General features: G+C 41.2%; 1 long non-coding RNA gene across 1 annotated transcript; it reads right to left on the bottom strand.

The window, feature by feature from the left end:
• Positions 1–24,130: 24,130 nt before the first annotated feature.
• On the bottom strand, positions 24,131–60,239 carry LOC119544731. Its single transcript, XR_005218912.1, has 3 exons — positions 60,112–60,239; positions 25,700–25,804; positions 24,131–25,244 (listed from the first exon to the last, which is right to left on the bottom strand). It is a non-coding gene; the product is annotated as an uncharacterized LOC119544731 (long non-coding RNA).
• Positions 60,240–70,122: the final 9,883 nt, after the last annotated feature.

A 70,122-nucleotide genomic window follows, 5' to 3' on the forward strand; every position in this document is an offset into this window, starting at 1 on the left:
AGAGCCTCATCACCCACATCCCTTCTTCTCACAGGCAACCGGTGGCCACATTCAGAAGACCACCTTGAACATCTGCAGAAGGACCCCACAGCCTGCATTAGAGAAAACTACCAAAGAGCAGACATCAGGCCCTACTTTAAAATCCTTCCACCGCCATTGTAGCTCACTCACTGGGTTGTCACTCACTCTTTTACCTGTGTTATTCTAATACTGTAAATACAATATGAATAATGTAATTCTCGTCTGCTTGCAAATAATTAGATAACTAAACTTTTGTTAAACAGATGGATAAATGGATGAGTAGATCATTGTAACAGGCCTTCCTGCCTCCAATTTCTTTCCTTTCCAATCCATCCTTCATCATATTAGAGAACCTTCTTAAATATACATATCACATTTCACCCATGAACACACTCTACCTCACAAACTAAAAGGAAACTTTCAATGGCTCCCCTTATTACCAGAATAGTAAATGAAACTACTTAGTAGGGAATTAAAATTTAACCCCAACACCACCTCCTACTATGTCCCCCACTCACCTTAAGCTCCCGCTGTGCTGGCCACTAGCTGTGTTACCTTAGGAAGTTACTCAACTTTGTGAGCTTCTGTTTTCTAATGTTTCATTTAGGACTAAAAGTACCGAAAACACATTTCCTCCTGAGCCACCTTCCCCTGCCCTTGACCACTACTCCACTTTCTTGACTTTTGCCATTAGAAATAATCATTTCTTTCAGGTGGCTCCCGTGTAGTGCTTTGTATGTGTTTTTATCTACAATTTATCCTATCTTACTTTATCATCATCAGTTTACCATTCTCATCGCTTCTACTTGTCTGTACGCTCTTTGAGGGCAGGGAGTTTTTAAACCATAGCTGTATCTCCCACAGCACCTAGCTTTGTGCTTGAACATAGCAGGTTTTCTCTGACGACTCCTTAAATGAATCAACTATGAGAGACATACATAAAGCCTTAACATGATATGATTGCAGCGCAAGTGAGAAGGCAGTGTACTCTCTCCCTTTCTCCCAACTCCATATTCTTTCACATTGAATTGCTGATTTAAAAACCAAAATCCACTGTCACAGTGTCAGTCCTTTAGTTCCAAACTTAGAAGTAAAGTGTACATCCTTCTTTGATTCTTCACATTATTCATACCCATCTTTCCAAGTCATAGTTCTGAGTAAGGGCAAGAGATTTTCATAGAAGAGAAAATTAGAGCCTGAAAGTACTGAGACTTGAAGCAGATTGAAACACACAAAGATGGGAGGCCAGGACACCAAGATAAACTCCAACCATTTCCTAATCTTGCCCAGACCAATCCCCACTGGTGGTCCTCGAAGCCTTCTAGGTGGTCCATAAACAGCTTTCTTGAGGAATTCATGTTTATAATATGAGTGTGTCTTTGTTTTTGTTTCTGGAATGAATTAATCATTTAGTTGGGATAGTAAATGGGGATCAGACATTACATTTATGTCCCGTGAATACTTGAGAAAATGTTTGGATGTGAGTAGGTGAAATGCATTGACTGCAGGGACTTTTCCCCTGATAAAATGACCCAAAAGAAAGAAGTGTGAGATCACTGCCATTATTCTTCCTAATTTTACACAGAATTCCTTCCCAGACCATGAGATTAAAGCCATGTCTAAACTAAAAGTTTTCAGTTCCCTTGAGGATGCCCACTGTTTCAAGCTTCCCCCTCATCTGGCGGGATACTCATTCTACCCCAAAGACCCATTCCCCCTCATCTGCCCAGAAATTCTGATTCATTCTTCGAAAGTGAAGCCAAGCACCATTTCTCTACGGAAGCCTTCTCTGACTTCTTCAGATAAAGTCAGGTACGAACCTTTCGTTGTCTCACTTAAAAAACTGTACAGTTATTTGTCTTTCTGTGTCTTATTTGTTAGTGCATAACATTCTACCCCAAAAATTACTAGCTTAAAATAGTGTTTCTATGGGCTAACTAGGTTCAGCCAGGCAGTTTTTCTGTTCCACAAGTACATGAGTAACTGTGACCACTCAGCTACATTCTGCTGGGAGCCCACCTGGAGCAGGAGCATCCGAGACAGCCTCCCGTTCTCCAAGATCTCTCTCCACATGGTGGTTAATCATACTGTGGTCTAGCTTGGACTTCCTCACAGCATGGCAGCTGCACTTCAAGGGATACAAAAAGAAAGTTGCCAAGCTTCTTAAGGGCTAAACCTAGACCTTGTAGAGCATCACTTCTGCCACTTTTTATGGATCAAAGCAAGCCTAGAGGCGATTCAAAGGGAGGAGAAAAGACTCCACCTTTTGATGGGAGAAGCAGCAAAGAATGACTATCTTTGATCCACCAAAATTCTCCACCAGACGGTGAGCTCTTTCCAGGCTACAATACTATAAAAAGTTAAAGATGTGCTTTGGGGAAAGTAGTCTTTGAGAAATTAGGAAGAATGTATAAAGAGGTGCCAAAAGGAATTTAAGATAAAAGTCAAGAGAAGAGGTCCCATAACCCACATTCTGAAGTTTCGAAGAATCCTGGCTTCAACATGACTCAAGAAGCACCAAAGGGGGAGGGGGACTAGTCACCAGTTACGTCCACTTTCACTCCTGACGCTTAAGAAGACAAAGCTCCTTGCAGCCAGAACTATTATGAAAACATGTACTCCTTAAAGCTCCATAGAGCTCCAAAAATCCTTCCTATTTCTCTACAACTCAAAAGTGTAGCCAACATAAGGGTCACATGACATCAACTCAGGCCAAGTGCTCCATTTAAATATTCTTTTAAAAATAGTTTTATCTAATACACCATTACACATGAACTAATAGGGCCTAACCACCAGAATTTCAGGTATTTGGTCTGAATATGAAATATTTTATTTCATTTACTAGAGGTGGGATACATGCAATGAAAGGAAAATTGAAGGTTTAGCTACTGGTTCAATTGCATCATTTATCATCAGGAGAGCTTCTATAGTCAGGTTCATGGCATAATAAAGAACTGATCACAGACTGTAGATTATGGGGTAAAACCTTTCTGGAGGGACATTTGACAATACAAAGCCAAAGCATTAAAATGTTTGAGTCTATGTTAACCCATAAATTCTTCCAGGAATGTGTCTCAGAGGAAATAATTATAAATGGGCACAAAGATATAGTTATGAGATTGTTGAAGCATTATTTATAATGATGAAACTACTGGAGACAATCTATATTCACGCAATATGAGATTAATTATATAAATTATAGTTCACCTATAGGATAGGATTATAGATAGCCATTAAAAATTATACTATAGATATATTTAATAACATGAAAAGATATGTGTGATATAATATATAAAATAGCAAAACATATAGGTAGCTAAATACATGTATAAAAAAGCTGGAATGTATGACACTGGATAATTAGCAATGATTAACAGAGATAATCTCCGTGTAGTAGGATTATGACTGATTTCATTATTTTTGATTACTGGCATTTTACAATAGGAACATATATCTGTAGCAAAAAAACAACAATAAAATTATTTTCTTAAAGATTTCTTTTTTCTTCTGTATCATCTATTTATGGACTGTTTGGAAGCAGTTGATGTAGAGTCAAGTAGTTTAATTAAGTCAGGTAACTAAATCATGGAAATTATTGAAGGCGTTTTCTGAGCTACCTCCTCAAATCAAGAAATTGTGTGTTTTGTTGTTTTTATAAAAAGCTACTGAAAAAGCAGCAAGTGACACGACTTTAGAACACAATGAATCTGAAATGTCTATGACTTTCAAGACTAAGAAATGGAATTAGAGTTCTAGACTCTAAGTTCCACAAAAGCGGGGATTTCATGTTTCATTAAATAAATATATTTTGGATGAATGAATGAATGAATGAATGAAATCACATAAATCATTAATCCTGTAAGGTAGGCCTTCAAGACAGCTTCCTAAAAGCTCTGGAGTTATAGTTAAGTCTTCTGATGCTGATGCCACCACAAACAGCCTAGATATCTGAAGACAACTTTTAGCAGGCAGTTACACATATATACATATATGTTTGGCCGACATTCCCACTGACACACACACACCCACACACACGCTTTTTCTTTTGCAGTTATATTAATTTTGTGCCCACACTAAGGAGGCAATTATTCCACAGTACCTTATGCTTCTCTGATTTATCCGTACTACCACTTAGAATTCAATTTGGGGAACTTTGTTTTAACATAAATGTTTATTGGCCAATGGAAGTAAAAGCTCCCGGGTTAGAGCTGAATGGGCACGACAGGATTTAGCCCAGGTCACCCCATCAGGTTTCCCTTTCCGGGTCTTCAGCCTGGCTGCTCTTCCCCTCTGTCAGGCTCAATGCAAAGGCAGGAGGCAAAGCAGCTGCAGCCCTCACAGCTCAACCTCTCAGGTTTTCAGCCCAGTAGAAAAGCTCAGAATGGACCACACTCATCCTGATGGGCATGACTTCGGCTCTGTGCCCGACTGAACCAGTCTCTCCAGTCAGAGCAAGGGAAGGTGCTGGTTGGATTGGGAGGTTTGGGCACATGTGTCACGACTGAAGTCAGAGGTGGAATCCTCTTCCCTGGAAATACATGGACAGAGGAAGATTGGAGTTCTCTAGAGGAATATCAAGGTAGGTGTCTGTTTTAGTTCACTAAAACTGCCGAAACATGATACACCAGATGTGGACTGCCTTTTAACAAAGGGGATTTATTAGCCTACAAGCTTACAGTTCTGAGGCCATGAAAATGTCCCAATCAAGGCATCCACAGATGATATCTGGACTCCTCTGTCAAGTGGCAAGGCATATGGGCAGTGTCTGCTGGTCTCTCCCTTCTCTTCCAAGTTTCGTTGCCTCCAGCTTCTGGCTTCAGTGGTTTCCTCTGTGTTTTCTGTGGCTTTCTCTCTCAGCTTCTGTTCTTTCTCTTAATTTCATCCTCTTAAAGAGGACTCCAGAAAGAGGATTAAGACTCAACTGGGGCATGCCTCAACTGAAATAATCTATTCAAAAGTTCCCACCCACAATAGGTCTACATGCAACAGAACAGATTAGCTTTAAGAACATGATCTTCTGGGGGCCATAAAGTTTAGAACCAGCACAGTGATGGAAGGAGGATGAACACCATTTCAGCAGATAGACAAGGTCCTGCCCTCATGGAGCTCACATTCTCCGCAGAAACATGGAGGGACAGAAACAACAAACAAAATATTTAAGATAATGTCAGACAGTGTTAAGTACTCTAGAGAAGAAAGGATAGAGTAAGAAAAACTTCCTGGTGTAATAAATCAAAGAGGATGGTCAGGAAAAGCCTATCCTGGGAAGCCATTTCTCCATCTAGGATTATATTCAGCCAAGAGTGGCCTTGACTGATGTAATTCTTTAGTAAATATGAAGGATTTCTTTTCAGGTTATGTAGGCCTAATGTTTCCTAGGCATTGTTCAGTTTATTGGAGGCATTTCATACAGATTTTCAACAGATGCTGGCAAGGCTAAATATTTATTCAGTTCCTAAGGTTGTTTGCTCCAGGCAGTATTTTGTATTTTTAGATAATTGCGTTCGTTTGCATGTGACCTTCATTTGCTGCAACCAATTGTCTGATGATCTCAGATTTGTCTGTGATCAGTACAGTGAGAACCCTTTTGTTGTCTTTTCAATTTTTAATTCTTTCCTCCATCTGATAATTACCATTACATAAAGATTTACAAAAGGGTCTAGACTAAGAGAAGACATACACAGGGATCTTTTTCAAAACCTAATTTGGGCTACTAATTTAATTTACCCTTTAAAGAAGTGCTACCCTCTGGGCTGAAGGCAACAGCTTTCCAAATCACATCTGGGAGGAGCCAGGCATTTCAGCATCAGGAAGCAGCAGAGTGTCCTGTTAGCTTGTTTTCATAGGTCATTCAAGGACCATATGGAAAATAGCTCCCAAGTGTCTATGCCTTGATTCCAGAGGAATCTTACTGCTGTGGAGACTGAGGCATAAACCAGCAAGAATCTGCTTTAGGAACAATTGTCAAACAGGATTGAGAATTCTGCTGATCTCTAGTCTGGGGTGAAACTGGCTCCCTGATACCAATTTTTCTAGCTCATACCTATATTCCAGGTCCCTAACAGAGTTCCTGGCACAAAATAGATACTGGCATAAATTTTTTATTGTCACCATAATAAACTAGCATGAATTTAGCACCTTAAAATAACATCCATAATCTCAGTGTTCTGTAGCTCTGAGGTTCAGGCAAAATGTGGCTCAGCTAGAACCCTCTCACCAGTGTGTTACCCAGCAGGACTGGGTTTCTTTCCGGAGGCCCTGGGGATGAATCCACTTACAAGCTCCCTCAAGTTGTTGATTGAATTCGGTTCCTTACAGTTGTAGGACTGCGGTCCCTGTTTCCCTACCGTTTGTACACCCAGGGCCATTCCCAGCTTCTGAAGGCCACCTGCCTTTAAAGTCGGTGATGGCAAGTTGGGTCCCTCTCCCACTTTGACTCCCTCCAGCCTCTTCTGCTGCTGCCTCTCTCACTGACTCTTCAGCTTTCCTCTTCCACTTTTAGGGCCCATGTGATTAGTGTGGGTTTACCAGTATAATCCAGGATCATCTCCTCATTGTTAGGCTAGTGAACTAGCAACTTTAATTCCACCTGCAAAGCCCCCTTTTTCCATGTTAGCACTACATATTCACAGGTTCCAGGGGCTCAGGAATGAACATCTTTAGGGAGCCATTATTCTGCATACCACACAATTAAGATTTGGTGAGTAAATGAAGGAGCCACATACCAAGTAGACACTACCAATATTGTCTCTGTCTTTTGGTGGTATACCAGAAGACCGACTCTGATGGATAAGCACCTGTGTAGGCATAGGAGGGAAGAAGAAAGTGTTACTGCTCTCCTGTTCTGTTCCAGGACTAGGGCGAGTCACCTTCGTATGAAAGTCTTCTTTGAACACAAGGCTATGAGAAATAAGCGCCTAATGTCTATTTCATAAATAAGGAACTTGAGCCCTAATTAGATAACTGGCTTGTCCACTAGCAGAGTCTTCTAACTCCAAATCCATGTGGGTTTCCTATTATGTACCATTTCATCTTGCTTTGATCTGTATAAGCCATATTTGTGGGTCCTTGGGCTTAAATACACAGACACTAGAGCCAGAATGCTTGGGCTTAAATCCATGTCTGTGATTTACCAAGTGTGCAACCCTGGGCTAAATGATTAGCATCTCTGTGCCTCAGTTTCTTTCCCTATTACAAATGGGGATAAGTGTAGAAAGTTCATAGGGTTATTGTGAAGATTAAATGAATTAATAGAAGAAAAGAGCTCAGAACAGGGCCTGGCATTACTCTAAGAGGGTTTTATTATACATCTGAGCATGTGGATTTCAACTACACATTTGTTACCTCTCACTTAGTTTTTTTATTTTTTTTTTTTTAATATCTCACCTCCGATTAGGTTTTATAATCTCTGGATACATTTGCTTTTATACTGCCAACTTCATTATTATCCTTTTCCCATAAGCCCTACAGAATGCTAGAGGCAAATGATAGCTGTAACATAACACTTGAAATGATGATTGTGCCTAAATAATAGATTTGGAAGAAAATGTGGGGAAAGAAAGAGCAAAGCTTCTACCAGACACCAGAAACTTTCTCTGGGCTTAGCAGAGGGAGACACAGAACAGAGGGCAGTCAGTGGAGTCCAGACAAGGTGGTAGGACATGGAGTGACCACAGAGGAAGGTGGTGTCCATCTGAAGATACCAACAAGCCTCCATGCCACAAGCATGCCTTTCACACAAGCACAGTCTGGCCAGGCTCCGTCTGAGTGAGCAAAGTGTGTGGCCTGCACTCAGAAGCGGGGTGATTGTATCCAGTGGTGGCCTCCTTTCAGCAGCAGCAGACACTGCCTGGGGGCCCTCAAGCAACAACATGCTTGTCCATTACAGTCTTGTACCTGCTGTAACAGTCAGGATTCTCCAGGGGAACAAAAGGGACATGTGTGTGCATGCAAGTGTGTGTGAAAAAGATTGATTTTAAGGAATTGGCCTGGGTGATCATGTGGGGCTGAGCAAGTCTGAGATCTGTAGGGGCAGCCAGCAGACTGGAAATTCCACTAAGAGCTAATGTTGAAGTCTTGAATCCGAAACCCTTAGGGGAGGCCAGGAGGCTGGAAACTCAAAGAGGAGTGAAGGGGATAGTCTTGAGGCAGAATTTCTTCTTCTTCTGGAAACTAAAGTCTGTGTTTGTAAGGCCTTCAATTGATTGGTTGAGGTCCACCCACATTACCAAGGATAATAGCCTTTAATTAAAGTTACCAGACTAAAGATGCCAATCACACTACAAAATATCTTCACAGCAACATCTAGGTCAAACAATTGGATACCATCAGCTAGTCAAGTTGACACATAAAATTAACCATCATACCCACACACATTGCCCTTTTCCTTTACTCCCTCTTTTTCTATCCCTCTGCCCCCTTTTCTGGTACTTAGATTATGAGCGTGTCACCTTTCATAGCAAGGAGGATCACTGTCAAGGTTACAGGTGAGTCTCCTTGCACCACCTGAAGTGACCACTGTTCTCAATCATTTCACAAGTGGCACCAAGCATGTCTTCTTTCTTGTCTTTGGAAATCAAAGAGCAGGGCAGAAATCATCACTAATCTGAACTGAATGTCAAGTAATCACCGTAAACATGAAGCAGAAATATGAGTCCCCGTGGCCACCTACATGTCTGATCGCTGTAACCTAACGAACACCAGAATTGAATCCACATGGCCATGTCTGTACTGTCCCTCACAATGAGTGCTACATTGCTATATTGAAGTGGCACTTTGAACAGCATTTAAAGAAAGAGATAGGCAAGGAAAGTGAAATATTTCCATGCTGTCAGTGGTGTGTGAACATTCATTTGATCATTCCATTCTGTGATTTGTTCCTAGCAACTGTTGGATCATATAGCTGTCCAGCAAACAAGTCTCTTCCATGAATTCCATTTCCCTCTCGGGCCATTTGCCAAGAATAACAGACTGAACTTTAACTCCAAATCTGAAAAACTTCCCTTTACTGACTAGAGTTCAAGCCTAGTCTATTATCCTAAACTAGCTGATAAAACAATCCTTTGATGCTATCCTTTGAACAAGTTGTGCAAGCTAAAACCTAGTGAAGAAGAAAAAGCAGCATATAAAGGAAGCTTTTGAGTTAGCAGCTATCCTAATTCTTAATTTCAGACACAGTGCAAACATTTCACACTTTAGGGTTGCAATAACAAGGCCTCCAAAACTTCAAAAGTACAGGAGGTTATTTCTGAATTCATTCCTTCCTCTCGCACAAAAACCTAAACTGCCATATGTTACCTTACTTCATGTGAGCGGGATGATTTATATGCATTCCATTTTGCCCTGAATCTGGAAATAATTTCTACTGAATATGAATTTGAAGGCAAAAAAAAATGGGGGAAGGATGGGGAGTGCTGTGTTGCTGCAGAACCGTGTTTATATTAACAGGACTCTGGATACACTTCTATTATAGGATGTGATTCTTTATATTGCGATTATTTATTTAAATATGTTTGCCTGTCTGTTGCTTCCATTAACCATGAGCAGTGCTTGAATACCAACCAGAAAAATGCACCTGAGTCCTTTGCAAAACAGAAGCAAGAAAAAAAAAGAAGAAATATAAATGACTTGATAATTGCTATTTATTTTAACAAAATCCTTGAAGTAATTACGACAAGAAAAAAATCAGAATTTTGTTGGACTTCCTGACACTTATTTTACAATCTAGCTTGTTTGGGTTTGAACTGTATAATGGGTAAGGAGGGTCACTGTACTCTTTTTGGTGTTTAGAGCCTCTTGAGGAATTTATCTGGCACTGTCCATGAATTCTTAGAAGAGAGGGAACTTCCGGAATTCATCTTGGGCACAAATGTTCAAGGTTGAGTCCTAAGCCAGGGCAGTGCCTGGCACGCAGAGGTGCTCAGCTGGATTAGTTTAATGAGGGAATGGATGGAAAATGGTAACTAGCACATGCTTATCTCCTTAGTGAGTGTTTAATCAATGTTTTTTGACCTATGACAATGTAGCAGAGCTTAAGCTTTTCTCCAAGAAAGTGGAATGAATGATAAAATATGGAAGTATTTGCAGATAAGTGTTTGAGGTTATGCACACACACAGACACACATAGTGTTATGCCTTATAATCAAACCACTCTGGAGTCTTTGGACCAGTGCCTGCCTCTTGCCCTCGGAGCCCTAGGATGTTTTATTTTCTCCTTGATGTGTTTTGTTTGATTACATTTGTTGTATCTATCTCATGACTTGGCTAGATTAAGAATGATGGCTGTGGGCTTGGATAGCTGATCTAGCCTGTTCCCTGGGGGGGTGCCCATGAATTGGGGTGAGGGTTGTGGTGGACTTAAGTAGAAGGGAGTGTCCTGATCAGAACATCAGATAGAAATACCAGCAAAACAGTTATGACTCGGGAGGTCCAGGAAGGAAAATGGACTTTCCAGAAGAGCTTGGAAACAGGGATCCAGTGGGAGACAATATTAAGATGCTCAGGAAAACGGCTAAAGTGTCTGATAGTAAACAGTGAAGCTTCATCACAGTCCTGGGCTCAAGGGAGCATGAAGAGGGGTGAGTGTAGACAGGAAGTGGAGCCCACAAGAGCCTGGCAGGGCTCCTGCCCCAGACGGTCTGGCAGTGACAGCTAGGTTAGGCATTTAGGCACAGAAATATTCATTGTCATTTACCGAAACTAGAGTCAAAGATAGGGACTCTATCAACAGGCAGAAACCCAAATCAGAAACAAACTGATGCTGATGCACACCTTAATTCTAATCTCCCCCCCCACTTCCAAACCACTGCCTGGAATGAGGCATTCCCTTGCTCATTCATTCAGAAAATCTGTTTTGGCTATCAGTTCTGTGCAGGGAACTGTGACAGGTACCAAGAACTCATGGACATTAAGATGGCATTTCCCTGCAGGGAAGGAGAAGAAACATATTTACAAACTCTAAGTATGCTACAAAGAGGTTCCAGGGAGAAAGGAGACAGCAGAAAGGAGGAGTGAGAGATGCAGAAAGAAGTAAAACAATGTTTTCTGAGATACACTGTGTTTCCTCCATAATTTTAGGTTTCTCTTAGCCCATGATATTCAGTAATTGGATCTTTAATAATAGTGAACTTATGTCTTGCAGTAAGTTGTCCTTTCACTAATTTACTGTGTTTATTCATATCATACTTCAGAGAACATCACTAGAAGTAAATTAACATAGTCCAAAGACTTGTATTTTTTCCTCCAAACTTGTTTCTCTCCATCCGTGCTCCACTTTCCCACCTCTCTGTAAGGGTACCTAGTATCCACTATTTGGAGAAACCAAAACCTAGGAGCTGTCCTTGATTTCTCTCTTTGCCTTATCACTTCTGAACCCAGCATCATCCAACCCATCAGCTATCTATCTGAAGTCTACTTCCAAAATATATCCCGAAGCCATTCATTTCTCCCCTTCTCTGCTGCCATTACTTAGCACAGGACACTAATATCCCTTACCTGCACTATTGCAATAGACTCCTGTTTTTATTTCCCAGCTGCTAAAACAAATACCTTACCATGGGTTGACTTGAACAATGGGAACCCATTGACTCATGGTTTTGAGGTTAGGAGAAGTCCAAAATCAAGGCATCAGCTAGGTCATGCTTTCTCCTTGAGGAATGTGGTGCTCTGGGGCTGGCTGCTGGTGATCCTTGGTCCTTGAATTTTTTGTCACATGACAAAGCACTTGGCGATGTCATTTCTCTCCTCAGGATTCCCTTGACTGCTCCATTGAACAATGTTCCAGACAGAAGCAACGGCTGTGCAGAGGTCCCGATACAGAGCAGCACCTCCCGTTTGTGGCTAGAGCAAAGCAAGGGAGGGGTAAAGGAGAAAGAGGAGAGTTTCATGCTGTAACCAGGAGCTGGATTACAGAGGGCCCTGTAGGCCATTTTAGGGGCCATTAGGAGATTCTGATGGGAGGAGTGACACCCTCTGATTTGTATTTCAATAGGACTGCTCCGGCTGCTGTGGGGGGGAGAGACTGCTGTGGCCCAGGAGCAGACTCAGGATGACCAGGTAAAAGGTTAGACACTAATCCAGGTGAGAGAGGAGGGTGGCTGGGAGCAGAGTACTTGCAGAGCCAGTGGGATTTCCTAATGGGCTGGAAGTAGTAAATGATGGAATTAGAGGAGTCAGGGAGAAGTCCAAAGTCCTGGTCTGAAATTTGCTTACTGTCTGCATTCCTTCCTAGTAAAATGTCAGTCCTGTGAGAGAAAGTGGTAACCATGACCTGCTTATTCATAATTATAAACACAACACCTAGAACAGAGCCTACCGCATTCACATTGCTCCAAAAGTATGTCAATCTAGATATATATAACTAAATATATATATAACTAAAATCTAGTAATATAAAGCTAAGTCCAATGGCTTAGAAGATATAGGATTGTCCACAACTTCAAGCCTCTTTATAGAGAAATAGCCAATGACGTAAGACTCATCTCCTCTATGTATGTATGATTTCTACATCTCAAAATGTGATAAAAAGAACTCAATTTGTTACTGAATTTGAAAATTGCCCCCTATTGTTCTAAGTGTCATTTTGACAAGGGTACCCACTTCCTCCAGTTAAAAATAAAAATCTAGAGCAGTGCCCTCACTGGAATCTTTCATCTTAGCAAACTGTTACGTTCAGTGGCCAAAATGAAAGCATTTTAACTGTCAATGTCTTCAGTAAATTAATCTTGCAAATCTCCATCTTCTACACGTACAGTGGAGAGCAAGGTCTCCGTGAGTTCTGGTAACTTCTAAGAGATCCGCCTGGTAGATGGAACCATTTAATTTTTTAAAATCCAGATATCTAAAGCAGCACATTAGAGTGAAATAGAGTTCCTGGTGTTTGGGTTTGCATGTTTAGCTATGACTTGCAATTTCCTGATTAGCAGCAATAGAAAATTTAATATTTCAATGCTTAGAGAAAATCACAGGCCTGGATATGCTATTCCTACAGTCAGGACCCCAGTGAAATCAGAGAATACAGGTTAAATTCTATGGTACTTTTGAAGGTACAGTTACTGTCTCCTTAAAGAGAATGAACTTCTGGCTAATACATCTAATCCTGGTTGTCCAAGACAGTCTTTATTGGGCCAGAAATCACACTAGGTGCTTTATATCCATAATCTCTAACTCTGACAACCACTGGAAAGGTTATGGATGCAGAAACAGAGACTCAGCAACCAAGCAGGGGATAATAGAGGAAGAGCCTGATTTTCAAACTCTGCTTTGTCTGGCTCCACACTGTGTTATTTCTACTGCCAATGCCAGCCTCCAATTTCTTTGACTGATTAGGCTAGAACTTATACTTACCTAACGTCTTCGGACAATAAGATGAGTCTTATCATAGGAAGGAAGTGAAACAGAGAAGAGAATAAAAAGCAAAAGGGCAGAGACTGTAATAAAGGAGAAAACTGGCACAAACCCTTATTATTCTTTGAGGTGGAGAGAGCTTATTGGATTTCTAGGAAAATCCACTTTATCTTTTCAATTCAATCAGATTGATAAACCCTCTGAAGATTTATACCATGCTGTCATTGTTTTTTTGACCCATCTGGTGACTGTGATCATGTTCAAACATTAAATGAGAGGAAAATAAATGTGCATTCTTTCTGGAATGGCACACACATACGTTCTCAGCCCGAAGAGTCAGGTTCAGCTGAAGAAGACACACACACACACACACACACACACACACACACACACACAAAATGGATTTACTTAAACGGGAATGGGCTCAAATCAGTTCCCAAGCAGCTGCTTTATTTTGAGCAAAGCTGCATGTAATACTAGATGGGATTAAATTATCTCTTTTTCAGATGATGGGCCAGCCAAATGTTTCCTAGTTTCTAAGTTTGTCCCCTTGTTAGATCCCAAAGAGGAACTAAGAGGGCCTTCCAAGATATCTTCTGTTGAATATGTCATTCAAAATCTTTCCTTGCCAGGCCTTTAGTAATTGGAGAAAAATGTCTTTAGGTGAATTGTCTGAAAATAAATCACTTCAATCTGCAGAGAATGTTATTCTTTATTTAAGTACCCTGGAGTTTCTGGGAAATCCTCTTTACTTTTTTTTCTTGGCCAGGCACTGTGTTTATTGAGATTTTTAAGGTATGCCAAAGAATATTCTCTCTCAGTCTCTTTGACTGAAGGTACTAATTAACTGGAGGTAAAATCTCTTTTCTGCACAAGAGGATCACAAAGATGCTTTGTTTCAAAAAAGCATAGATTTCCCAGGCACACAAAGCATTTTGCAGAAGCTGACCTAATAATTTCATGTAAAATTCCTGGGAGTCACTTTAAGGAACAAACAGCCTTTTGTCTCCCATTTCACAGATAAGAAACTGGACTAGAGAGGCATAAAATGACTTTATTAGATGGGAAATTCTAGGTTCCCCAGACTAAGCCAGACTGCCAGCAGGCAAGTTCTTAAAAACCACATTTCCTTCCTTAGGTACCTTTTACAACTGTTTTGGTTTTTGTTTAAGATTATGCTGCTTTGTTTAAATCCCCTTTTTAGCACATCCTACTAGAAATGATGTAGTTTTTAATTTTGTTTTTGTATTTATCTTTGATTTCACGATATAAAATTCGTTTTCCACTCGTGAGCTCGAATTTTGATTTGCAATATTTTCTGCAACTTCCAGAGGATAATCAATGTGGCTCTGTGTCTGAGCTTATCAAGGGTGAAGGAGCAGGTAGACAATGCAATTCTACATGGGGGGCAGTGTCTTTATTTGTCACCTTCCTCTCTACTTATTCTTGCATTCTCACAGCTTTGTGCTCCCTTCAGAACAGGGGGGCCTTGCTCCAAACCAGCCTGCTAGAGTCTGACAACAGTCACATGAAAAGTTTTGGAAATTTACCATTAATCAAGTTAGAGAAGAAATAGGAAAGATAAACTTTATCATTCCATCAGACCCAGACTTATGGGCACATGCATTTGTTGAACAAGGCATGGCCATCCCTTGCAATAAACTCTTTCATCCCCTGGCAACGTTTTCCAAGTGTGGGCTTTAAACCCCCTGCATTAAAATCAGGATGTGAGGTGTGGGAGAGGTTAAAAAATGCAGATTGCCTGGTCCCACCCCACACATAGTGAATCAGAATTTCTGGAACAAACCCTGGGAGTCTGCATTTTAACAGCATTCCAAGGTGACTCTTATGCATTGTGACATTAAAAAACGAAAACAAAAACAACTGTTTTAAGAGGTAAATTATCCTATATAAAGAAGTTCCATCTTGGATTGCAAATCAAAGCCTGGTAGGAGATGTAGAGCATATTCTAAGACATTTGTTAGGCACTGTGACAATTTTCTTTAAGGCACTAAAATATTAGAAAATATCTTTGGGCAGAGATTGATCTGATGGCCTAGAAATAGACATTTGCACAGCATTTCTGTTTTATTACTGCTGTTGGAACACACAAACTTGTCTTTTGGAAATGTGGCTTCCTAATATGTTATAAATTTTTGCTATGTTTTATATGGGTCATTTTAACCAAGGCTTGCTTCTTCAAGAACTTAGATTGATAGAAAGTTTGGTTGGTTGGCTGATTGTTTAACACACATCTTTTCCACGATTCAGTTGCTTCAGATATTAGAAATGATTCATTATTGAATAGTATCATGGTTTTATTTCTTATGCTGGTAGGATTTCGTTTGCTTATCAACTGGAATTTATCAGCAGTTATTTAAATTTATTTAGCTGTTATTTAAAAAGAAAATAAGATTTTTCTTAAATCATAGCCCCAATGTTTGATTGAGAAGAAGAGAAATGAAGCAAAGGAGAAAGGCAGGAAAAGCATGTTGTCAGCAAGAGGAATTGGATTAGCAGCATGTGAAGGGAAACAGATTTCAAATACAAGACTCATTTTTTGTCTAGATCCAATCCCCCTTTAGTGATGGGGGAAGAAGGATTAGCCCAGCTGATGAGGTTCCCAGCAGGAGAAAATCTTTTCCCTGAGGTTATTAGGTATATCAAGGGGTCAAAGCCAAGAGTTGTGCAAAGCCTGAGTTCCAGTAAGCCAAGAAGTAAGTGATGGGGGATGCTAACCCAGGAAGTGGACCACTACAAAGCGATAGTGCAGACTGATGACACAGGAAGTGCTTGGAACACTTCACGGGAAATGACTTTATGATCATCAGCTGGTTTTTATGTGCCAGTTGCTGCCTGGGGAGATAGGAGTGCCAGCTCCTATTAAAAAGCTAGGCTATGGATGGCCTAGATGGCAAGTTGTAGATGAACATTTTACAAAGTGCAGGTCCCTGCCAATTAGTGGATCATAAAATAAATAAATGGATAGCAAAAGCTTTTGTTATTGTCATAAAATAAGAGAATATGCTAGGATAGGATAGGATAGGATGGGATGGGATAGGATAGGATAGGATAGGATAGAGAATACCAGAGTATGTCTGTGTGTGAGTATATATACCATGCTATTTGTGAGATGTATTTCTTAGTATCTGTCAAGGTCAAAAAAAGTTTAAGAAACACATACAGGATTCCAGATAGACCCTACCTGCCCTATCCCTGATCATGGCAGGCATGCAACAGGCAACTTCAGATGTAGTGAGGGCCACAACGCGAGTTAGTCTTGTCTCAGCATTCGGTCAGCCTGGTACTCTCCCTTGCATGGCCTTGTTGTCATAAACCTAATCAAAGTCAACTTCTTGGGAATCCACATGCCCACCAGCAACAGCCTTTCCTGTAACCCCTTCACATGCACCAAGCTCTGGAACTGGACTTCTGTCCTAACCAGCACTCAAGCTCCCCGCTAGTCCTGGAACCCTGCTCTTAAAACCCAGAGAACTTGGTAACAACCCCCAGCAACCTCCTTAATGATCCCTTGACATGTCTTCTCCAGGATACAGACTGAGCCATTTTATCCCTCATTTGCTCTGGAGTCCTGTGTGCACCCATAGGCATCCCTCCTGGAGCTGTGTCTCTGCTGTAATTAGGAACATCACCACTGCTAAAGGCTCTGGCTACTAAGGTCCCAGGCCGGCCTCAGCCTGCCTCTCAGCTGGAACTGCAGCTCACAACATCTACTCATCCAGGGTTTGAGCATCTTCAGGGGAGTGGTTCTCAAAGTGTGGTATCCACGGGAGCCACATCAGCACCACCTGGACTTGTTAGAAATGCAAATAATTGGGTCCCCCCACAGACCTACTGAATTAGAAACTTTAAAGGTAGGGCATTCTGTGTTGCAACCCTCAGAATGATTCTGCTGCACTTTAACATTCCAGGGCAAAGGCCAGCCTACTAGAGAATCTATTGGCAACTGATAACAAAGTCAGAATATTTTTGTTTCCTCTGCTCTCATACAGATTGCAAATGATGGTGCCAAGTGCAAATGAAATATGTTCATCTATTAACTTTTAGCAGTTTATAATAGGACTTCTCACTACAATCTTTGTTCTTCCAGTTTTACTTAATTGATACATGAGGAAATTTAGGTAGACTCAATTAAATAAGAACAGAGCAGATAACAGCAGAAATGTTTTGAGGTTTGCAATGGTTAAATTTCACTTGCTACAGTTCCTTGTTCCAGCTGGGACTCTCAGCAAAAGAGATGTGAATCTCACAAGGCATCTTTTTTCTCATGAACACATGAACAAGTCCCACCCGCACCCCTTTACACTCGAGAGGTCCAGTTAACATCCAGAGAACAGGTTCCTTATCTCAAGTGTGCCATGTGTAGTTTGCCCACCAGCCATTGCATTAAAGCCTAGGTTACTCTGTATACTATAGTAATTCAAATGTACCCTCCTTGAAAAGACAGCATGCCTTAGTAAAGAACAAAATATCTCAATATAGTATGGTCTATGATCCATCTGTGAGCTCCCAGGTAAAGAGACTGTTCCTTCCACTCAGCAGCCTATTATTTTGACAGTCCTTAGCCTTCCAATCCCAATGGCAGATGTGAACACTGATTTTCACACGCACATACACACATACCCACCATCTCTGATGTTTTTATTTCACAGACTGAAAATACACATTGAGCACACAATAGAAGCTAAAAATTAGCCTATACAAATAAATATAGAATCAGGACCCCTGAGTTCTTCTAACCCTGTCAATGACTAGCTGTACTGGACAGAGATTTTTTTTTTTTTTTTTTTTTTTTGTCTGTCCAGTATCTCTTCCTGTGGGGAGTGACCTCTCCACCATCTATAGTATCCTTCTTGGACCATGTGTGGCAGGTGGGTTGATTCTAGCCTCCTGCTGAAGGAATGAATGGCCTGTGACCCAGATTGGGCCATTATGAGAACCTAGCCCAAATCCCTAAGCACCATGATTAGATCAGGCATGGGCCCTTGTCCCAAGATGGGTCAATTATTATGACAATCAGCTGCTCTTTCTCTATAGCTGTGAACATTAAAGGACACCAAGCATCTGGAACTTCTGGGGAGCCACTGTGCCACCTCCTGGGAAGAGCCTGAGAGGGAAGCCAGGCACACACAGGTGTATTCAAGAGGCCTGGAGCAAGTAATGCACAAGGTCAAACACACCCTCTAACTCCCCAGTTACTTGTGTCAATTAATTCCATTTTTTAGCAAAATCTAGTTTGAGTTGGGTTTTGGCCATTTGCAATCAAGAGAATTTCATATAATTTGCTACATTCTCCATTAAGTTGGTTTTCTAATTTATTCAATAAATGGCCAAATTGAATCTCAATGGCCTTTTTCCAGATCTATGATTCTAAAAAATAATTCTCTTCCCTAACCTGGCAGATTATTTTCTGAGATAGCAAGCCACTTTATCTATTCCTGTTTCAGTGTTCTTTTATTTCGATGAAATCAAATTTGCTCTCCCTAGGTTTTATGTGAAAATTAAGTCAAAATTTATGGATGCTGTGAAGAGGAAGTCCTGCTTCTGGCATTCTACGAAGAAATTCACTAGATGGTGAGTCAGCATTAGAGGCTGCGAATACAGCTGTGTAAGACTCGCTGCCTTCTTGCCGTTGACCTTGTTTTGCAACTGGTGCATCAGCCCCTTATTTGGCTCTGGTGAGAATCCAAACAAAGAGCAAAAGCAAAATGCCTTGATAATACTTGCTGACGTATTGTGAGTGGTTATATCATAAGAACTGGAACACTGGCGTCCCTGATAAACCCTAATAAACACAAGAAAAGGTTACGTTGCTCTATAAACAGTTTTTATATATAAATGTCACATGAAAGGCAGTGGGATTAAAGATTTATGCCATGGGGTTGCCTGGAAAACATCACCCAAGCACTATTGTTCCTTTGGCAATAGACATAGTGGTGCTTACCAGTTGTTTAATCTGAGCTTCTCTTTCTTAGAAATCTATACTGTCAAACTAGTCCTTTGTTCTCAGTGTACATGTGCAGAATTTTATTTAAAAGAACTGGGGCCATTTTATTTCATTTGCAAAAAACGAAAGGCTAGAAGCAAATATGAGAAAATGCTAACAAACTATAACTCCAGGTATTGGTAACACAGATGTTTTTTGTATATAAACAAGTACTTGGCTTCTACCAATTACATTAAGTTATTACCGACAATAATGTGACTCTGAAAGGATAAATGAATTTATTTTCTGTCTTAATAGTGCTCTTAATGATGGGAAAAAAATTTCTCATCAAGTATCAAGACCTCAGAAATGAAACATAAAGTACTTTTAGATGAGAATACTTGAAACCAGCTCAGTTACAGAACTCAGAATCTACCCTCAAACTTGTTTGAGTAGTACAGAGCAAAAGATCAATTTGCCATTTGGTCAATCTATTCACCTTTAAGATGGGATTTCTGGAAAAAAACAAACAACTTAAACTACCTCAGAGGAAATGCTGCAAAGCCAAACAAGGAACTATACCTGCAGACGAAGGTGCCATGTATATAAACTATACAATTATTTTGCAGATAATTTGGATTTTTAGTGCTGTAGTAGTATTTGCCATTTTCATTATTATTTTGCCACTGCTTAATGCTGAGAATTTTTTTTTTTGTAGCATAAAACAATAGCTTTGTTCACACATGCACATTTCTTTAATCGCCTCTAATGCTATTGACACAGTTCTTACTCTAGGAATGTGTTATACACCAAAGGAATTTTTCAGACTTTCCTTTTATGCCATGTAATATGTCAATTATTGGAAAATATCATTCATTCATGGAATCTGGCATTATAATGACTCAAAATATATTGTTCTAAGTGCAGAAGCCAGCTTCAGTTGGCACTCAAATATTCCCTGATCTCTTTTAGAGATTATCAGACATCCTCAAAGAAAAGACCCTGACCTTTCAGTAGAAGATGGGCAAATAAACATGCATGTAAATCTTTTAAGTTAAAATAAAATGTTTACGACATGTAAGTACCATCTTTTATGATTCCCCAAATTAAACTGGCTTTGAATCTAATGCACCAGTTAACAGTCACAATACTTAGTTCAGTTGGGACTTATTTCTCACTTTTCCATTTTTATAATCAACCTATAGATGAAGTATGAGCTACTTAACTACATTTACAGAACACAGTGCAGATGCTAAGAACCTGAATAATGTAAAAGGAAAGATAAAACTGACAGAACACAGAAGTCAAAAGAGAAAAGGTTGATTGATATATAGGGGGGCTAAATTCCTCAATTTATGTGGTGAGTAGTCAACGAGATACCACTTAAAATTGAGCAATCAAAAATAGAGGTTAAAGCATAGTGCATAGAGCATAGAGCTACAAAGGTTGTCATGAACTAAAAATAATATAACTTACAAAGGAGAGGTTTTTAAAAAGTGTGTAAGACAAATCCTTCACCTCTAGAAGCAGAGATCAATGGATACTGATATAGTTGATATAAAAAAGAGAAATATATTATTTTGACTTACAAGGAAACCATCAGGAAAATAAAAACAGAAGCGGTGCATTCTAGGCCTTCTTCTTGCTTGACCCGTCGGCACCATTTGGTCAGCTGATTACACTCTCTTCCTTGAGATTTGGCCTCCCTTAGCTTCCAAGACACCCCACTCTCAGGGGGTTTCTCCTCCTTCACTTGTACTTTCTCAGTCCTCCTGCTGGGTCCTCATCCACAAGCCTTTGATTTCAGGGTGCCCCAGGACCAAGTTCTTGGTGTCCTCTTCTTCTCTTCCTGTTTTCATTCTGCTGGCACTGAATCCCTTAGCATAAGATCATCTGCATATTTTTCTGCCTACGATCTTGAAAAATGCAAATTAATTGTGATAGTTTTAGCTGAAAAATTTTTTAGCCAGGCACTGTATTAGGTTCTTGGGCAGCATTGTCCAATTGAACTTTCTTTGATGATAGAAACATTCTTTATCTTGCACTGTTCAATATGGTAGCCACTAGCCATGTGGGCCTTTTGGGGAAGTGAATTTTTACTTAATTTTAATTTTAGTATCCACATGTAGCCAGTGGTTACTATATTGGACATTGTTTTTCTAGGGAGTCACATATAAAAATGACACTCATTGTGGTCCCTGCCTTCTTGGGCCTTCCCTTTCAATAAAGAAAGGATTCTACTTAAGAAAAGAAAGTTTTAGAAAGAAGAAGATAAAAGATGTCTTTTTCTCTCCTAAAAGTGGGCCAGGTTCATTGCACTATGTCACGTAAAGATTTTGGAAAGCTGGTCCTAACTTTTACTGATAAACGGTAAAGAAGGCTAAATCAACTTCTTTCATTCTCAAAGTTATTGTTTTTTAAATAGTACTAGCACATTAATCCCATTTTTACATCATAAATTTCACGGTTTGGGAATAAAAGGTTATGAACTGGACTAAAGAGAAACCTAAGCCTGATAGAGCCATTTTAGTCAATTTAAATTCTTAGTCTTCCTTGTTTTTCAGCATTGTATCTTTGATTCCAAAGATTTCACTAAGACTGCTGTTATTTCATCTGTCTCTAATTCTGGACTTCCTGCTCTGAGTTTGTTTCTTGATACTTATCATAAGTCTTGTGAAAATCTCCCTACATCACTGATACTTGCCTTCTATTATTGCAAGCTTTTGTATGTATAGTCTACTAATGACAATAATAATAACTCACTCCTGGCATGGAAGGGAAATATCTGACACTTCATTCTATTTTATATGACATTATATTAGAATTTCTATTTCTTTATTTGTGAAATATCTTGGGGCATATTTTCACATGAGGAATATCAGGTGTGGTTATTTAGACATTTTAAGTATAAAAAAATTTCCTTATTTAAATTTTTTAAATCTATTTTTTTAAATGAATAAACTTCTTCTATACTTTTATTAATGATACTCTTGCTGTCTATTTCTATTCCAAAAGCTGTACCCGCAATTGTTTTTGAGACATGCCGGTATCCCCAGATTTAATAACTGTTATTAGCTGCTATGGGGCCACATCCATTAGCTGTCTAAGATCCCTTTTGTCCAGCTAAAAGAGTTTTCCAGTTACCATTGTATTTCTTTCAAGGGTCTTAAAAGATGTTACAACCCATCCCTTGCTTTGTTCTTTACGCTAAGCCTTGCAGTAAAGGCTTAGACTAGAAGGCCCTGTTTTACTGGCAGTGTCTGAACTTGAGCTACACCTTCCAGCTGTATCTTAATTTAAGAATCTCCTAAAGAATGGAAAGATGGATGAGAATTTTTTTTTTCTAGACCAGCAAGTTTCTCTATATTCCTTCTAAATTCTATCTGCAAGCCAGCCAGTTATTTTCTGAGCTTTTCATAAAAGAAGTCGGTTAATGCTTCAACGTTCTAATAGAAACTATCTTACCCAAATCCACAAGTTCATTGTATACATTTTCTATCTTCCAAGTTATCCCAGAAGAAGAGTTTTACCAAATGGTTGATAGTTACATAACATGGGTCACCATTTTTTCAGGCTTCTCTGATAGCTTTTGCAACACTTTTCCCACCTACACCTATCACCTAGTCCCAAAGCCAGTGCCACATATTTTAGGTTTTTTTGCAGCCAGCACACCACTTATTAACACAAATTTCTGTCTAGATTTGTTATTGCTATAAAAATGGTGCCTAACAAACAGCTACAAAATCTCAGTGGATGCCATAATAAGCATTTATTTAGTTCATACATCTGCAGATTGGTTGGGAGTATGTTGATCTAAGCTATGGCAGTTTAACTGGGTGTCTCTGCTCCATCTCATCCTTCTCCTGAGACCTGTGCACTAATCTGGGTGTTTTCTTTCCATGGCAATAGCAGAAGTCAAAGTCCAACACCTATCATGCCAGACATTGTCTCATCTCTCTTCAGTCACATCTGCTACTATCCCACCAGCCAAAGCAAATCACATTCTAAGCCCAAAGTCAAAGGGTGGGGAAGTACTCTCCATCCACTATGAAGTCAAAGAAAGTTGCATGACCAAGTCCAGTGGCTCATGGAGTCAGGAGTATCCTCCTTCCAAAGAGATGAGGAGGAGGGAGAGAATATTTCTGGCAATAATCAAATTTACCACAAAAATTCTTGCTTCTACTTTTGATTTCTTTCATAATTGCTGCATAAGTTGGGGATCTTTGGATACAAATAACCAAAATCACTCTGGTTATCCTAATCAAAACCAATTCATTGGAAGGGTATGGAATAATTTATAGAATCAAAGAAAAGGGAAAGCCTGAGCATCCAGACTTCAGAAAGAATTAGAACCAGAAAAGCTCCAGAGATCTAGGTAGCAGAAACTAATAGTTTCTTGGGGATTCTGCCACAGAATGGAGGAAATTTTTCCATCCTCAAGTCACTCAGCTGAAGATTCAGATTCCCAAGAGAAAGAATGTAAATGAACAACATTCTCTGCCTTGACCAGTGAGGATCCAGATGCTGTCCCATCAAAATTACATGTAACAGGGGAAAATCAGTCCTGAAAGGAAAATTAGTGTTCTTTTATCAGAAGTAAGGGGACTGGGTACTGAGAAGGTAAAAAGCAAACACACACACACACACACACACACACACACACACACACAAACAGATTGCACACTAGCTACCTTATGAGTCAATTTATTGGAATTTTATTTTAATCCTGTCAAAAACAGTATATGGTGTTGACCCACTTACGTATCTGTCTTACTTTGCGAACACTGCTATAACAAATACCAAGGTCTGGTAGGCTTAAAGAACAAGAATTTATTGTGTCACAGTTTTGGAGGCTGGAAGTCCAAAATCAAGGTGTTGACTGGATATTGGTGGATTGCTGTAAAGCTCATGAATTATTAGATATATGTACAAAAGTGTTTTAAAACTGAAAAGTAACTCCTATTGGACAGCAACACTTACATGTCTGATGACACTGGTACCAGTTTAAAATTTCTTGCAATGACCAAGACTGATCACCACAACCTCCAAATCCTTGCCATTTGCTGTTTTACCTACACATGCTGGCAGGTCAGAAAAAGTTTTCCCTGTTATATTTTTTATTATTATAGGAAAAAGATGCTCTGACTGTGCTATACCTAAAGACTAAAGGAAGGGAGAAGACATGGTTATTTGCATACCAGTCTAGTTGGGATATGGTCTTAAAGAGATCCAAGGATGGAGGTTTGTTGGTGAATAGGCCATTATTCTGTCATCACAGAAGGTACCAGGTTGGGAAAATATTCAGTGTACCCACAAGGTGAAATGATACAGGCAGTCAGACACAGAGAGAGAGAGAGAGAAAGAAAAATCCTTCTTTGCATTGAGAACTCAAGTTCAGGTTTGCCAGTGAATAGCAGTGACTGTGTATATACAATACAGCATGTATTCCACACTTAACACCTCTCACCCTTTTGGATGTTCTCCATTGAAAGAGGATTGCAAAGGGAACAGAGAATAGCAAAATGTCCAAACAACTTCATGTGGTCGCCTGAGACAGCATAGACATACAAAAGTGGTTCAGCTATGCAGCCCCTGAAGATTCGCTCTGGCTCGGATAGAACAGCATCGCTTTCAAATAGCAGCTTACAGTTTGTGAAGAAGTGACGGCCTGCAAAGGCGGAGCAAGTGTTAGCATCTTTGAGGCCCCACACAGAAGCCCTGGGCACCTTTGGATTCATCCCTTGAAGGTCATGGAGTGCTGGGTCCAGCATGCCCACGTTCAGAGAGGGCAGCACGCAGTCTTCACTGATTAAGGATGGTACCTCGTGTGACAGTCCTTCCTGGGTGACCTGCTCGATTCAAGCACTATCACACAGCCAGGCACCTGTTTCTGTCCTGCCTTGGAATTGATCTCTATGTTGTTCTTCCAAACCTGCGGAAAAAATGTTTTGAGATTTTTTTTTATTTGGTTTTTACCTCATAGTAAATTCCCCTCTGCCAACTTCCGCTTCCCTTCCATTCAAGGAAAGCGTAGGCTCCATGTCCCTTGCCTCAGGGAGTTGTGGCAGAATATCCTGGTATTTGTGGTTCCAAGAACTTAAACTCATTAAGAGATCAGGCCAGTGCCTCTGAGGAAGTCATCACTGTGGAGAGTCGCCTCTGAGGAAAAAGTAAATCAAGAGAGGGAGGTATCTCCCCAAGGATAGAAAAGATTAGAAAAGATAAGAAAGAGTGAGAGAATAATGAGGGCAAGGTCTTGAAGGGGTCTCAGAAAGAAGCCCTCCACACACACATGTGTACAGAAACATGGACAAACATACACACACATACACACACACACATAGGGATACACATAGACACACACACACATAGTTACACACTCCTCACCTGTGCTGCTCCCCGGGCGGATCCTCATGGGCTGTGTCCAAGTAGATGGGGCCTTGGGAAGCCTCACTGAAATCCCCATGGTGCAGCCACCAGACTCAAAGGGGCCTTAAGGAAAAGAGTAAGACTATCTCATGTTTAGGGCATCCAAGAACCAGGCAGCCCATCAGAGTCTCAAAAGACACCACCATGAGCAGATAACTAGATGAACTTACCATCCCTTCATCCCCAACACCTTGCTTTGCACCAGGAGCTTAGATAGCCCAGGAGAGAGGGAGAGAAACTCCAAATTGTTTGAGATGAAATTTCCACCATGCAGCAGCATGAAACTTAAAACAGAAATTAAACTGAGTTACAGGAAAAACTCATATTTTATGCACACCAAGGCTTGTGGCCTTAGAGTCATACCAGCCACTTGTGCATACTTTTGTCTCTTAGCAGGCCCCAAACAGATTGCTTTCCTTCAAGGTTCTCTACAGTAGTACCTCTCAGATGTCAATGTGTACTTGAATCAGCTAGAAACTCTTAAAACACAGATTATTATCCAGTAGAGGGAGGATGGGGCCCAAGATTCCACATTTCTAGCAAATTCCCAGATGCGGCTGATTCTGTTGGTCATGAGCAGCAAAGCCACCACTCCCCTGCTTTAGAATGACCTGCACATGTAATAGATGCAGGGCAAGGGTAAGGAAGAACAAACAAAAATGATTTTTTAGTAATACAAAGAACTGTGGAAGTGTGCTGACTATTGATCTTTCATAATTTTAATTCTGGGGTAAATGGAATAGGAAAGGTGGAAGATACAACATAAGTACTATGCTATGCTAAATGAAGTCATGGAGGACATGTTAAAATCATCAATTATTCTTCTGGTTAATATTATTCTTTCATTCAAATTTATCATTATTTTTATTCAAATTTATTGAGTGTACAATTATAAGTGCTAGAGGTGTACACAAAATGCCTACCCTGAGGGTACTTACATTCTAATTAAGTATATTATGCTTTTGACTATAGACTAGATAAAGTGTGGGGCACATGTCATCTCATTTGATCCATAAAACAACCAGTTTTACAAATGAGAATACCAAGGGCTATAGCGGTAAAGTGAATGGACTAAAAAGCCAGGCATCCAGGAAAAGGCAGTATGTGACTTTGCCATGTCCTGATTTTCTTCATGTTCTGTCCTCTTTCTAATACCCAAGGAACAAAATTTACCATTGAGACATTGCAATGCATGACTGTTAGGCCCTTGGTCAAGACCACAAGCCTTCTGACTCTTTGCAAAGGCATTTCTCTCCCAACTCTACAAAGGAAACAGTAGTAAGATCTTCTGGAATAAAACTGATAAGGCTGCCTTTCAGACAAAATTCTTAGAGCTGGAGTCATGCTCCTCAGGGGCTGGAGAGACACTGGGGAGCCGAGGACAGAAATGCAGGCGAGGTAGATCAGCAGAACCACTCGTGGGCCCCCATTAAATTGTGAGTTGCATGATTAAAAGAGACCATGTAATTTTTCTCCTGCTATATCTGGAATCTTTTCTTATTTAGGTAGTTCTCTTCTACATAATATGCTTAATTTAGTCAACTTGGTGTCCCAATTAGATACTAATAGACAGTGGTTAGGAAATGCACATATTAAATGCATGCTACAGAGTGCATGCAAAATTCAATTAGCATTATAATTGCTTCAGCAGAGTAGCAATGTGATTAGTTTGGGGCGGCTGTTGCAAGGCAAGGATAACCTCGGTCCCCATCTTCTCTCACCAGGATGCTTTACCACAGTGGAGCCAACGTAATCCTTACTATCTCCCCTTTTCACTTTCAAAAGTGTCCCCATTTGGAAAATAAATTATAGATTCACTTTATTTCTAACTGACTCTAACTGACTCTTATTTCTGCACGAACCCCACTGCTTGCGAATTTGTTCTGGGAATTCTGCCACGAGGACAGAAAAGAATGATGAATATAGATCTGAATTCTCCTGATTAGGGAAGTTGTGGGGTAAATCAATAGTAACAATAACAGCACCTTTCATCTCTGCCCTGAATACTTGAGGAGTCTTATGGATTTTTTTTTTAAAATTACTAATTAATTTCTCTCATGGGGGCAAATGCTGTCATTATCACCACATGACAGATGATGAAGAGTTAGTTTAAAAGTGTCTGACCACCTACTTAATAATGAGCACAATTATAGGTGACTGGGCATCGGAACACCTAAATATATATATATATATATATATATATATATATATATATATATGTATATACACACACACACATATATATATATTGTTCTAACCTTAAGATGTTTATAGTCTACTATGCAAAGCATGGGCCAATGAAAAGAATTAAGTAGGAATAAGTGACAGATATAGACTGATATAATACCTAGGCATTCTTGAAATTTCTCTCAAGGTAACATAATAAGTGTGTGTCATAGTTAAAAATAGAGGGAGTAGAGGGAAGACAGAAAATAAAGATTTATCAAGCACTTACTACATGCCAGTATAAGCTAGCTGAACATTTATTTCACATTTATTTCACTAAATTTTCATTACAAACTGTGGGAGGTTGAATTATGCACACCAGGAAAATACCTGTTCTTGATCTTAGTCCCATGCCCGTGGGTGTGAGCCCATGTGTAAACAGGATCTTTTGAAGGTATTATTTTTAGTTAACCTGTGGCTGATGAATCAGGATAAATCTTAATCCTATTACAGTAGGCTTTAAAACAAAAAGAGCTGCAGGGAGGAGCCAGAAACTAGAAGTCAAGGGAACCCGAAACAGAAAGGAAAGGACATAGACATGTAACAGGAAAGCCAAGGAATCCCAAGCATTGCCTGACAGCCAGAATGCTATGACCCTCGTGAAAAAACAAGCCTGTCAGCCTCCAAAACCATTGGCCAATAAACTGCCATTGTTTAAGCCAACCTATTGTGTGGTATTTGCCATAGCAGCCAGGAAACTAAGACACAAGTGCTATAAAGGTGATAGCATTTCTCTCTTTCATGTATAAAGAAGCTGAGGCCCTGAGAAGTTAAGAAGGAACTTGCCCGAGGTCTCACAAAGTCCACTCCTGATCTAACAAAGCCAAAGCCTGCGGGACACTGTTATCGAGTTCTGACTTGGCGGGCCTGGGCCAGGGGAACTGATCAGCCCCTAGGAAAGGTAGTGGGGCACGGGTGGTTGCGCCCTCCACGGCCCCCCGGGCCTGAGAAAGCGGAGCCGAATGCAGGCCCCATTTCCTCACCCCAAAGTAAAAACCATTGGGGAGGGCTTGCCGGAGAAAACCGCCCCCTTTACCTTGCCCACCCACTCCCCGTTGCCAGAGCAACTCCCCCACCGCCAGTGCGCATGCACCGTTGCCAGAGCAACTCCTGCCCGTGACAAACAGCTTCTGCGTCCTCTCAGAACCAATCCAAGCCTTTAACCCTTACAGCTACCCCGCCCTCTAAACCGCCCGATATAAACTTGTACTCTCCCCTAATAAAGCTCTCTCTCTCTCTCTCTCTTGGTTTTCATCATCCTAAAAAGAAATCGTGTCCCGCCTGTTCCTTTCTCGCCGCCCTCCATACTTGCACGCCTCCCGCCGGGGACCTGGCCAAGTCCCCCGCCTCGCCCTCGCCTCCGGGAAAGAGCCCCCGCCGCCGGTACCCTCGGAGCAATCCTGGGAGCCTAGGATTTAGCAACCGGCCGCCACCCTCCCCCAGACGAGTCAACTGCGACCGCAAAAGCCCATGTTCTCTCCCTGTACCAAATTGCCTTCATTTTCCACATGCCAGTGCAGAGATTGCCAATATCACACATCCTACAATTACCTAAGCCCAGGAGCCAAATTCAGAATTGTACAAAATGTAATGCTAAATTCTGTGCTATTGTGTATGAATAAGGGGAAAAAGAAGGATTGTATAAACATACATACTTATCCATAAAAGGTATTTGTTGAGCTGGTCATGCTGAATTCTCTATGAAGGCTACACTACAGAATTTACCAATCTCTTGTTACTGTTCTCCTCTACTAATGGTGATTATAACAACATCCCCTATTCGGTGTCACCCTCATTGTATATTAAGGAAGGCAATTACTGAGCCATATATGAAGGCCTAGCATGAATGCTTTTGTTCTGCTTTGGATTCAATTCACCTCCAATTTATGAAATACTTTAGAGTTACAAACCAAGGTGTTGGATGGAGAAAAGGGTCATGGAAGGAGAAGGGTGAAGAGGTAATTAAGACATGATTCCTGACCTCTAGTACATTACAATTGTTTTAGTTTCCTCATTGCTAAAGCAAATACCATGCAATGGGTTGGCTTAAACAGCAGAAATTTATTGGCTCACAGTATTGAGGCTAGGAGAAGCCCAAACTCAAGGCATCATCAAGGCGATGCTTTCTGCCAGAAGACTGTGGCATTCTGGGGCTGGCTGCCAGTGATCCTTGGTCCTTGGCTTTTCTGTCACATGGCAATGCATATGGCGGCTTCTCCTGCCTTCTCCCTTCTCTTATGAGCTCCATTGACTTTCAGCTTCTGCTTCCTCCCTCTATAGCTTTGTCTTTACATGTCTGAATTTCATTTTGCTTAACAAGGACTCCAATAATAGAATTAAGACCCATCCCGATTCAGCTGGGCCACACCTTAACTGAAGTGCCCTCATCAAAGTTCCTATTTACAATGGGTTCACACCCACAGGAATGCATTAAATTTAAGAATGTTTTTTGGGAGTACATAGCTCTGAGCCCTCAACAACAATCCAGTAGGAAAATGGAACAAATATATTTACAAGATTACAAGTCATAATGTGATGATGCCAAAAATAAATAAAAGCAAAGAATTAGGAAGTCACTTGTGTCAAGCAACAATTAACTCGAATCTCCCTTTCTCTGCCACAAATAAGCTTCAACTTCCTTATAATTAAAACTGGGCTTATAATACCTTCCATGACTTCCACACTGATTTATTGTAAGGGTGAAATTTTAAAAGAATGAAATGGGTGTAAAAAAAAAATGCTTTGAAAACTCTGTTTTAGTATACAAAACAAAGATATTATTTTAAAAGGAAAATGGGACCCCAGTTAACTGCTGTAAGGCAAACCCAAATCATTCAGCTTCATCATGGGTCAAGCAGGCTGTGTGCAACAGTTGAGAACTAACTGGGGTGGAACTTTGACTCCCATGTCCCTCCTGTGTTATCACCTACCCTCTTAGTCTCCTCTTCTAGCCCAGCCCAGGCTCTCTCTGCTGCTCTCACAGACACGTCTTCTCTGATGATCTCATGCACACTTAGGACTGCAATTCCTTGTTGACCCAAAGCTATGCCTCCCATCCAACGTCTCTGAACTCAGACTCATATATTTAACAGTCTATACCAAATTCTGCTTGGACATCTGTAAAGTCTGTCTGAAAGGAAACTCACCATCTTCCTTCTCTTCCCAAGAACACATCTTCTTCCCTTGCTCCCTCACTCAGAATGCCAATCGTCCTCCACCAGTTACACAAGCCATACCCTAGGTATCGCCTTAGCACATCCCTCTCCCTCATCCATTCTGCTACCGCTGACATCCAGTACTTTTTCCTTCACTTTGCTTGCTTAGTATATAACATAAGAAGGAGGGAAGCTAGAAGATAATGCTTCTTATACACACTTCCTTTTCATGTTTCCACATGGTTGGACTTTGTTCAGTTCTAATTTGGCTATTCTGCTGATTCCATTTGTCTTTGTAAAGAGAACAGAGAAAGTTGAAATCTAACTGGTCTCCATGAAATGTTATTTCCAGGAGATTTAAATGGGGGGGGGGGTCTTTAAAAATGAAAGCGGGGGGGGTGGGGCAGGGGTGGTTCCAATGTTAGTAAGACTGTGCATTGTGTTTGCCAGACCTTCATCTTCCACCCCTCCACCTCCCACCCCCAATCCCCAGGGCTTGAGTGTCCAGGCAAATGCTACCCTATAATGAGGTTTTCCCTCTGGCTCCAAAGAGTGAGCAAGATGATTCCATCTGGTCATAACACTCTAGCTGTTTGATTTGTGTACAGATGTAATGTTTGAGTTTTTAAGAGTGTGCTTTGGTTTGTTTTGTTGTTGGGATTTGCTTTGCTAGCTTTTTGATGTAGCTGAGAGTTCTACAAGATATTTAAGCCTACGCACCCTCGGTTGGCTATTTGCCCTGGGAGCCCTGACTCTAGCAGTCAGCCCTGACCAAAGGATAAGGCCCCTGGTCCTGTTCCAGGGGCAGCCTGATGTGCAGGACTCACACACCAGCCTGTGGCATTGCTGCTCTACCGCTGGAAACTGCTGCCAGAAAGGCTGTCCCCAGCCCACTTCCAGTGTAGTATATGCAACACTGGCTGCTGCAGCTTCCACCCGCCAACAACATGCACATTTCCCTGCTCAGTGCTCTCAAATCTTCCCCTCAGAACCAGGACTTTTCCTTTCCCCGAAATGGGTTTAGGAGTGCTGGAGGCAACCACAAAGCTTGCTGTGGCTTTACTCCTATCTGGAGAGTCAGTTGTCTCTGAAAAAGGGCCAGTCAATAAAAGGAAAAGCACGGGTCCATCATTCTGCTGTTAGACCTGGAAGTTGGCGCTTAACCAGACTAAAGCAGATGCTAATGCCACCCAGCTGAACCTCTTTGCAAAGCCACAGTGCACAGCTGCACACTGAAGTCTTTGGGACATTCTACAGTGAAAAACCTGCTCACCTTTCTTTAATATCACGTTTCCCAATTTTGAGCATGGAACACTTTTTGACAACCTGCCTTTTTGGTTGATACAGACTGACAAAAACCCTGGAAGATTTGGAATAAGCTCATGAGGCAAAATGTTCTTCTGGAAGAGCCCAAACTGACTTCAGCTTTGAGTTATGTACAAACAGGTGGGCCAGGAAAACCTTCACGTATGTCGCTTTGCAGGAGATGATCCACATGTTAGCTTTGGGTCCTGGGTGAAAGAAGCTGCTGGAGTTGACGCAGAACTTGTAAGAAAGGTTACAAGACGTGAGGAGGCCAGAAGGAAAGGCTTGGAATCTGCCTCACCCCTTCCTCCACACCCTCTACCGCCTCCAGCTTGAGCCTCTGTGGAGAGGCTGGAGGACACCGTGACTGATTGTTCAGGGGCCCAAAGCAAAACAGAGTTAAGGAGATAAATATTCTTACTCCCACACCCCATCTTCTGCTACAAGCCCCAGCATAACTTTAGCAGCTCAGGGCTCAGGGCAGCCATGGCCCAGGAGACAGTTTTATCAGAAAGGAAACTAGCAGCCAAGGAACAGGCAAGTGGTCTGGTCGAAGAGTCCAGACGGCAGCAACCACCCAGATTATCACTGATCACCTTGAGACCCCACAGTTCAGTCCACTCACAATACCCAGAGTTAGGGATTGAGTTGTGTCCTCCCAAAGGACACGCTGAACTAATCCAGTGGCTCTGAAAGTGACCTTATTTGGAAATAGATGTTACAAATGGAATTAGATTAAAATGTGTACAACTGGTGTCCTTGTAAGAAGGGGAGAACTGGACACAGACAGACAGACAAGAGAACTCCCTGATGTGACAACTGAGCCAGAGCCTGAGGCCCAAGTGTTGCCAGCAAACCACCAGACACTAGGAAGAGGCAAAAAAGGACCCTCCCCTGCAGATTTTGGGCTTCTGGCCTCCAGAAGTGTGAGACAATACATCTCTGTTGTTTCAAACCATCCAGTTTGTGGTACTTTGGTACGGCAGCCCTAGGAAACTAGGACTCTTCTGGGATTAAAGTCTTCTAGGAGCACCCAATGATAGGAGTCCAATCCTCCACACCCAGAGGCTGGGGAGGCCCAGGCTTTCTTACAGGGTTCCCTTTGTATGTTAATTAACCTACTGGTGTCCTCCTCCCTCCTGTTCCCCAGGCCACCCCCACCCCTGTCTCTTTGGAGCCTTTGGATTCTAGACAGCCATAGCTGGCAGGCAGGCCCTTTCATATTTTACTAGAGCCACTCAGCAGGTGGTGGTGTCAGGGCCGCCCATGGGGTTACTGAACACGAAACAGGTTCATAAAACAAATAGTCAAGCTTGGGTCGGGGGTTGTTGCTAGTAAAGGGAATTACAGTTGTCTTAAATCACCCAGGATTGTTTGCTGTGAAAGGCAGCCATTTAATCTGAAACACGGACAGAAACAACTGGCTGCGAGCCCCAGCAGGTCTTGGCTGAGTCCAACTTTCCCATTCTAAGCACTATAAGTACCAAGTGGCCAGGATGGCTGGAAGCCAAGCAGTCGTGTTTGTCTTCCTTTTGCTGTTGTCCAGAAAGGCATTCAGGAAAACAATCGAGCACAATAAGGAGCTTCCTGTTCTGGCAGGCGGGCAGACGGGCGGGTGGACCACCCCAAACCTGGAGTGAGTCAATCTGGAGAACGGGGAGCTTTCTTCTCCTTTTTCAATAGGCTCCCTTGCATGGCAGATGTGGGGAGGATGCGAAACCAGGCCTGGGCAGGCTGCATGGTGGCGGACCCCTCCACTAGAGATGCATTTCAGAATCAGTTTCTCCCACCTCACCAGGCACCGTGGGATTTCCCTAACTAAAGGCAGTGTGGACGCAGGGAAACGTCACAAACATATTTTGGTTGGGAGAGGCATTGACCTGGCATTTTCCTCCAGCACGCAGTTTTACAAGGGCAGGCCCACTGGGCTTGCTCTAAAAAGTTTCAAAATGCCTACATTTCACAGGCTTTTCATAACACGGGGTACACAAACCCTGCTGACTAATGTGCGCTTGGCTAATTGAGGCACAGCCCGCCCGTTGTAGCTGCCCATGAAGGCAAATGGTTGATTGAGCTCAAATGAAAGCAGCTGTGGACAAAATGAATTAGAATGAGATGGGAGAGGGACCATACCCTAAAATGTGCTTTGTCCTTTAGTTTTTCAGGCCACACAACTGAAATACTTAAGAGTTAAACTGACATGTCCTAGCTCCATGCAAAGGAACCTGCAGAGATATCAGTGGCTGATGGTTGGGAGCAGTCTGTCTTTCTTCTCTACCTCCAGGGCTGTTATAGGACATTCTACCATGAATGGAATCTAAAGTCTAAAAGATCCTTCAGAGTATGACCCAATAGAGATGGCAAACTTGAAATCGTTCCCTATTCTGCATTCCAGGAGTCAACATTCAAGGTTGCTGAGCCAAAAGTTAAACCGATTAAGTATTAGGCATCCACTCTGCAGACTCAAAAACAGTTGTCACGAGTTGTTCACATTTTGATAAAATAATCTCCTTTATTTAGATAAGAAGCAGTATACTGTACAGTATTTTGGAAATATTGCCAGTTTTGAGTCAAACAACACTGTGTTGGGGCCCCAACTCTACTATTTTCTTGCTGTGCCACCTGGACAAATCGTCTGACTTCTCTGTGCCTCAGTTTCTTCATCTGAAAATAGGGAGAATAATAGTGCCTATCTCAGAGGATTGTTGTAAAGATTAAATGAGATGACCTAAGTGGATATTTTTACATAATATTTTGCCCAGTGTTCAATTAAGATTACTCCTCCACCTAATAATAAAACTAATCTAATCAAATAGCCATTGGATTATTTTGGTTTAATCAAAGGTCTAATAAGTTGGGCTTGACTGAGCTGAAAACATAATGTGATCCCTTAGGAAGGTACAGCCTCTCTTCTGCCAAATTAAAACTAGACTTCTAAAGGAGATATGCCTGTGAAGGATAGAGGTGATTTGTACATTGAAAAGCAGTATCTTTTTTTCAATAATAATAGAAAATATTTCAAAAACATACAGGTTAGAAGGTGGTAAAGTCACTAGGTTTTTCCAACTAATTTGTCAATCACGTCAACTGTAACACAGTTCCTAGAAATTCATATATTTAGCCCACCAGATCTTTACACTAAACAAATCAGGTAAAGTAAATGAGGACATATACATGCATTATACTGAAATATCTGCCAGATTAGTACATTAACATGATCTGGCTCAAAATTAGAAGACATCAAAGAGACACTTTCTCCTAATGTAACATCATGCCGTCTAAAAAAAATTGTCCATATTCAAACATCTCAAAACATATTTGAAAATCCATTCTTACAGCTCAGGCGGCAAACACCTGGACATCTTGATCAATCAATGAGAAAACATATAATAAACAAACTGATCCACTCTGAAGAACAGCAGGGGTATATTAAGCTAGGGCACATCTCATTTTTGAATCCCAATCCACACCGCTAAGAGAGACTCTGCTTTGATCTCAACAGTTTCTTCAAAGAAAACATTTCTACAAAGCCCAGAAAACTCAGACTCCAGCAAGATTTTGGCCACATGAACATAATATTCAGAATAAGTCTGGATTTAATATGTCCAAAGTTTTTATCAATGGTCTCCTTGGTGGGCCTAGTTCATTTTTGGCTCTGTCAGGTCTTCTGGAAAAGGAACCACAGAAATCGCACAGATGCTGAATAAATCAGATAACATCCTGTGGTCTATGTTTCAAAGGTAGCCACAAATTCTTAAGGTATGATTCAAAGTCATCAAATTGTATGAATCTTCTCTGAAATTGTTCTTTCACTTCCACTAAATAGCTCTGTCATTCTTCAAATCTGTGACCCACTGGCATCAAGGAAGTTCAGCAGTAGATTATGAATGCAGTAGGAAATGAGTGCGGTTAGCACCCACTCAGCGCACTGGGCCATTTAGAGCCTGAATACCTGCATTTACGTGGACAGGGGTAAGAGCGAGGCCAACGAGCATGCCTTCCTAAACCCTTCAGGGGTCCATGGAGGAACACCTTGAACAGATATTCAAAGCCTGGTGGCTTATGTTGTCCAGGCTTCTGTGCTAAAATTTCCAGATCCCATGAAGCTCCATTCTATTTGTTTATGCCGGTTTTGAGAGTTTAGGAGCTCTGCTATATCAGAATGCTGGAGAAGAGAAATCTATTGATTTTGCCAACAGAAATACACTATCAATTCTTTCCTCCAAAACAGTGAGCCTGTATAAGGAATGCCACTCCATTATCCAAATGATAACTGTTATCAGCTAGTTTTTGCTGCATAACACACCACCCCAACCTTAGTGGCTTACAACTATGGCCGTTTATTTAGCTCCCAGTTCTGCAGGTTGACAGCTGGAGAGTGATGAGCTGGGTGGCTCTTTTGGTCTCGGCTGGATTTATTAATGCATCTGTGGTCACTGCTTGGCCTTCTGAGGTAGGATGGTTTAGAGTGGTCTGGCTGCCATGGCTTATCTCTTGTTCCATGTAATCTCTCATTCTCCAACCGGTTAGCCTGGGCTTGTTACGAATTATCTGGACAGGATGCCAAGAATGTGCAGGGCCTCTTGGAACCTGGATTCAAAACTGGCACTCCGTCACTTCCACTGCATTCTGATGCCAAAGCAGGTTACAAAGCCAACCTAGATTCAAGGCGTAAGGAAACAAACTCCATCTATTCATAAGAGGAGCTTCAAAGTCTAACTGCAGAAATTAGGTAGACTGCAGAAATTGTAACCATTTTTGCAGTCTACCCAAAACTTCTCCACTACATACCCCTTAATGCCATACTACCTATGGCCATCAGGACAGAGGTGAGTGTCCGTGTCAGTTGAGTCCTTGTTTAGGAGCAGCCAGAGCTCAGCAACAAAGATGCCTGATGCTCCCTCGTGGCAGCCCCTCCCACCATTCAGTATCCCTGGGAGGAGGATAATCCCCTTTGCAAGAGTAGCTAGGCAGCTGTTCCCAGTAACTACATCTGCAGTAGGGCTCAATTTTATATCTCTGGGAAAATACTGGGATTGAAGGCTTGAAAGGAAGCACAGTTGGCAGATCTTGAGCTGAGAAAGCCAAAGAAAATCCCAGGCCCTGAGAAGAGAGGATGAGATCCTCTCCTGGGAACTCAGATTTCCTGTCAAGCTTGGTATAAACTAAAACTACTTAAGGGGATATTGTGCCAGGCACAAGGGCAAAGGAGTGCTTAATGCCTAGTGAAGCAAACGGCTGGTCTGCCCCCGGGGATGCCACCCCATGGCTCTTTTAGCTTCACCAAATAATTCTAATCATCAAGGAAGGAGTAGAAACCCCGAGCTGATAAAGTTGTGGTGTTGCCGTTGATCTTGTCATGCTGTTGTTGCCCTATCATCACTTTTTATTGGGGAGGTTTGGCTGGTTTTACTTCATTTTGTTTTACTCTAGATGGCCGGAGCATCTCAACTTCAACCATGAGACGTGTGCCTGCTGCATCCACCATGAATACCCCCATGTAGGAGACTTCTCAGGGAATCTTTCAGAATGTCAGTCCACAGGACCTAGAGTGCACAGAAGGTCTGTTCTTGGAACCTCATAGTAGAAATGCTGGGAGTAAACTCATGGTGATCACTCACTTCCCCAGTTTGCTTAAGCTACTCTCACCAGTGACCAGAAGGTCTTCACAGCTACCAGAGAAACACGTTACTAGAGAAACACATTTCAGTGGTGGGCTTTGGTTAGTTGTTGTGATGGCTGTGTGATTTCTCACCTTGGCTCTGCTGAGCTACCATCCCCAGAATCCGTCTAGTATGTTTCAGGTTAGAACAGGCAACAAAGAATAGTCTCTCCTGGAAGTTGGGAAAGAGAAGGGAGGCAGCAGCCACTTAGCAGTACATGCACATCTTCTCCCAAGGATTCAAACAATCCAGTTGGTGCTGTAAATGGATTTTGCAGACATAATTAAAAGCTCCTGTTCAGGTGACTCTAAGTTAATCAGTAGGGAGACTATCGAGGTGGACCTGACTCATTCATTTCAGCTGTGCTGCTGGGGTCCCAGCCTGCTGCTTCCCTTTCTGACTGCCCACTTCTTATGGATTGATTTATTCTCCCAATAAGATATGTTCACGTCCTAACCCCCAGTCCCGGAAATGTGATCCTACTTGGAAATAGGCTCTTTGGCAATATTATAAGTTAAAATTTGTCCAAACAGGATTAGGGTGTCTTCTAATCCAATATGACTAGTTGTCTTTATAAGGAGAGGACATTTGAACATAGTCCACAGGAGACAGATGGAGAGAAGGCAGCCACGTGCTGGAAGCAGAGCTTGGCCACAAGCCAAGGGACACCATGGCCATCGCCAGAACCCTACAGACTTCGAAGGAAGTGTGGCCCTGCTGACACCTTGATCTTGGACTTCTATCCTCCAGAGCTGTGAGACAATACATTCCTGTTGTCTTAAAGCATCCAGCTCGTTGTCACGGCTGCCCTACAAAACTAAGACAGTGCCTTAAGGACTCCGGGGAGGCTTAGCCAATGCCCACAAGTGCATAAGCCAATTCCATGTAATCAATCTCATGTGGGTTCTGTTTCTCTAGTTGAACCATCACTGATATAGTTGCTATCAGAAAACAAGAACATTTAGGTTTGCCACTTGGGTCTTCCACAAAGAGACGGGTGGCTGCAGAGTAGAATAGGGAAAGCACAGATTCAGAAGCCACAGGGCCTGGACCTTCTCCTTCACCAGCCAAGTGACTTTGGGTAACTAATGACACTGTTTGTCATTTGTGAAATAGTGACAAAACTAAGCCTGAGCCTACTACCGCACAGTGTTATTTTAATAATAATCAATGGAGATGATATGTATGTGGAAGCACTTTGTAGTCTGCTGTATAAATGAGAGATGCTGGGTTTTAAAACCACCTAGTCTAACATTTTTGGTTATGGAAGGAAGAGAGTACAAAAGAATAAACATTTACTTCATGCCTACTGTGTACAGGAAATGTGAATATATTCTCCCAGGTGATCCCCTTGACCTTCTTATGAGATGGGTAGTATTTGCCCCAGGGAATATGAGGCTTAGAGACGTTGGCCAACTTGCCAAAGTCATAAACTGTGATTTGCAGTCCAGGGTGAACCTGGGTATCGTGAAAGCCCAGGCCCTTTCTGTGACACCATGCCATCTTCCTTCAGAAAAGAAAGATGATTGTCTCATGTGCTGCCATGAATAACTTCCGGAAGACTTGCAAGAAACACTCTCCGTATATCTAATATTCTTTGGGAAGTCCTACTTTAACTAATGAGCACATGGCAGCTATTTTCAATAGTGTAGAAGTTGTTTCATCTAGTATGCCCTGAGTCACAACATTTGAGAAATCAATAAAAGATAAAGACTTTTCTGCTTTGATGCCAACAGGCAAACCTCCTTTCCTTAAATTACAATAAAAACATCCCTGTAGGACAATGGAAGTGAAACTTCACTACTTACTTATTTTGATTGCTCCAGTCTTGAAATGCTCCAAAAGGACTCTTCACTATGTTTGGGTCCACAGGGAAATTACTGTGGTTAGAGGTTATGGTTATTCAACAAACAAAAAGATGATTTTTAAAATGCATCTTTTTTGCAAAAATTTAATAATTTAAGGGTTAGGCATTTCCTCAGAGTTAATGATCAACTATCTGAGAAGTCCTTGAGACAGTTTGTAAAATGGCAAGGAAGGCCCTTCCACTGGGTACTCAAGATTTAGAGATATTTGTTATGCACAAAAGGAACCTGAATTGAGCCAGATATATATTCATAGAAGGTTGATTTTTTTCAGATCACTACACAACATATAAAGTTGATTCTATTCAAATTAACTTTAAAATAAAGAAAGGGAAAAACACATGATTATTAAGTACCCACCAAATATTATGCTTGGCGCTTTAGTTTTCTCTTAATTTCCACAATGCCTTACATTAAGTATTTATTTAATCCCATTTTAATGATGAAGTAATCGATGCCTTGAGAGGTCACGCAGCTAGTAAAAGCAGAACAGGGATTTAAATGCAGTTCAAGGCAAGGGATGCGTAATTTCTACTTTTTGCAATTCTTTATTCTTTTGTTGAAATGAGCCTATGTTATCTTTTGTAATTAAAGAGAGGGTTCCATTTTAATAAATAAATTAAAATAGATATGTCAACATTACCACATTAGCGCAAAAACAAAATTGAACCCGATGCACAGAACTTCAATCAATGCTATTTAAATCTTTGTAAGACTAATTAAACACAGAATTTAAATCCTCATTATTTCTTAAATGGGAGTCAAAGAAATTTTGTCCCTTCTATTTTCATGGGCTTTTCCCAATACAACTCCTGAGGGCAGGGACCAGATCTTAGATATTTACCCACTATTGGATTTTAAACTTTGTACCGGTTTGTATATATTATGTCCCCCAGAAAAAGCCATATTCTTTAAAGCAATCTTGTGGAGACAGACGTATTCTTTGATTGAGGGTTTCCAGGTGATGATTCAAACAATTGTGAGTGAAACGTTTGATTGGATAATTTCCATGGAGGTGTTACCCTGCCCATTCAGGGTGGGTGTTAATTGGATCACTGGAGTCGTATAAAGGAGTTCACAGACAAGGACCTCAGAGCAACTAAAAGTGACATTTTGGAGGAGCTACAGCTAAGAGAGTACAAAATGCCCCAAGAGCAACATTTTGGAGAATGCCATTTTGAAATATCATCTGGGAGCAAACGGACGACAGCCACGAGCCTTCCAAGCTAACAGAGGGTTTCCAGACACCAATGGCCATCCTTCAGTGAAGGCACCCCCTTACCTTGGACACTTTATGGCCTTAAGACTGTAACTTTGTAACCAAATGAACCCCCTTTATAAAAGCCAATCCATTTCTGGTATTCTGCATAATGGCAGCATTAGCAAACCGGAACAAACTTGGAGCACAGCACATAGTGAATGTAGGCTTATGAGCTTAAGTATGCACATAAGCTTACATATGCTGGTTGCTTTAAAATTTACAAATCACTTTCATTCATATTACTGCTTGTGATTACCACAATACCCTGTGTGAAAGTTAGGGCCCACTGTCGTTAGCCCCACTTTATAGATAAGGAAACTGAAACTCAGAATAAATTGAGTAATCTGCTCAGTCACAGAACTAGTAATGTCACCTCTTGGATTTGAACCCAACGAGGTTTCTTGAATACAAAGAACAATGTGTTTTTCCACTGTAAACACTCCCTCATTAAAGAATAGCAATTATTGTTCATGTTTGTCAAAACTATACCTGCTATTTAAATGAAACACTGAAACGAACAGACCTGGATGATACAAAACAACGTGTTCAAGTTTAAGTCACAAGTTTACTTAAAGTGTCTGACTATGGTCTTATCACACTGACCATCTTTTAAGCTAGATCAACAGTTGTCAACCATGATGTTGGGTCACCACCATATTGATGTGCCTTAGATGAGTACAAGAGAAGGGAGAGGAAATGGGGTTGGAAATTGCTATCTAATCCATGCAGCCCCCAGCAGGAGCGTTCATTATCAAAAGGAAGATTAGTCCCAAGAAGCATCAGTAGAAAAGCAAGGTGGAGAACAAGCGACTTCAATGAGTATCAAAAGGCCAAAACTAACCAACCAACCAACAGACAAGGCCAAAACAGTGCAGATCAGAGCCATTTGTTTAGCTATGTGTTGACACAGCCTTTTTATGAGATTTTTATTTCAATTATCAATTGGATAATTTTAACATAAACTCTTATGTGCTTATATAGCATTGGGTTTGGAGAACTAAAGGCGTAGCAAAAGCAATACAAGCCAAAAATAAATGTGTGTGTGAAAGTGTGTGTGCATGGATGAAAGTGGGTGTGAAAGTGTGTGCATGGGTAAAAGTGTGTGTATGCAAATGTGGGTGTGAAAGTGCATGTGTGTGAAAGTGTGTGCATGAAAGTGTGTGAAAGCATGTTGTGAAAGTGTGTGCTTGAAAGTGGGAGTGTATGTGTGAAAGTGTTCCTGTAACATGAAGTTAATTGAAATTAAAATGTTGTAAAGGATTTTTTTTTCGCTTGAGCTATTCAAATGTGTGGAAATCAACACATTTTATCCTCAATTACCTATGGTATTATTTGTTCTCCACAAATATTTGAAGGGCATGACTAAACCAAGTTATGCATTACGCGTCGCTTTTAGCAGCATCTCTTGAACTTTTTTTTTACCTCAGTCTAATCCCTGGTCATAGCCTCTGGGAAATTCAACACTATGTCGAAAGAGCCTTTTGCTTTCTGGTCTTATATAAAAGAACCTATCACCCAAAAGTCATGGGATATGTTGCTGACTCAACCTAAAGAAGGATTCCGGGTTAGGTCAGCAATATATCCCAGGAGTGGAGGCCGCCAAAACTTCCCGTTAAGGTCAGGTCACAGCAAGTTGACTGAGAAGACTGGATGGATACCTGTAATGACTCTGGAACTCACTCCAAAACGGACATCTATAAAAAGAAACTTCTCTTCAGTCTCCCTCAAATCAGCAAACCTGTGTGTTTTCCTAGCAGGAAGTAGAGAAGAAATCATCTTCCCTCTTCCCTCTGACCTCCCTTGGCAAGGAATCCGATTTCTGAATATTCAGTTAGATGATGTGCTCTTTGGGTCTGTCCAATAAAAGTCGGGTGGGTTCATTCAGCAATTTAAACTCTTTTAAGGGCACCAAGAGATGGGAAATGGGGAGAGAACTGCCATGTGTGTTTAAGTGCCCCTTTCCAGAAGCCACCCTTGACTGCTTCTCAGGCCCCATCACCCCAGGCGGTGGGGGGCACTGGTCAGATGGCAGAGTCCCTGGATTCAGGGCCAATATGAGGAGAAGGCTCTTCTCTTTTCTTCTACATTCCGGAAGGGGTTGCTTGAGCAGCCGTCCTTGGTGCTCAGACTCCATTTTGTGGGCCCACAGCCCTAAACTGGTGGTTCTCAACTTCCCCAGGCACATGTGGCAATATATGGAGACGTTTTCAGTTGTCACTACTGGGAGGGGAGGGGTACTACTGGCGTCAAGTTCCGCTGCTCAACACCCTACGATGTGCATGACCGCCCCCAGCCCAACATCAAAGAATTTTCTGGTCCAAATGTCAATAATAGCACTGCGGTTGAGAAACCTGGCTCTAAGCAAGCAGTTGACTTCCTGTCCCTCTTACCCTGCTCATTATGCTTCAGCCAACCTGGCCTCCTTTCAGGCCCAGAATATGCCAAGTCCTTCCCTCCTCGGGGCCTTTGCAACCGTGATTCCCGCTCCCTGGAATACACTGCTCTTTATATGCCTGGCTCTTTGTCATCTTTCAGTTTCACCAATACTAACCCCACAAGCACCTAATCCCTCTCTATTTCATTAATCTGTTTATTTCCTCCTCACCAGCTGACATTTGCTTGTGTTAACTCATTCAATGTTGGTCTTCTCCCACTCGAATCTAAGCTAGGACAGGTACCTCTGGCTGTGCCCCAGTAACAGGTTTTGGAGCCTGACACATAATAAGCGCTCAACAAACATTTGTTGCATCAAGAAGAAGCTATTGAGACACTTTTAGTGAATTCAATTCTTTCCGTGTTTCTGGTTTCATCTCCACCCCCAAACTCTATGAGCATGTAATAAGATCTGCTTCCAAAGAGTCACCAGAAAATAGTTCCTGTAGACTGACTCTGCCCCTATGACACTGAGTCCTTTTATACTGAACCTAGAATATGAACCCAGATCTATTCTCAAGGGCAGCCCTCTCCCATAACACTTGGCCCCTGTGACAGTATGTCCAAGCTCTACTCATCAGTCTTCTAATCTATCAGCTTAGATTCAAAGCAGGACCCTGACTATATACAACCAATACCTGATTAGGGTCTCTAAGAGGAAGTAACATGAGGAAAATGAATAAAACTCATTAAAACAATTGACTTTAAAAATACAACCCATTGTACTATCTGTGACCACAGATCCCTCCGCAAGGAATTGGGAGGAAAGGTCATCTAGGAAGGACCTACTGGGTCCATTTTGGTCTTCCAGGTGGTGAATCAGGAACCCAGACTCTCTCCAACCCTGGGCCACAGATTCCTCACTTGCTCCTCTGCATCCTGCTGGAAGCTGGGGGTGCAGGCGGGGGGCTCATAAGGAAGGGTGGCATGCATCACTCTGCCCACTTTCCATTACCCAGAACTCATCATATGGTCCCACCTCAATGCAAGGGAGATCAGGAAATACGGTGTAACTAATTGTGTGTCCAAAAGGAACAAGAAGAGGTTTGGTGAACAAGTAGCAGGTACCAGGGTCCAATTTTCCTACCATGCAGAAAAGGAGCCTGCTGGAAAATGAAACCAAACTATGGCAACGTAGGACAAAAAGTAAAGAAGAAGAGAGATTTGAGAAACTTCATCTGAGTCCCTAAGAGCAGAAGTTGGACCAACACCTTGTGCCTATCATGTACAAAGACATTCCAGTGTCTGCCACAATGTATTCAGCAGAATAATAATTCCATGGGATAGCAGATAATAAAAATTGAGGCTGTATTGGTATTTGTGTTGGACACTCCTGAATCCTCTTGGACCTTACCTTTTTCTCCAGCCACTGCTTGTGGTGTCCAGCTCCATGAGGCTTTGACCAGACTTGCACAGGTGCAGTGTGACAATGCCTGTCCTTAGGCCACAGCCAGAACCTCTCACATCCTACCCCAGAGTTTCCCCAGCACTGCAGCATCATTCTCCCGTGAGAACTGCTCAGAAGTCATGGACGTCCCACCCAGAGATGCAGGGAGGCAATCACATGGGGGCCACCCTTGATCTTGGGTGGAGGGGTGAGAACAGTGTTCAGGAGCCAATGGAGCTATGTCCGCCTTTTGTCTCCTGGCTGGACCATTCTGGGACACAGATGATAGAGCTCCTCAGACATGGCTCTAGTCAGAGACTCAAATGATGTTTCCCTAAAATTCCACTCTCTCTTTCAACTTTTTGCCCTGCTTTCCTGTTTTGTTTCATTTTCCAGCCACCTTCGTGGCAGCTGACTCAGCACATCTGGGTTTTGGGTTCCTCTCCTTCCCTTCCTCATCCGCTTGGCCCCCTGCCTTTGCTCTGTGCCCACGCTCCCTGCACGAAGCCTTTGGCAGCCTCCACTCTTGGGCAAACACAGGCGAAGACAGTTTCTTTATAGAAAGACAGAAATGTTAGTACTCTAATATGCAATGTGATTCACTAGGAAGAGGCCCTGTGCAGAACTTCCCAAAGGTATGTGATAGGGACATGTTTTTTTCTTTACAGAAAGCCTGTGGAACTCAAAATAAACTGCCCTTCTGTCAATTTTGCCTCTTGACTATGGGTTAAACTATGGATCTAGTTTTCTAATTGTTTTGTGTCCCCAACCAGATCACAAGTGCTAAGGGAGCAGACATTGTCTCTTGGGCAATTTCACATTGATCTGTTGATATGCCCAACCTATCATCCCACTCCCTGACATAAAGTTAGACATGCAATAAACACCCAATATACACTTGCAGTCAGATTAACAGGATGCCCATTGATTGAATAAACACTACGTTTTTGAACTGGTATTTTCAATGGTGCTTAAATAATCGATCAGAATATCTTCAACCTTATTTTACTTAATTAGAACAAAGTGAAACATTACTATTTTAACTCTGAGCCTCTGAAATAGTGCATTGATTTTTTTTTCTTTCTCCTTTGTGCTCTTTCCGCTTCTCCTCCCTTTCCTCTTTTACTCTCATTTCCTTTCCTCCTTGCCTTGTATTTTTTCCAGCATTCTTTTTCTCCTCTTCTTCTTCTTTTTTTTTTGGTTTAAAATTCACAGGAAAAGACTCCAGGGACAGTGAGCCAGTAAATCAAAACTGCGTTGCCTCCCATGGTAGAGAGAATAGTAGACTACTGAGAATTCCAAAATAGATGTATTTCTTGTGGGAAAACCATCACCGTGCCTTCCGCTCCCATAGATTATGATGCTAATTTGCCTGCATCATTCTCCAGTGTTTATAATTATCTTGGGCAAAGTATTTTTGAAAAGAGTGTCTCTTTCACCTCCCAACCTCTGCCTCCTGAGAACCCTGCTTTTTATTGATGGTACTTGCCTAATTCAAAGACTGAAACCTCAGCGAGAAAAGTAATCGAGTACAGAAGGAATAATTGATGGTCGGCCTGTCTTGGACTTGGGGATGTAGTTAAGGGAAGAGTCCTTTTAAACTCTCCCAATCTTAGCATTTACTCATAGTTAGCAAATTGTGATGATCAATCAAACTCAAAATGTGTGTGTTTTCTTCTTGAGCCCTGTATGGTAGGAATTTCTCCAATTCACCAACCCCCTATTTGTTTATTCACACAGATAAGGAAATTATGTATTTGTAATATACAATAACTTTTTTATTATTAAGAGATACTATCTATTAAGGGATGATTATTTGCACCACACCTAGTGTTTACATATATCATTGTTTAATTTTAGTTTCGGGGAGATCCTGTGAAATCGTTATTATTATCCTCACTTTATGGAGAGGTGGTTCAGCGACAGAGGTAGAATTCAGAACCACATGCAACTGATTTCAACACCTACACTCCCTAAATGCACCTCCATTTGACTAACATGAGAAGAAGCAGAGATTTTAACGGTTAAACGCCGTAATATTTGTAGCTAGCACCAACCATGACATAATTCTCGAAAATGGCTATTGCTGGGATTGCTATGATTGTTAACATTTTTACCATTATTGTATTATTATCACTATTATTCAAATCCTCTGACCCTTCAAACCTAATTTCCAGGTCTTAGAAATACCTATGGTGTTAATATTATAATTAAAAGTTTAAATGCCCTTAATTAATGACAGGAGGTAAAATGTCAACAGTCCAACAAGTTAAGAAACACTTTATCAAAATGTAGAATAAATGAATAAACTTAAATAAGAATGCTCAGAAGGTCTCAAAATTAGTCACGTAATGTCACCTCCTTGACCAATTTTTCCATGAGCTATCTAAATGAGAAGCATATTTATTCCCAATCCAAAATGCTGAAGATGGACAAACAAGTAACAAAGGTATAGTAGGACAAGCTGGTGGATAGGTTTCTTATTTTGCAAATCAAAAATTATATTCCAGCTTCATGAGGGACATATCCCAAGTTGATATTTATATCAACATGGCAGGGAGATTGGTAAGGAGGGAAGTCAATGCCTGCAAGCTATTGAACACTGAGTCCCTTTACCCAGAAAAACTGTGTCATTTTCCTTGTCTACAAGTGCAGATGATTTCTAATTTTCAAACTAGCTGCATTCTAGAAGTGAGCTACTTGGGATCTACCACTCGGAATCCTCTCCCACGTTCTGTTAGGTCCTGAGCAACAACCCACACAAGCCTGGTGCATGCGTGATGCAGCTAAAGTGTACTGTAATTACAATGGCCTGCACATCGCGTACAACACTGGGAAAGCACTGCCTGGACTCCAGTCAGAAGCTGCAAGAATACAACTCCCAGGACTGCAGATCTGGCAGAAGATGTAAGTCACCTTTTGCCTCTAACCTATAACCAAGAAGTAGGAGCAGAGATTCTACCGGGCTTCTGAGGCCTGGGACATTGACTGTGGTAGAGGAAAAGACCAGAGGAAGAGTGAAGAGCACAATCAAAGATTCCACATGAGAGCAGCTGGGGAAGGCTAGAAACTTAGAAATCCCTCAGGATATGCCCTGTCACAGGTCCCCAGGGCTTGCTTCTTCCAAGGGCTTCTGATGAGGATTCCCTTTCCCCTTGAATATGGAGAAGACCTCTCAAATTTCCCTGTTTTTCTCTGAGATTCTGAAAGTACATTTCTAAGGTGTTTTTCTGCAGTTTACTGTTTCCAAAATGTGGGGCTGCAGACCCTCTGAGATAGCAGCTCCAGAGTGTGGAAGGAAGATGGACATAGTTCGTTCTAGCTCCATGTAATGGACCACTCTGTTACTCAACTTCAGTTATCCATTCCCCCTTGTTTCAGTGACCACCTGCCCAGTTCCTTGGCAGGAATTACCCCCTTCCCATTGCTGGGATTATGAATGAAGGGGTCTTGCCCTATGTGCCGGTTTGGATGGATTATGTCCCCCAAAACACCGTGTTCTTTAATGCAATCTTGTGGGGGCAGATGTATTTAGTCTTGATTAGGTTGGAATCTCTGTAGTAGGTTGTTTCCATGGAGATGTGACCCACCCAATTATAGGTGATAACTCTGACTGAATTATTTCCATGGAGATATGGACCCTGCCCATTCATGGTGGGTCTTGATTTAATCACTGGAGTCCTATAAAGGAGCTCACAAACAGAAGGATCTCAGAGCAGCTGAGAGTGACATTTTGGAAAGCAGCTCAGAGAGACATTTTGGAGACGGCCGCTGAAAGCAGACTTTTGCTGAACTTTGGGGATGCTAGTCTAGTGTTTGCTCCAGAGAAGCTAAGAGAGGATAAAATGCCCCAAAAGCAACATTTTGAAGAAAGCACAGGAGCTAAGAGAGGAGCTGGAACACAACCCGGGATCAGCAGATGCCAATCATATTCTTTCCCAACCAACAGAGGCTTTCCAAATGCCATTGGCCTTCCTTTGGTGAAGGTATACTCATATCGATGCCTTAATTTGATCATTTTCATGGCCTTCATAGTGTGAATTTGTAACCAAATAAACCCCCTTTATAAAAGCCAATCCATTTCTGGTATTTTGCATAACAGCAGCATTAGCAAACTGGAACAGATCTACCATGGCCATGGAGTGAACCCGAGACCCTAGCCAGGCCTAATCTTTCCCGAGACTTGATTCTTGGACCGAATGATACAGAACAAGAAAGAAAAGCTATGTTCTATAAAAACTATCAATAGTTAATTCCTTCATGAATGCATTTATTCCATCAATATTACTGAGCACTATTCCAGGTGCTAAGGATTCAAGAGTGAACAAATCAGAAAAAAAAAAAAAATACCCTGCCCCTGCAAAGCTTGCATTCTTGTGGGTGGGGAGGACAGACAATCAAAAATAAATAAATAAATAAAGCAAATATATAGTAAGTCAGAGAGCAAAAAGTAGGATGAAGAAAAACAGAGCAAGGAAGGAGGATGTGGAAGGGAAAAGGTGAGGTTGCAATTGCAAACAGTCCTCCCTGAGAAGATGACACTTGAGTGAAAACCTGAAGGCAGTGAGGGGAGCAAGCCACAAGGCCATCAGCGGAAGGCCATCAGGCAGTGAAAACAAATGCAAAAGCCTGAGTGGAAGTGGACCTAGCAAGGTCAAGGATAAGCAAAGAGGCCAATGTGGCTGAAGTTCAGGAAATAAAGGAGAACCCAATAGGGAGGGGTTAGGGCAATGATGGGGACAGAATGTGCAGGACCTTGTAGGTCACTGGAAGCATTTTGGCTTCTCCGCTGAGCCTGTGTCAATAAGCTATTGCTTCAAAACAAACAACCACAAACTCTGTGGCTTACAACAATAAGCATTTATTTTGCTTATATATTTGCAGGTAGGCTTAAGGCCAGGCAGTCTAGGCTGGGCTCAAATAGGCGGCTCTGAGTTGCAGGTTGGGTCTGTGTGCACTCTACATAGCTCCCATTCTCCTTGGACAATTGGACTAGTCCAGACACGTTCTTCTCAAAGCTACAACAGACATGTGGAGGGCTAGTGGGAATGAGTGATAATTCTTAAGGCCTAAATTCAGAAGCAGGACACTCACTTCCGCCTGGCTCTGCCCAATATGCCCACTTGCTCAAAGGAAGCCAAAGTCAAGGAATGGGGCACTATATTTCACCTCTAGTGGAAGGGATTGCAAAGGCATATGGCAAAGGGAGGGGTGGGAGAATCAAGACTAATAACTCAATCTACCAGGGAGCCATTGAAGGCTTTGAGTAGATGAGTGACCTGATCTGACTTCCATTTAACAACATGACTCTGGTTGCTGGGTTGAAAATAGACTGTAAGAGAGCCAAGGTGGAATCCGGGAAGCCAGTTAGAAGCTATCGCTTTATTTCATGTAAAACACAACAGTGGCATAGATCAGAATGATAGCAGAGGAGTTAGTGAGAAACGGTAAATTCTAGAAATATTTTGAAACTAGAGACAAAGGACCAGATATGAAATGTGATTCAAAGTTTTCTAGTTAAGGAACTTACAGAAATTGCAGTCATTTTTGAGATGAGGACTGCAGGAAGAGTGAATTGGGGGGAAGGGAAGATGGGAAGCACAGTTTGGGACATGTTAAGTGTGAGATGTCAATTAGACATCCAAGTAGAAATATCAAATAGGTGGCTGGATACCAGACTGGAGTTCAAGATAGAGGTCTGGACTAGAAATACAAATTTTAGAGTCATCAGCATATAGACAGTATATTTTTATTGCTGCATAAAAAATTACCATAAACTTAGTGGCTTAAAACAATACCCATTATTAACTCAAAGTTCTGTACAAGTCCAGACACAGTGTGGCTGGGTTCTCTGCTCCAGGTCTCACAGATTGAAATCACGTGTTTGCTGGATATTCTATGAGACTTTGGATCCTCTACAAAGCTCACTGGTTGTTAGAAGAATTCAGTTCCAGACTATAGGATGAGCAGACTGAAGCCCCTCTTTTTTTGCTGGCTGCTGATCAAGGGTCATTCTCAGCTCCAAGAGGCTGCCAACGACTCCCTCCCAAGTGACCATTTCTACAGCATGGCAGTTTTCCTCTTTAAAGTCATCAAGAAAATCTCTTTCTCTTAGAATCTCTGACTCCAGGAAGGACCTAGTCCCTTTTATTAAGAGCTCAGCTGAATAGATCAGACAAACCCAAAATAATCTCTTCTTTGATTATCTCAAAGTCAACTGAAAGTAATCTAATCACAGGGGTAGGTTCCTCATTATATTCATTGTCCTGTCCATACTCAAAGAGAGGGTTTATACAGGATGTTATACCAGGGAGAGGCAATCTTGAGAGCCACCTTGGAATTCTGACTACTACATAGTTATTTAAATAACTGTTTTAAAACATGGGGTTTTAGTGTCCTTGTTGCTCAAGTAAATGCCATGCAATGGGTTGGCTTAACAATGGGATTTTATTGGCTCATGGTTTTGAGGCTAGGAGAAGTCCAAATCAAGGCATCATCAAGGGGATTTTTTTTTCCAAACACTGGCCTTCTGGGGCTGGTTGCCAGTGACCCTTTGTCCTTGGTTCCTCTGTCACATGGCGAGGAACATGGCAGCCTCCCCTGGCCTCGTCCTGCTCTTCTGGGTTCTGCTGACTTTCAGTTTCTGCCTGCTCCTTCCATGGCTTTGTCTCTATGTGTCTGAATTTCATTCTGCTTATAAAGGGCTCCAGTAATAGGATTAAGACCCATCCTGTTCCAGTTGGGCCACACCTTAACTGAAGCAGTAACCTCATCAAAAGGTCCTGCCAAGATGAGTTGGCAGCCACAGGAATGGATTAAGTTTAAAGCCATGTTTTTCTGGGCTACATAGCTCCAAACCACCACACTTAGGATTGATTGAAATCACCAAATTAAATGCAGATAGAAAATAAGACCAGTCTTTCCTAGACCCCTAGACCTACCTGTTTCTGTCCTTTTATTAGGCCTGGTTCTCCAGGCTTCCGTTTAGTTCTGAGAACTGCCCAATTTCTTGCTGCTTACAATAATAAGAGAAGATTTCTGTTGCTTACATCCAAAGAAAGAAACCTAATTGTTCACCCCCGGGTGAACATTATTCATACCAAGGTTTGAGAACCACTGAATCAGACCAACAGAGTAAGATTGATGCACAAATACATAATAATGGGTCTTTCATACCCGAAGTTCTGAAATAAGGTTTATTTGTAATTCCAAGGGAAGCCAGTCTATATGATTCCCTTGATAACTGCTAAATGGAAGGAGCTGAGCTTCTGAGTTTAGGATGTGAGGATATGATGAAATCGTCCAACTAATGCCTCTCTTTGAGTTCCTGGGCATTGGGTTCTGCCTGAATGAGTTGAGTGAAGAACCAAGGGAAAAATGCAGCAGAAAGAGACTATAACAAGCATAGAGAGAATACAACCAGTGGCCTCCATCTCACCGCTACCTTCTCAAAACTCTGCTTTTTAAAAGGCGGTCGAGTACCATAGCAAAAGCATAGGCTTTAGCGGGTGATGAATCTGGGTTCTAATGCTAGCTCTCACATCCCCCAGTTGTGCAAATTTGAACTCATCACCTAACCTCTCATTTTTGTCATTTATCAAAGCCAACAATATTGTTTTCCTCCCTGAGTTATTGAAAGGATTAAACAAGATAATGGATATAAATGCATCGATATAGTGTGCTAAATAATGGTGACTATTGCTGTGCGGTTGTGTATGTCATTCTCTCTGAAATAGGAACTGGACATTGATCTCCCTTTCTCACCCTGCATGGCTAAACACACACAGACCCAGAAACCTTAAGAAAGAAAAGCTGTAAATAGCATGAGGCAGCAGCACAGTTTGCTCATATCCCTTGACCTGATCATGACTTACTAAGATTATCTGGCCGTCTTCTAGTCTTCACCTTGGATTGAACAGAATATTTACAAATGAAAAACAAACATATTTTTTTAAAAAACTGCATACGAGCTATGTTATGTAAATGCACATCAAGGCAATAAGGTAGGAATCATGAAGTCCAGAAGAAGTAAATGCAAACTAGAACATTATAAATCTTTCCTTAAGTGAATGCAAATTCAAGATGATTGCACAATCTATATGGCTTTGCTCCAGTTACCAAATTCCCCTGGATTGATACAGAATAACACCGCTTAGCAATGCTGTCTGTTCTCTTGAACATCTTTACTACACAAACATACAGTATGACTTCAAGAATGTTATATGGTTAAACTTTGTGGATGTTTTTCCACATTCATATTGACTATAACTCTTCTGGTACATTTAAAACCTTTTCGTATATTACCTTGTACATATTAACTATTAAGAGTTGTGCCAAATCCAACATTTAATTATTCTCAATACATCTCACAGTTGTAGTAATGAAGCTAATCAGATAGACACCACCCTTACATGGTTCATTTAACATTCCTTGATTCCTAGGATTATCTTCATCTTAAAAGTAAAGAAAATGATGTCAGATGTTCCTTTTCAGAGTTCCTTTTATTCAACAATGCTTTAAACAAAGTGACCACTACCAGATTATAAAAATAAATAAATAAATAAAAAATAAAAAACCAAGATTTAAGTATAAATGAGACTCATCCTGTCATTTCTTTGGGTCTAGACACCTAAATCTCTGCATCAGGGAATTCAAAGTCATCACAAGCAAGAAGGAAGGACCCAAAGTCTAGGACAAATTTTAAACCTGATTGAAAGTTCTCTTGACCTAAGGGTCCCTCATTGGCGTGTTCTGACCCCAATCCAAGTTTCACCTTAGCTAAATCATAGTATTTATAAGAACAGAAAAAATGAATTGCATGAGTCATTACAGCAGGGAGGGAGAGATTTTGATAATCAAAAATGCAAATATACACTGGGACAAATGATTAAAGCAATATTTGACCTATGAATTCCTAACCTCTACTTCCCATATTAATTTATAAGAGCTTAGGGGGAGAAGGAAAAGTAAACTATAGGAGAGTGATTTAGGAAATGACCGAGACTATTTTGTAGCGTATCTATATTCTGCACATGATATTCAACAAATAAGCATAATAGATGTTTTGGGGCCAAATCCACTGGGTTTGTGAGTCAGTGGGTTATTGATTACATCTATCATTTTGTTATCTGCCTAACTCCATCAGCCCATCACACAAATTGCTGATATAATGCATTTGATGGCACTCAAGGACCTCAGTGGAAGGGCTAATTGTGCTTATTGAGCAATGCCTAATTTAACTCAAAAATGGGAGAAAAACCTTAGAGGTCAGAAGACTGCTGCATATACATACTCTTTGACTCCCAATGTTTGTACATGGGTTTCTTTCTCTCTCACTTTCTTCTAATTTTTCACTCCTTTTCATTTTCTCTCCATTTTTCCTTCCTTCTATATTTATGGCAAGTCATCAATAGTCTCACAGTGTTATTAAAACCAAAGAGCATGTTCACTCCCAGTTTATATTATTAGGTTTATTTATAGCTGCCTCACATTTCCAGGGAATTACTTAAGGTATAATGATGCAGTGAGTTCACCATTGTGTAGAATTCATTCAACTGAGTTTCCTTTAAATCAGATGCTGAGACTGGCTCCAGTTGTCAACTCATGGTATTCATAACAAAACCAACAGGAAGCCTAGTGAAGTTATGAAGAAGAGGGTGTGGATAAGGAAGGTGATTAGATGCCAAAAAATAAAGCCCTTTTCATGGTAAGAAAAGTTTAGCAACCACAAACTGATAAAGAAGGCTTTGGGCTGCCTTCCCAAAGAGATGCCAACAAGGAAAGCTGATTCTGAATTTGGAGGAAGCATTGCCTGCCAGGAAACTTTGGAAGCCGTGTGGAATGGCAGAGGGAAGTGTGGGATGGTAGAAGCAGTGAAGTCCCTGGAGCCAGAACTCTAGCGATTAGTCTTGGATTTGATATTCCCAACTGGGTGTCTCTGTGCCATTCATTTCATCTCCCTGAGGCTTAGTCACATCTGTACAATGGAGATAGCAAAAATTTACCCCCTGAGAATTGTTCTAAGACTCAAATGAAATCATGCAGTGATAGCACTTTGTAAATTAGAAAGCAATTCACAAATGTAAGTGCTTATTATTATTTGCTAGACTTATGACCCAGTATTGTGATCTTTAAACAAAAACAGAGGACAAGTCTTGGCATCAGTGTAATATAATTTAGGGGGTCCCAAGGAAATTTTCAAAAAAGGAACTTTTGTTCCTGATTAGTGGGGTTGGGGGGTGGGATAAGCATATCTCCAGGCACTTTAGATAGCAGTGCTCACCCTCCATTACACTGCAAAGTATGAAAAGTTTATTTGCTGCTGTTCTTAGCTCCCTTTCCCTATGACCTATCCTATCTGATATGATTCTGGGAAATATTTCCCTCTTCTGTCTTTCTTAGGTCTGTTTATTCTCCTCTACTTAAAACTAGATCCTAGAAAAATCACTAATAAACCCATAGTATTAGTTGCATTATGTTTAGCTACAAGTAATTTTTAAAAATCTAGGAGATGTAAATAACACAGAAATATATGTACTGCTTATCTGGAAGTCCTGATAAGGTTTGGATGATCCAGTGGCTGGACGATGTCATGAAACACTCAAGTTCTATCTCTCTACTCTGCTAAACACAGGAACAGCTTCGTCCTCAGGTGTTTCCCTGGGAATTATGGGATGGCCATCAGTTATGGCCCTATGCTTCCCTGATCATGCCCATGGAGGGAGAAGTGATTAGGAACAGGGAAGGGAGGAAGAGGAGGATGCCTTAGCCCAGCCAATGACTCCAGTCTTCTCTTCTGTCTCACAGGACCATCATGTGTCCTTTTCCTGTCATTCCTGGTTACAAGGAATGTTGTGCTCTTCCGAGTTCCTAAGCCAATTGCTGACAAGTCTAATCAGGGTCCCTCTTTCTCTGGAGTTAGTCAATCCCCTGTGCCAGTTTGAATGTATTGTGTCCCCCAAACGCCATTATCTTTGATGTAGTCTTGTGGGGCAGACGTTTTGGTGCTGATTAGATTTGCTTGGAATGTGCCCCACCCAGCTGTGGGTGATGACTCTGATGAGGTATTCCCATGGAGGCATGGCCCCACCCATTCAGGGTGGGCCTTGATCAGTGGAGCCATATAAATGTGTGGACTCAAAGAGAAGGAACTCAGTGCAGCTGTGAGTGACATTTTGAAGAGGAGCAAGCTTGCTAGAGAGGAACGTCCTGGGAGGAAGCCATTTTGAACCCAGAACTTTGGAGCAGATGCCAGCCACGTGCCTTCCCAGCTAACAGAGGTTTTCTGGACGCCATTGGCCATCCTCCAGTGAAGGTACCCAATTACTGATGTGTTTCCTTGGACACTTCATGGACTTAAGACTGTAACTGTGTAGCCAAATAAACCCCCTTTTTAAAAAGCCAATCCGTCTCTGGTGTTTTGCATTCTGCAGCATTAGCAAACTAGAACATCCCCCAAACCCCATTACTGCTAAACAAAGCGGAAATAGTCAAATGGCTATTGTGAAGTGAACCACAATGGCTAATCCACTCCACAAGAAAACATTGTTGAGGCTTCTTGGATCACTTCTCCCAGAGATTTCTGCATTTTAAACAGAGCAATACATCTTGGCAATTTTAGATTTTAGAAAGGTGATAGGGAAAGTTACCCTCAATAAACATCCCTTCCCGACTTCATCTCTTAGAAATGATGATAGACCAGATTTGGGAGTCAAGGAGACTTCTTCCTAAAGTCAGGGTAAGAAATGGAAGAGTCCTGGGGTGTATAAGTCAGTGAAGAGTTTTATTCAAAGAACTGCTTTTAAATATGTGCACATTTCAGAGGGAGGGATTATGGTTTGGGATGGGAGTTGGGAAGCTTAGAAGTGGCATCAAGGCTGAGAAATGGAAAAATGAAGACAAGATGAAGATGTGAATATTGATAATCAAGCATGAAGTTTGGGGGTCAAGTCAGCGGGGTCTGAAAGTTTGGGAACTAATTGAGAAAGAGCTGGGTATGAGGCCTTTTGGGCACAGCAGTAGTGACATATTCTTAGAGGAGCCACTGGGACAAGACCCAGCCGATTCTGAGATGGTATTCCTGACTACCAAGTGACAAGGTGCTCTCGTTGCTTTCTATATCACTTTGCAAGTATGTAACTCAACAAACTGAATGAACTATCTCTACGAAAAGGATATCCTCTATAAACATACAGGGTTCAGCCAAAGCAGTTTCTGGAGATCTCTGGTAACTCTTATCAATATCTCCCAAACTCTATCATCTGCCTTAGTAGGAGAGACCCCTATTTTGGTAAATCAAGTCTGCTTTGGACGTTGCCTAAATAAAGAGGTCACCCTCTGTATTAATCATAAAACTTTGAGTTTCAAATGATGGAAACTGGTTCTTGTTAGAAAGAAAATCCCATATGTTCTAGTTTGCTAATGCTGCCATTATGCAAAACACCTAAAATGGATTGGCTTTTATAAAGGCGGTTTATTTGGTTACACAGTTACAGTCTTAAGGCCATAAAGTGTCCAAGGTAAGGCATCAACAATAGGTTACCTTCACTGAGGGAAGGCCGATGGCATCTGGAAAACCTCTGTTAGCTGGGAAGGCATGTGGCTGGCATCTGCTTGCTCCCAGGTTGCATTTCAAATGGCATTCTCCAAAATGTCAGCGTCAGCTTTCTACGGCTGTCCTCAAAAAGTTTCTCTAAGCTGCAGCTCTGAGGTCCTTCTCTTTGTGAGCTCTTTTATAAGCCTCCAGTGAACTAATCAAGTCCCATGCTGAATAGGCAGGGCCACACCTCCATGGAAACATTCAATCAGAGTCACACCCTAACCAAAGGTGTCACTCACAGTTGGGTGAGTCACATCTCCATGGAAACAACTTAATCCCAATATCCCATGAGACTGTATTAAAAGATCATGGCTCTTTCTTGGGGGACATAATATATCCAAACTGGCACACCATATTTCTGGAAGGTCTCAGAAGGATCACTGGTTTCTCTCACACAATTTGGGTCAGGACCTAAATAATGTCATCAGGACTCTGTCTCACCATTCTCCAGCTATCTTGACCTTGCTTGGCTTCATTCTTCAAACTATGTCTCTCCAAGATGATCTGCAGTGACTGCAAACCACATCCTCTCTGCTTAGTAACTCCAGTGACATCTAGGGGGTGCCTCGATTGGCTCAAATTGGACCACGTGCCCATCTCTGAACCAATTGTGGTGGGCATGTGAAAAAGGTAGATTCTCTGAGTCATGTCAGTAGGGGGCAGGCCACTGTGACTGCCAGCCCCACCAAGGTCACTTGGAAGGGGCAGGGTTAGCACCAGAAGGGAAACAAAGGGCTGTTATCAGAAGGACACTGCAAAAGGCATGCTGGGCAGTGAAAGGCCATAGTTATCACAGCCCTACACATTCTCTGGATCTTGATCTTCACTTGTGACTTCCTGAAATATAATTTAAGTATGCTCAGTCCCTGTCTCAGTGTGCCTCGGCTGCTCTAGTAAATACCACAGACTGGTTGGCTTAAACAACAGGAATTTATTGTCTCGCAGTTTGGGAGGCTGGAAGTCCAAAATCAAGGTGTTGACGGGATCATACTTTCTCTGAAGTCTAGAGTTCTGGTGATAGCTTGCCAGCCGTCAATAAGTCAATCTGTGCCTCTATCACATGGCCGTCTGTCTCCTTCCATCTCCTCCTCCTAGCTGTTCCAACTTTCCTCTGCTTATAAGGACTCCGGTCATACTGGATTACAGCCCACCCTGGTTTAGTTTGGCCTCACTTTAACTAACAACATCTTCAAAGATCCTATTTACAAATGGGTTCACACCAACAGGACCCAGAGTTAGGACTTGAACATGTCTTTGTGGGAGACATGATTCAATTCCTAACAGACCCCTACCTTGAGTATAAAATCACCATAATTCCCATCTACACACATCTGAGTAATATAAAAACATTGCCTATCAGATTATTTAAGAGTTCAGCAAATTTACTAGAAGAAAACGTTTAATAACAAGTATGCTAGGGGAGAGCAAGAATACTACCGTGATGAAAGTTCTTACAAACCTCAAGTGAGGTTTAGCCTAATTAGACGTAATCACAGGTAGCTAGCACACAGTGTTCACACATAAGGAAACAGGCAGAACAAATGTTTGATCCCAGTACTGATAATCCTGGACCGGTTCTCCTTTCAGACACGTAAGTCTTCAAAGGAGGAAACGTTTTACGTAACTATTTTGATAAGTGCTTTGCTCCTTTATGATTAGCTTTGGAGGGTAAAAAAAATTCCGCCGAATCATATCATATATGAGCAAAGATGAGTTGCAGCATGCCTAAATATCTTGCAAATACTTCTCCATTAAAATTCTGTTTTCCACACTCAAACAAGTGAGCAGAGCTAGTAAAGCAGAACAGTATTTGTTTCACTGACAGATTTCGCTGCTGTTACCCTGCTGTGGTTTTCGTTTGTAGTTTATCATGAGGCAATTAAAGACATTATTCCTTAGATACATAGTTAGATTGTTTATTTAAAAGTCATTTTGCTAATTAGAAATTACTACATTAATATGCATAGATCTTTGTAACTATCCTACTCATCCAAACACTTCACATAGCATCTCTGAAAAACTTCTCTCAGTCAAAAATATCCTAGGACATGGTCTACAGAATATTTCATATGTAATATATTCACCTAACAATAAAAAGCAGTTACATTATTCTCATTTAAAAAGGAATTGCTTACTTATAAGCCACAGTAGATCATACATATAAAAATATGCTCCACGAAATGGCTGCAAAAATATCAAAAACAAAAAAAACAAGGAGAAACTTAGCTTAAAGGAGAAAAATGAGTCCCCTAGAGCTGTCAAATTCAAAATGATTTACATTAATAAAATTACTTGTTATGCATTAAAAAAAAACAAGCACAGGCTTCTTTTTGGCATTGTAATACAATTCTCCCTGAATTGCATTGGCCCTATGCCTAAAGGAAAGCAAGAAGCAAACTGCAACCTATTTGTAGAGTTGCAATGAGCTGCCTTTGCCGTAACTGCCTGTGCCCCCAGGGATGCCTGACCTTGCTTACCTGAGCAGGAGCTCGCTGCTGAGTTCAGTCTGGCCCTCTCCATATCTACACACGCGGGCTGGTAAAATAAGCAGGCTTCTCCTGGCAGTTGGTCTGGCTCCTCTATGCCTCACCTCCGTAGCCCACGGACAAATACTTGGTGTTATTGTGGCTGTTACCAAATTCCACAGAAGCTCAGAAGTCACCTGGTCTTAGGTCACATGGGAAAACAGGCACATGTGTCCCTGGCCCTTTTATTTCAGTTTGTTTCTGTGACCTTCTATTTCATGTTAGTGTATATTGGGGTGGAGAGGGAAGAAAAGTGACCACAATTCTTTATTTGGGAAGGAGGGAATTTTACAGTGGAACAAATATATCTACTTGTCATATCATATGTATCAGTCAGTGTTCTCCAGACAAACAGAACCACCAGATATTACGTCTCTAGAGATAGATTAAGAGATTTTCAGGAATTGCTCAGTTGACTGTGGGGCTAGCAAGCCCATAATCCATAAGGCAGGCCAGTAGGCTGGAAACTCAGAGAAGAATAGATGATGTAGTCTTGAGAAAGAATTTCTTCTTCTGGTAACTTCAGGTCTTTGCTCTCAAGACCTCCAACTGATTAGATGAGGCCCACCCACATGATAGAGGATAATCTCCTTTGTCTAAAGTCAAGGAAGTATAGAAGCTAATCCCATCTACAAAATCCCTCCACAGCAACATCTACGCCAGCTTTTGACCAAACAACTGGTTACCTTAACTTAGCCAAGTTGACACATAAAATTAACCATCACACCATATCTATTTGGACTTTTTGATCATGATCTTAAAAAAATCAACCAAATAATAAATGACCTCACTTACAAGCTGTGCTTCATAAAATAAAGAGGAAAGAGGTCTAGATTTTAAGGGTCAGGTAAGGATTTTGTCTCTTTGAGGCCAAGGACTGGGCTTGGCTTCCCATTCCATCTCGAGTGCCCAGAATATACCTGGCACATACATATTTGTCCCATGATCGATCAAACAATAGTTCTCAGAATTATTTGATTCATAACAGAAGCTCAACTAAGGTTTATCTCCAGGGTTGTAGAATCTCCCACATGAGTCTTTGAAAAGGAAGTGGCATTTTGGCTGGGCTGTACATTTCAGCAGTGTATGATGGAATGAAATTTATTTCAGGAGGAGGAAAGAGTAGCAAAATCACATGCTACCATCATCATGGGATTACAGAAGCACAAACCATATGGGGATGACCTGTTGGAAAAGAGGCTGGGAGAATGGGCCAAATTCTAGAGGTTATTAAAAGTCAAACCAATTATCCTGTTGTGGTCTGCTTCCCCACGTCAACTCAGATGTCAGATATGCGTGGGATGATTTACGACAGTGCCAGGAAGTAATACTATAGCATGATCCCCAGGTTCAATCTGTTTCCTCTTACTGGGCACAGGTGCTTCATAACCTGGGGACTCAACTGGTGAGCCTGCCAGTCCTCCTCTTTGGGCTCTATTTGACCAGTCCTCACTCTGTTCTTCTCCAGGAGGAACAGACATTAAATCTTACATGTTTGACAGCTGAGAGAAGTAGACTTACAGGGAGACAATACAGAGGTTCAAGAAATGTCACGGAGATCTCTATGTTTCAAAGGAGGCAATCTCTTAAAAAACGATTGCTTAGGAAAACTAAAGTCCGCACCATCAGTTAGGGCCTTGCAGAGTCTCCACATACAGCACGAATCATCAGACACTCAATAACTAATAGGCTCTTAAAAAAACTTTCCCTTAATAACAACAAGGGTATTAAGCTGCCAGAATGGATGTCAGCCTCAGGGATCCCTTTGGGTGGAGAGATTCTTGGGGACTTGGAGGCTGTGGCAATTTAACAACTAGTATGGAAATATTAGGTTAAATCACATAAAATTACTGATGTTTAACCATTTTGATATACAAAGCTGAAAATTTCTGAGAGTTCAGTCTAATGTCTCACTATTTTAATAACTGCCATATTGGTACACATACTCCAAAAAGGGAAGCAAGAATTAGTTTTCTTAAAAGGAGGTTGTACTGGTTTGTATATATTATGTCCCCCAGAAAAAGCCATGTTCCTTGATGCAATCTTTTGGGACAGACATATTAGTGTTGATTAAGTAGGGACGTCTGGATTAGGTTGTTTCCATGGAGATGGGCCCCACCCAACTGTGGGTGATTACTTTGGATAATTTCCATGGATGTGTGGCCTCGCCCATTCAGTGTGGGCCTTGATTAGTTTACTAGAGCACTATATAAGCTCAGACAGAAGGCGCTAACTTCTACAGCCAAGAGGGACACTTTGAAGAATGCACAGGAGCTGAGAAGAGAGGAGCTGCAGGTGAGAGACAGTTTGAAGACGGCCGGTGAAAGCAAACTTTTGCTCCAGAGAAGCTAAGAGAGGAAAAATGCCCCAAGAGCAACTAAGAGTGACATTTTTGAGGAACTGCAGCCTAGAGAGGAATGTCCTGGGAGAAAGCCATTTTGAGACCAGAACTCTGAAGCAGATGCCAGCCACATGCCTTCCCAGCTAACAGAAGTTTTCCAGACACCACTGACCATCCTCCAGTGAAGGTACCCTTTGTTGATACCTTACCTTGGACACTTTATGGCCTCAAGGCTGTAACTGTGTAACCAAATAAACCCCCTTTTTAAAAGCCAATCCATTTCTGGTGTTTTGAGAAAGGCAGCATTAGCAAACTGGAACACCTCCTTTTGGGAGATTTCTTTCTTTTCTTAAATTTGTGGCCCAAATATTTGCTCTTCAGCTTCATATCCTCTTTTCAATTGTGTCTTGAAATCCAGCCCACTTTGTTCATTTATATAGCTATTTTGAGGTCCTTTAGAATTGGATTCTCTCTCTCTTTCCTGAAAATCCACTTTGAGAGGAAAACATATATAAATTGACATCCTTCCCTGTGAGTTACAAATATAAGCAATGAGTACGTGACCACTTACTTCCATTTGTGCTGTCTGCGCACGTAGTATAACATGGGGTGCACCCAGGCTGGCCTAAACCCTGCCCAGGCACGGCTCTGAGAGGGGAGCTGCTTCTCTGCTCTGCCGTCTCAGAGGATCTGAATCATGTATTGACTTATTGGTTGATTCCATTTGATTATATATATATATAAAATCTGAACAGGTTCTTTAGCTCAAGACTATATAGAGTGTCCACTGAAAATGATGAAGCCCACACTAAGAAATAAAAAAAAAACTAAAGACACACCACTAACTACTATAAGCCTGAGCTTAGATTACACACACCATCAGCAGGATCACAACTGCCACCACACCCAGAAAACAAACTCCAAACACTGTACCAGAAAGTACTTGGTATTTGCTTCTAAGCCAATCTTACTAGGGAATTGGTGACAATTCTTAACCAGGGTATTTACTGTCGCTGGCCTGGCCTGTCTCCCTCCTCACCGGATGTCATAGTTCCAATTCTGTCACCTCAAGACCGGTTCTGAGGGCGTCTAACCCTCTTTGCACCTGTGGATTGTTTCCTTGTATCAGGGCATTCAATGTCAGCTGCAAATGATCCTCGGTCTACAATGCTTTAAGTGCTGATTATAAGTACACAGACTTTATCAACAATTGTCAGTGTGCAATTGCTTTCATTCAAGGCCCTCTGAAATGCTGACCATCTGTTTGGCATGGACATGGTGGGTGGGCTGGCAAAGCTCAATCTCTCTTTCTCTCCCTCTCTCTCTCTCTCTCTCTATTGTGCAGCCTGAGTGTTTTCAGCCTTGAGGTCCCTTCCAGCCTTCTCTTAGTGACTGCAGTGTCTAGAGGGTTTCTAAAGCAACTAACTTTAACTTCCAGATTGGATACAAATTGAGTGTGGTATCCCGGATGTATGGAATTCATGGACCCCTCAATAGGCCTGGGACAGCCCCTTTAACTGTGCTCCCTCTGGTCTAGACTCAACTTGGTACTTTTAACTCCTTCATTCCCACTGCCACGCAGGCAACCCCAGGGGTTCTTGACACAACAAGCATCTTAGTCAGGCATGAGGTGTACTGGAAATAATTCATTACTGATATTAGAGACTGATTGACTCCTTTAATTAGTTACTGCTGATCCCAGGTTATTTCTGTAACTGTGACAACCTTGCTGACCTTTTCTCTCGTTGGAGAAAAAACAGGACTTCCGTGCTGGTAATAAAACCTAGCCTAGAGCCTATTTTCTCTATGCCACAGGCTGTTAATACTTGTGATGATAATAATTGTTATTGTAGTTAGTCCCTCCCTTCACCCCCCTCCCATTTTGTGTTCAGTAAAATCTGAGTCTTTCTAGGAATTGTGTGGCACATGTAAATATTAACTAATCTTTGTAGTAAAATGGGGGGAAAGGGGGAAGTTAAAATGCCTGAGCTAGGATGGGTCCATTTGCGATCTCCCTGGGCAATCTAAATGTGGAAATATCCATCTGAAGTAAGACAATAAGAAATTGCCAACATTCAACCATTTCTGACTCACAAAAACAGCAATTTCTTAGGGTTCAAATTAATATTATTCACGTTGCATTAAAACAACCTGGGGAACAGACCTACAAAAGTTGTCCAGTTCTACTTGATGGATTTGCAGTTGGGGGAAAGCAACAGCCTATGATGTTTTTTGTTCTGTTTTGTTTTTAACGAGAGGACTCCAACAATACCCAATACTATGGATACTTCCTTTCTTAAAACCCATGTTTGGGTAAATACATCTGAGAATAACAATTGAATTTCTTTCTCAGCCCTGAACCCTTCCTCACTACAAAAAAAAAAAAAAATTGCATCAACAGAATTTAATAACAGTTGGTCAAAATCCTCAAAGAATAGAAAGCTATTACTTTAAAGTTTCTGAGGAAACATCTAACTGACAAGAATAAATTATCCTTTTACTTGAACTCTGATTGAGTTTCTCCATCTGTGGCAGAGTACTGCTAGACCTGCCACTACAATTTGATGCCAAAATACAAATAAAAATGAGATGATGTGTGAAGTATTTCAAGGAATCAGTCTATCCTTTTTTATTTTTATTATATTTTATTTTCTGAAGTTAATCTGGTTGTTGCAAGGAGGGCATTAACCAAATACATTATTAGAAATAAGCGTTACCATGCCTGAAATCCTTCCATATGGGAAGTTTTATTTCCTCAAAGTATTGAACTGTATATACACAATGAGATCCTCCTCCATTGCCAAGATCATAATAATTACCATTTCAAAACAAAAGTGTAGCAATCAGTAGATTAAAACACTGGCAGCCTCTTTCTTCCTCTTTTTATTACTAAACTGTCGTGGAGGCAGAATTGCTCAGCACTTTAAGTCTTGCCTTTTAATTAAAAATTTAAAAGCTATGCATTGCAGAAATGCTTTAAAAGACATTTTATCATGTGAAGGCCAATTAAGATCAGAACATGTATTAGGAGATGTCTTTACCTGTTGACATTCCCAAAGAATTTCAGGCTTTAATGAAGGAGGAAAAGAGACTATGGAGAGGAACAAAAACACTTAATTGGCTATTCCTTGATTACTGAGCAATAACGAAACAATTTTTCAACACAATTCTGACAATGCTGATTAACAAAAAAACTACATCATCAAAATTCTAACTAATTCAACTTAGAAAACATCTTTCTAGATATCTTAATTTAGCAAATATTAATAAAATAAAATAGAAAGACAGCCACTTTATAACTAAGTCCTCAACCTTCTTCTGGACTTATCTTGCGCCTTTAGTAAACTTTGGCTACACACCAAGAAGCTTAGATTACTTTTTCCTTTGAGTGCTTCTATTTCCTTTCTTTCTCCTTACTCTCCCCAGCCATGTTTTTAAACAATTTGGCTTAGCGTGCTAAAAATAGCCTGTGTGTGCTGTTTTTCCTTTTAGCTTCATGGTTACAAACTGATTTCCTACTGTCTTTGAGACTAGGAAAATCTCATGTGAATGCAGTAAGCAAATTTGATTGAAGCTCACAAGCATATTATGCCAACACTGGACTTGGGGCCCCTGTACCTCTAACCCCGTCAGCACTACCATCGCCACCCCCAATTTAATCGTACTGTCTTCTGGAATTTGTTTTTGCCCAAGTAGAATCTGAGTATTAAATCCCTCTGTGTTGCTATAGTTAGATGGACTCTATTTTTAGTAACAAACTGTTTCCCTGAGATACATACAGCTACTCATTAACACTGGAAGCCTTTTCCATAAAGCATGTGTTCTCATCCTTCTTTTTTAATACCCAATAGGCTTATGAGGGAAAATACAAACACGGGTTATATTTAGTTTTCTACTCAGTCATGTCAAGCCCTAAATCTAGAGGAAGTTATAAATATCCTACAAAGAAAATGCTCTCATTTCCTTTTAGTAGCATTTTAATAGCACACAGTACTGTGGCATAAAGAGGAGATTTTATTAGAATATGACATTAAATAAATTAAAATTGGACTTTTTGAAGCTATTGTAAGTTATGTGGAGTTGCTATTCCTATTACACTCATCATAGAGTGCCTGGCATATTGTAGACACATGAAATATTGGTGGAATGTGGAAGGATTGATATTGTTTGGCAGGTCTTCAAAACAAATTGATTGCTTGAATAAGTATGAATATAAATATATTTTGCCTCATGTATCCTTTGAGATCAGAGAAAGTATACCGTGGAATAAATTCTCTGAAAAGGTGAGCACAGCAAACCCACGATCTGTCCTACTTATTCCTGGCAATGGGTCCACCAGTCCGAGTTTGCAAGTCATCTCAACTGCTTCTTCTGTGATAAGGCGGATACATCAGGAAGCACTCCTGCTTCTGGAGCTCCTGGCTTGTTAAAAGCTTGTGCCTGCCACCCAGCATTTGCCCCATGATCAGCCCTATCCCAGCCCTCACCGGCTCTTAACTCAACCGATTTCCTAAGCAATCTTGGGAGTCTGGTGACCAGCACCAGTGACCACTGATCAGCCCTCCTCACCAACTCTCTTCCTCTTTCTCAAAACTCTCATACATGTGATGACCACCACGTCTGCCATTTTCCACCATGCTCGTTGCAGTTTACAGTATGTTGTCATGGAAGGGGCAGGGCCTGGCTTTCGATCGGTCTCAGCTACCTGGATGGGAGAGGGGGCCCCTGAGCAAGTGGTGTCATCTCTAACCTTTGGTTTCTTCATCTGAAGGATAGAGAAATAGGCCTACCCCATAGGGTTGTCACGAAAATGACAGAAGTAACTAATGTAAGGATTCTAATTCAGTTCCTGGTGCTGGATGAAAATGCTCTGTGAAGGGGTTGGGGGGGAGCAGTTATCATCCTCAGGTCTGTGAATTTCACCAAGCATCTTAAACCTTGACTTCTTTTTTTCTTTCTCTCAACTTCTGTCTCTTTTTCCTTTTCTACTTTTCTTTCTCTCCTTCTCTTTGTTCCACTCGTGAATCAAAGCAAGGCTACTTAGTGACTCTAAGACCAATGCTACTGATAGGCCCACAGACAAGAAAAGGGAAGCCATCATTTTTTAAATGAAATATTTGAAGTGAATAAAGAATTAGAGTTAATAATTGTAAGCACCCTTAAATCCAGGATACCCAAAATATCTTCTTCAGAATGTCCCCAAAAGTCTCCATCTCCTTCTAAATTCAGTCTGCTTTTCTTTGAACAGTAGAAACTTAAAACAAAACAAAAAAAACTAGTTCTAATCCAATTTTTTTAACTTCATCTGTGTTTTTGGAGAGCAGTATTAACTAATGTTGCTGGGGTTTGATGTAGTTTTCAATTAACAATCAATATTTCATAGAAGAGTTTTCTAATATTTTTACTGTAAACATATCATACTTCACCTGCATGATGGTTAAAATAAAAAGACTTCCACGGATTAGCCTTGGAAACAAACAAATTATAAAAGTTTTTCCATTAAAGAGTCTGTTAGAAATTCTAATTAAGTGACTTAGAGTCACATATAGTATGACCTGGTACAAGTTGGGACCTGACTATAAGTGCTTTCCCACACTTAGCACATCACCCTCTCTGTTTTTGTTTTTGTGGGATTTTTTGTTTTTTTGTTTTTTGGTTGGTTTTTTTTGTTTATTTGTTTGTTTTGGTTGTTATCTTTTTTCCCCTAAGATGTGGCTTAGACAGGAGTTGACAGGTCTCTAATGCTGATGAACGTGCAGGAACCCATTGCCCGTAAATGAATAACAGTAGGAAAGTGGTCTACTTGCTGAGACTGACTGACCACTTTTCATAACAGCAAATGTTTGGCCAAAAAATAATCATCTTGTCATTTTGGGGAACACCTGTAATCACAGCTGTATTTATTTTTTCTTCCTTTCCATTTATTTTCTTTCTTTTCATTAATGAGGGACTTATCAGATTGCAGGAACATGTTTTGTTTCTATGATCAGCATTGAAGCTCCAGGAGAAAAATAAATGAAAGCCCCCAAACTTTAAAACGTACATGGGGCATTGTCTCCATCGATTTTAAATTGCATGCAAAGTACACACTCCTACCCCTACTGCTGTCCCTCTAGAACCTGTCCAACATGGAACCCACTAGCCACACGGGGCTACTTAAAACAAAATGAATTAAAATTAAGTAAAACAAAAAATGTGATCCTCAGTCCCAACAGCCAGATGTGGCCTGCAGCTACCACGTTGGACAGCACAGATATAGAGCATTTTCTTCATTGTAGAGAGTTTGGACAATGCTGTTCTAGAATATGGATTTTTTTTCACGGTAAAACAAAGCCGGAGAGCCTTATTACATCCAGATGATGTATTTTTGGTGAGAAACTTTGCTGCTCTGGGCCAGTGTTCAAATACTGACGTCTTTTCCCTGCATGACGCATTTGGCTTCCCAGTGTCTAGTACCAGAAAGTCATCATCGCTCTGCTCTCCTGACCTAGTGGCTTGTTGCCTCAGTAAGATCTAAAGTCACAGATCAGACTTCTGACTTTCTTACACAACTCAGCACGCAATGAGCAGCGAGGGAGTCAACCTTTGTTCTAACTCTCTTTGTTAGCAAGCAGATTGGGCAAGGACAGCCCTCTAGTTATCATGCTCTGCCCAAGTGTAACAGGGATCTCCAGTACACGGCCAAGGTCACATAGCACGGTTCTGGGAATGAGACTTCCACAGTTTACTATATGACATTGATGACACATCAGAAGGACTCCCAACAATTTCAAGAGCCTCAGCCACGGACTACCTGCTTGGAAAAAAAAAAGACAGATAACAGAAACCTCTTTTACCTCTAGGACTGGGCCAATCTTCTGCAGTATTCATCTCAATTTAAACACCTGTAATGTTCTTTTGATCTATCTTCCCCTTGATTATTTGAACATTAACTTCTACCTTCTAAGATGCCTGTATTAAATTTGGCATTCCAATAAACAAGCATTTTAATAAATGTGGGTTGAGTTGAGCTGCCTTTCACGTAACTCTGCCATGAGCTTATTAAATTTAAAAAGAAAAAAAAGGTAAGATCAAAGTTCCTTCTTTGAATTCCCTTAGATCCGTTGAGGAAACCAGCATTTATCTCTGTAAAGTTCAAGTCTGCATAACCAAAATCTAGACAAATGTGACAAGGAGCCACTGAACCTTGCAGAGGCCATTTCCCCCTCCTTTCTTAGTCTTTAGACTCCTGTTCCCAGGCCAGACTACAGTCTGGAAGTTGCTGAATGAATTCACAGGTACTACTGTTTGCACTTTTCACACACTGTTTAAAGGCAGAAGTATCGCATTTCACAGTGCTTTGGAGAAGCTGGCAACAACTTCAAAGCAATTTTGAAGCATCTATTACTTTATTAAGCAAGGGCAATAATGATCTCAAAGTGCCAACTTGCAATGTTTTCCTGTTCTTCCTGCATTTCATTGTAAATGCCGCAACCCTTATTTTCCTGCTTAAACACCAGCTAGTAGGTTTCCTTTAAAATTATAGATCTGTCAGCAATCACAAATAAAGAGCTAATACCACAGAGCTAAGTGACTTAAACAGCTATGGGTGCTATGGATGGGTAGAAAAGTTTGCAAAAAAT

The sequence above is a fragment of the Choloepus didactylus genome, chromosome 9 (genome assembly GCF_015220235.1).
Source record: "Choloepus didactylus isolate mChoDid1 chromosome 9, mChoDid1.pri, whole genome shotgun sequence".
NCBI lineage: Eukaryota > Metazoa > Chordata > Mammalia > Pilosa > Megalonychidae > Choloepus > Choloepus didactylus.